The 72,089-nt window shown below is 36.3% G+C and overlaps 1 protein-coding gene across 1 annotated transcript; it reads left to right on the top strand.

The window, feature by feature from the left end:
* Positions 1–16,021: 16,021 nt before the first annotated feature.
* IL1RAPL2 (interleukin 1 receptor accessory protein like 2) lies at positions 16,022–67,434 on the top strand. The gene is given in 9 exon segments (XM_028523395.2): positions 16,022–16,277; positions 27,366–27,509; positions 49,681–49,808; positions 49,811–49,826; positions 49,829–49,852; positions 65,750–66,070; positions 66,073–66,177; positions 66,180–66,244; positions 66,246–67,434. Coding segments are annotated over 9 exon segments (1,260 nt in total). The 3' UTR covers positions 66,447–67,434.
* The last annotated feature ends 4,655 nt before the right edge of the window (positions 67,435–72,089 follow it).

Below are 72,089 nucleotides of genomic sequence, written 5' to 3'. Positions count from 1 at the left end.
TCCCAGTGCAAATCCCATGGACTTTGCTATCCCAGTACACTCTCCTCACTGGCTGTTTTTCAATGTCCTCTGCAATTTTTTGCCTCCAAACATCATATAAGCTGGGATTCCATTGGCTGTTCACTCTGTTCCTTGGAAGGTTGGCTAGGTGTTCCAGTTGGGCACACGGAGAACTGAGCTCCACTCCCACCTACCTCATTGCCATCTTATCCCCTGTGATCTTGTTTTTCACTTGCTCGCTTGTTTGTTTAGATTTTACTTATATCTGAGATCATATGGTATTTGTCTTTATCTGACTTTACAAAATTTTTAGTTTGTTGCAATCTTGCTGGGCTTAATTTCTTGCTTTTATTGCCTATGCTTTAGCATCATATGCAAAAAATACATTGTCCAGATCAATGAAAGTTTTTCCCCTGCTTTTTTTAGTAGCTTTATGGTTTCAGGCCTTGTTTACATTTTTCATATTTTTGTGGCTTATTTTTTACATGGTGTGACATATGGGCCCAATTTTTTTTTTCTGCATGTAGATATACAGTTTTCCCAATATCATTTATTGAAGAGACTATCCTTTCCTTATTTTGTATTCTTGGCACATCTTTGAGGACCAGTTCATTATAGATGTATGGATTTATTGCTGGGCTCTCTATTCTGTTCCATTGGTCTGTGTATGTCTTTTTATATTAGAACCATACTTTTTTGATTATTGTAGCTTTGTAATATAATTTGAAATCACGATGTGTGATACCCAAGCTTTATTTATTTATTTATTTTTGCTAAAGATTGCTTGGGCTATTTGAAGTCTTTTGGGATTCCCTATAAATTTTTAAATTATTTTTTCTATTTATGTGAAGAATGCCATGATAATTTTGATAGAAATTATATTGAATTGGTAGGTCACTTTGGATAGTATGCATATTTTAACAACATTAATCCTTCCAACCTAAGAATCCAGGATGTCTTTCTATTTAGCTGTTTCTTTTTAAAATGTTCTTTATTAGCCCTGGCTGGTGTGGCTTAGTGAATTGAGCAACAGCCTGCAAACCAAAGGGTTACTGGTTCAATTCCCAGTCAGGGTACATGCCTGTGTTGCAGGCCAGGTCCCCAATAAGGGGTACACAAGAGGCAACCATACATTGATGTTTCTCGACCTCTCTGTTTCTCCCTCCCTTCCCATCTGTCTAAAAATAAATAAAATATTAAAAAAACTCTCAATGTTCTCTATTAACATTATATAATTTTCACTGTACACATTTTCACCTGTTTGTATAAGTTTATATTTAAGGTTTTAAATACTTTTTGTTGTTATTATGAATATATTTATTTTCTTAAATTATTGTTTGTGCTTTGTCTGGTTTTGATCAAGCATATTATATGCTTTTATTTTTTTCTTCTCTCTCAGCATATCAATTATTTTTTAATTTTTGTATTGTTCAATTACAGTTGTCCCCATTTTCCCCCATTGCTCTCCCCTACCCTGTCCACCACCCTCTCCCACATTCAGTCCTCCCCCAGTTGTCTTTGTCCATGGGTCTCTTATATCTGTTCCTTGATTTGAACCTTCTCCTTCCTTCTTCTATTATCCCCCCACCCCTCCGGTCACTGTCAGTTTGTTCTTTATTTCAGTGTTTCTGGTTCTGTTTTGCTCATTTGTTTTGTGATTAGGTTACACTTATAGGTGACATCATATGATATTTGTCTTTCACTGCCTGGCTTATTTCACTTACTGTAATACTTTCCAGGTCCATCCATGTTCTTGTGAAGGGTGGGAGCTCCTTCTTTCTTTCTGCTGTGTAGTATTCCATTGTGTAAATGTACCATAGTTTTTTTATCCACTAATTTACTGATGTGCATTTAGGCTGTTTCCAGCACTTGGGTATTGTAAATAACCACGCTATGAACATTGGGGTACATAGGTTATTTTGAAATGGTGTTGCAGGATTCTTTTTTTATTGTTTTGAGTTACAGTTGCCCTGCCTCTTTCTCCATCCCTTATACCTACCCCAACTCGCCATTCCCACAGTCAATCTCCCCATTACTGTCCATGAGTCCTCAATTATTCTTTTAAAAATTAGTGGTATCTCCACTTCACACCTGTGACAATGGCCATCATAAACAAAACAACCAACAAGCGTTGGAAACGTTGTGGAGAAAAGGGAACCCTAGTGCACTGTTGGTGGGGATGCAGACTGGTGCAGCCACTATAGGAAACAGAATGAAATTTCCTCAGAAAACTAAAAATGGAACTGTCTTTTGACTCAGTAATTCCACTGTTGGGATTATTCCCTAAGAACCCTGAAACACCAATTCAAAAGAACCTACACACCCTAATGTTCATAGCAGCACAATTTACAATAGCCAAGTGCTGGAAGCAACCTAAGTGCTCATTAGCAAATGAATAGATCAAAAAACTATGGTATGTTTACCCAATAGAATACTATGCAGCAGAAAAAAGAAGGGACTCCTACCCTTTCTGACAGGATGGATGGACTGGAGAGCATTATGCTATGTAAAATAAACCAGGCAGTGAAATACAAATACTATATGATCTCACCTACAAGTGGAACATAATCAACAAAACAAACTGGCAAGCAAAATAGAACCAGAGACATTGAAGTCAGGAACTAACTGACATTAACCAGAGGGGAAGTGGGAGGTGATAATGGGGGGAAAAGAAAGAACAGTTTTCATAAACATCTATCTATAAAGGACACATGGACAACAAGGGAGGTAAGATCAAGTGTGGGAAGCAAGGATGGCTGGGGTGGGGGGGAGTTGTGGGGGAGAAATAGATACAACTGTACTCGAACAACAATAAAAAAGTTAAAAAAGAGAAAAATAGTGGTATCTCCAGAGTTTTCAATGTGTATTACAAATAATATAAGTCCACTTCCTAATAATACTGTGCTGCTTCACAGTTAGTGCAGGTAACTTAGAATATTATCAATTCCTCTATTCTGTCATTTATATTAATGCTGTCATTAATTTTACTTACCCATAAGCTATAAATCATAAATATATGGATACTATAGTGTTCTCATGTTTTAACTTTATTGAAGAACTATTGAAATATGTAATTGTATCATTAAAGTATACAACATGATGATTTGATGTACATATATATTATAGAATTGTTACTAAGAGCAAGATAATTAACACATCCATCACCTGACATAGTTAACATAATTAACTATTTTTCTTAATGTGTTGAGCATTCTGAAGATCTACTCTCACCACTGTTTAAGTATAAAATACTATATTATTAACTATAGCCACCATGCTATAGATTAGATCCTCAGAAATTCATATAGCTTCTATTATTGCTATTATTTTAAACAAACTGTTACCTGTTAAGTCAATTGTGGATAGAAAAAATAAAATGTTTTATCTTAATTAATTTCTTCTCTAACACCTTTTCTTCCATTTTGCAGATCAAAATTTCTGACCTATATCATTTTCATTTTCTCTGGAAAACTTCTCTTAATATTTCATGCAAGATAGATCAAATAGCACAATAAATCCTCTTACCTTTTTTTTTCTTGAGAAAGTCTGTGTTTCTCCTTCACTTTTGAAGGATAATTTAGATAAATACAGTATTGTAGTAGGCGAATGATTTTGTTTAATACTTTAAATACTTCATTTTCCTCTTGCTTAATCAGTTTCTAAAGGGAAATACGATGACTTCTTATTCTTTTTCCTCTATAGGTGAGAGGCTTTCCTCTGGATTCTTTCAAGATTTTCTCTTTTCAGGTTTTATTAATTTTATTTTATTTCTATTGTTTATTGTATTACAGTTGTCCCAATTTGTTCCCTTTTGCCCCCCTTCACCCAGCCTACTCCTCTCTTCCACAGTCAATACCCTCTCTGTTGTCTAAGTCCATGAGTTATTCATACATGTTCCTTGACTAATCCCTTCCCTTTCCTTCCTACATTCCCCTCTTCCTCCCCCCATTCCTACAGCTATCAGTCTTTTCCTTGTTTCCATGTCTCTGGTTCTATTTTTCTCATTAGTTAATTTTGTTCATTACATTCCAGTTTTAAGTGAGGTTATGTGGTATTTGTCTTTCACTGACAGGCCTATTTCACTTAGTCTCCAGTTCCATCCATGCTGTAGCAAAAGGTACGTATTCGTTCTTTCTTTCTGCTGTGTAGTATTCCATTGCATAAATGTACCATAGATTTTCTACTCTGCTCACCTAAGAATGAGTACTTGGGTTGTTTCCAACACTTGGCTATTGTAAATATCACTACTATGAACATAGGGGTGAATAAGTGCTTCTGAATCAGTGTTTCAGGATTCTCTGGTTTTATTGCCACCAATGTAATAATCATTGACTCATAAAGCAGTTCCATTTTTAGTTATTTGAGGAAATCCCATAGTGGTTTTCACAGTGGCTGTACCAATCTGCATTCCCATCAACAAGCACTAAGGTACCTTTTTCTCAACATTCCCACTAGCACTTGCTGTTTGTTGATTTATTAATGATAGCCATTCAGACAGGTATGAGGTGATATCTTGTTGTGTTTTTTGTTTGCATGTCTGTGATGGCTAGGGGTGTTGAGCATTTTTTCATGTGCCTCTGGACCATCTGTATGGCCTCCTTGGAGAAGTGTTTATTCAGGTCCTTTGCCCATTTTCTAATTGGATTGTTTTTCTTCCTGGTGTTGAGTCACATGAGTTCTTATATATTTTGGAGATTAAACCCTTGTCTGATGTACCATTAGCAAATATGTTCTCCCATGTATTCTGTTCCCCTTTCATTTTGATGATGGATTCTTTAGCCACACAGAAACATTTTAATTTGATGCAGTCCAATTTGTTTATTTTTTCTTTATTTCCCTTGCCCTAGGAGATATATCTGGAAAAATATTGCTACATGGGATATCTGAAATTGTACTGCCTATGTTTTCCTCTGGGCTTTTATGGTGTCACAACTTATGTTTAAGCCATTTATCCATTTTGAGTTTTGGAGTGTGTGTGTGTGTGTGTGAGTGTATGGAATAAGTTGGTGTTCAAGTTTCAATTTTTTTCATGTACCAGTCCAGTTCTCTCAACACCATTTATTGAAGAGGCAATTTCACTCCATTGTATGTTCATGCCCCCTTTATCAAAAATTAATTGACCATAGAGTCATAGATTTACATCTGGGCTCTTTTTCTGTTCCATTGGTCTATGTGTCTATTATTATGCCAGTACAATATTGTCTTGATTACAGTGGCATCTCTCTGACTTTATTCTTTTTTCTAAGAATTGCTGAGGGTATTTGGGGTTTTTTTTTGGTTCTACATACATTTTTTGAATATTTGTTTTAGATTTGTGAAATATGTCATTGGTATTGTAATAGAAATTGTGTTGAATTTACAGATCGCTTTGGGTAGTATGGACACTTTGATGATGTTAATTCTTCCAATCCATGGACATGGTACATGTTTCCATTTTTCTGTATCTGCTTCAATTTCTTCCTTCAGTGTTCTGTAGTTCTCTGAGTACAGGGTTTTTACCTCCTTGGTGAAATTTGTTCCTAAGTACTTTATTTTTCTTGTTGCTATAATGAATGGGATTGTTTTCTACACTTCTCTTTCTGGTTGTTGGTGTACAAGAATACCATCAATTGCTGAATACTGACTTTGTATCTGCTACTTTGCCAAATTCACTTTTTAGGTTGAGTAGTCTTTTTTTTTTTTTTTGATACTGTAGAGTTTTCTATGTACACTATTATGTTGTCTGAAAATAATGACAGTTTTGCTGCCTCCTTTTTGATTCGGATGTCTTTTATATCTTTTTCTTATCGAATTTCTGTGGATAGAACTTCCAGTACTATGTTGAGTAAGAGTGGCAAAAGCAGACACCTTTGTCTTCTTCCTGATCTTAAGGGAAACATTTTAGTTTTTGCCAGTTGAGTATGACATTGGCAATTGGGTTTCTCATATGTAGCCTTGATTATGTTGAGGTATTCTCCCTCTACAACACTTTGCTAAAAACACTTTGCTGAGTGTTTTTATCATGAATGGATTCTGGTTTTATCAAATGCTTTTTCACCATCTATTGATATGTTCATGTGATTTTTTTTTCTTTAATTTTGTTTATGTGAAGTGTCATGTTATTGATTTTCTAGTGTTATACCATACTTGCATCTCTGGGATAAGTCCACTTGATTGTGGTGTATAATCTGTTTAAAGTAGTGCCAGATCTTGACTGCCAATATTTTGTTAATGATTTCAGCATCAATGTGCATCAGAGATATTGGCTTATAATTTTCTTTCTTTCTTGTGTCTTTACATGGTTTTGGAATTAAGATAAATCAGGCCTCGTAGATAGATTTTGGGTGTCTTCCCTCTTCAATTTTTTTTGGAATAGTTTGAGAAGGATAGATGGTAGTTCATTTTTGAATGTTTGCTAAAATTCACCTGTGAAGCCATCTGGTCCAGCGCTTTCATTTACCAGGTGTCTTTCTTTTCTTCCTTCCTTCCTTCCTTCCTTCCTTCCTTCCTTCCTTCCTTCCTTCCTTCCTTCCTTTTCTTTCTTTCTTCTTTCTCCCCTCCCCTCCCCTCCCCTCCCCTCCCCTCCCCTCCCCTCCTCTCCTCTCCTCTCCCTTTCTTTTCTTTCTTCTTTCTTACTGCTTCAGTTAAGCTAGTTGTTTCCAGTCTGTTCTGGCTTTCCCCTTCTTCTTGATTCACTTTTGGGAGACTGTATATTTCTAGAAAGTTTTCCATCTTACCCAGGTTGTCCAGTTCCTTGGCATATAGCTATTCATAGTAATTTCTCTACAATCCTTTGTATTTCTGTGGTATTGGTTGTTACTTCTCTTTTGTTTCTGATTTCATTTATTTGTGTCCTCTCTTTTTTATTGATGAGTCTGGTTAAAGTTTTGTCAATTTTTAGTTAACCTTTTCAAAGAACCAGCTCCTGGATTCATTGAGTTTTTGGGTTATTTTTTTTAGTCCCTGTGTCATTTAATATGCTTGATCTTGGTTATTTCCTTCCTTCTACTCACTCTGGGGTTTGTTTGTTGTTGTTCCTCTAATTATCTTAGATGTAGGGTTAGGTTGTTTGAGATATGTTTTATCTTCTTTAGGTAGGCCTGTATTGTTCTGAACTTCCCCCACAGGACTGCCTCTCCTGCATCCCATAGGTTGCTGTTCATTTTCAAGATTATCTCCTTGTTTTTATTTTCTTCAGTTAAAATATGATATATTAAGTAGATTTTTAGTATTCATTCTTTTTATTATCTTCCTGCATCTGTGATTTGACATCTGTCATTAACTTTCAAAAATTCTCAGCAATTAATACTTCACATATGTCTATTATGTCTTTGTCTCTTTCTTCTCTTTTTGTCATTTTCACTATATGTATGATACTCCTTTTGTAATTATTCATTCATTCACTATTTTCTTCCACTTTTTATGCTTTTTTTCTATCTGCATTTCAGTTTAAGAAGTTTCTATTGACATACTTTCAATATCACTAGTTCTTCAGCCACATCCAGTCTGATAAGCCCATGAAATTCATTCTTTATTTGTTACTATTTTTTTGATTTCTTTCTGATTTTTCTTTAGAGTTTCCATCTCTCTAGTTACATTACCATATGTTGATATGTTATTTACTTTTTCCATTAAAACCCTTAACATGTTAATAATCATAGTATTGTATATTCCCAATATTATACTTCCAACATCTCCGCTATATCTGAATATGGTTCTGATTCTTGTTTTGTCTCTTCAGACTTTTATTTATTAATTTTTTTTGCTTTTTAATATGGCTTCTAATTTTTGGTTGTTACTGAAAGCAACTTATATCAGCTAAAAGGAACCAACAGGTAAATAGGCTTTTAGTGTCAGGTTTTATGTTTATGTGCCTAAGAGTTAGGATGTGCTTACTGTTTGTTGTAGTTGCTGGTATAAGAGACTAAAATTTTCTAGACTGTACTTGTTTATGTTTCCATTGTATTTTTTTTGTATTTCCTAGAGACTACTTAAATAGGGTCTGAGATTTTAAGTTCTTTAAACTTGAAAACCCTTGTTATCTTAACATAGCCTGATTGATATGGTGGTAAGCACACGATTACACTACTATAAACTCTCAGCTTTTTAATGAACCTGTGTCTCTGGGCTGTGACCTTCACAGGTGCTTCTAGCTTTCTTTCCCTTTTTAAGTGAGACAGGAAAGCTTGTAAAGGCTGGAATTGTGTACTTCCCTTTTTTCAGGTAGGCTAGATTTGGTTAAACTGAAATTTTTTAGGCTCTGATAAAAGAGTTTTCTTAAGGGCAGGCCTTTGTTAAGAAGAAACATAGTGTTCTGGGCTTATTTTAAGATAGTTGCCTTTCCCCTTCCTCTGCCAGAAGCATAAGGAAACCTTTCTCTGATCTTCACACTGAGACCCTGTAAACAAAACCCATGGAAGTGTAGGGCACCTTTAAAATTTTATTCCTTAGAGTTTTTAACTTTCAGGTTAGTCCACACTGGGTATACATTGACTCATTAATTACAGTTCAAATATTTCTACTGCTCCTGGGTTTCTTCTCCAGCATACTGTGATACTAAGTAGTTGTTTCTACCTTAAGTTTTGGAGTTAGGAGTTTGCCCTGTTACGTCAACTCTCTGATGGAACTAAGATTTGTTGATTTTAATTTCATTCAGCTTTTTAGTTGTTATAAGGATGAGATTGACTACTTCCAAACTTTTTCTAATGTTATTTTTAATAATATATCTTAACTAAATAAAACTTTTGGAGATAGTGATTTCTGGCACCTGAATTTATTTATTTTTATTTTTCCAGTATTTACTTTTGCATATACTTGTCTTCAGTGTTAATCCTTGGAATGAGATATTTATGAAGTTATATGAAGTATATCCCAGATTGCCTCATTTGTATTCTTCATTCCAAAACCAGCCCCTTCAGTGTGGTTCTTTCACACATTCTGCAATGACCTGCTTTTATTTTCCCTCCTAGAAAATGCTCCTTTCTTCCTCTTGTCTAGGCAAAGTCTTCTCATACCATTCACAGCTAGTTTAGTCAATAATAGTCTTTCCCTTCTTTGAAATCCCATTGCAAATATGACTGTACCACCATGCTTTACCTAATTTTAACTATAATTTTCAATTATGTAGATCCTGATCTACTGTTAAATTTTAATGTGTACTTGGAGTAGGACCTGGTCTTTTAGTCCTTATACTTCCCTTATAAGTATACTTAGATACTAATCAGAGCTAGACACTTACTAGGAAATCCATAAAGAGTCATTGGTAGATTATTATATATCACTGTTTGCTAGGAAATTGTGACTTCTCTGCAGAGTGATTTGTAGACATAAACACCAACTTGCTCTTCAATTACAAAAATGAAAGTCACCCCTAGATTTTCAAAAGCTGATAATTAGACAACTCATTTATACTAATAGATGGACAAAAGGTCATTTTTGAAATCATCTCTCCATTCTTTCTGCAGCCTGCGAAGAGCTGTTTTGGGAAACTGTAATAGAAATAACAGGCATGGGATCAGCTTTCTGCCTCATTTCTGGCAAAGACTGTGGCTGCTGTATGTGTGAGATTTTAAGTCAAACAATTCAGGGTGCTTAAGTAGCCCTTTCAGTAAAAGGGATTCTTCCATAACAGGTTACACAGAACTAAAATAATTGAGAGTAGTGAGATTTACCCATTTGGGGAAAAATGGAGATAATATAACTCAACATAACCTGTGAAAATTCAACATCTTTACATATATGTTCAAAGAGGATATTACAGAAAAAATCCCTGCCCACCCCCCACTCTGGAGTCTTTTGTTACTCTAGGCTCTTTTTTCCCTTTATTTTTTTATTATTGTTCAAGTACAGTTGTCTCCATTTTCACCTCATCTCAGTCCCCTGCCCTACCCATCCCCATCTCTCACCCTCAAACCTACCCCCTTTGGCTTTATCCATGTGTCCTTTATACATGTTCCTTGATGGTCCTTCCCCTATTTTCCCCCATTATCCCTCACCCCACTCTCCTGTGGTTAACTGTCAGTTCTTTATTTCAATGTTTCTGGTTATATTCTGCTTGCTTGTTCATTTTGTTGATTAGGTTCTGCATGGATAAAGAGAACAGCAGTAAAATTAAAAGGGAACCAACCATATGAGAAACATATTTACCAATGATACCTCAGACAAGGGTTTGAGCTCCAAAACATATAAAGAACTCACACAACTCCACTCCAGGAAGATAAACACTCAAAAAATGGGCAAAGGACTTAGACAGTCATCCAAGGAAGACATACAAAGGTCCCAGAAACATATGAAAGGACCCCCACCATCACTAGCCATCAGAGAGATGCAAATCAAAACTACCATAGGTTCTTTATGCCCACCACCACTGAATTCAGGACTGTGGCTCTCAATGCAAGAGTTTGGTACAAATGAAATGAATTATTTAATTAAAAGTTATATATATTTAGAATAATTGCAGAATTCTTCAGTTAAATCTTACTCCCTTCAGAAACAAAGATAAACCCATAAACACACAGTCCTGTCTTTCCCCTTTGTCCAGTCAGGCTAGTTTCAGAGCATTCCAGTCAGAAGCACTGCCTTCCAGAAGAAAAAAAAAAAAAAAAAAACAGAATTCCACAATTCACTTCTCCTGGTTTCTCCCAATAATCAGTGCTCAGTTGGGCAGGCCTCCTGCACTTCCCAACACCATCAGCTGTGTCAAAATGATCTCCAGTTCTTAATCCAAAACCATGTGGCATGTCCTCATGGCCTGCCAGCAAGAGTATTTTCACCCTCTTCTTTCCCAAATGGTCCCAGATTGTTGCCTGTTGTCCCTGTCTCACACGGAGGACCACCTTTTTGTTTAAATCCCAGCCTGGAACCTCCGCCATATACCCATTTCTGACTTCTCCCACAATTGGCTACACAGGATAACACTCTGTATTTTCTGCCTTTCTTGGCTGCCATGATTATATGTTAATACTCCAGGGCAGAATCCATCAAGAAGACATTAACATTGTAAACATACATACCCAACATAGGAGCACCCAAATATATAAGGAAAAAAATGGAACATGTCAACAAAGAAATAGACAGCAACAAATTGTACTAGGGGATTTTAACACCCCACTGTAAAAAATGCATAGATCTTCCAAACAAAATATCAACAAGGATATTGTGGCATTGAACAATAGAACCTTTCATCTGAAAGTAACAAAATATACATTCTTTTCAAATACACATGGAACACTTTCAAAGACAGACCACATAATTGGACACAAAAGCAACCTCAACAAATTCAAGACAATTGAAACCATATTAAGCACTTTCTTGGACCACAAGGGACTGAAACTAGAACCAATCGCAAGGAAAAAAACTCAAACACTCAAATTCATGGATATTGAATAGCATTTTATTGAACAATGAAGGGCTTATAATGCAATCAAGGAAGAAATAAAAAGTTTCTGGAAACAAATGAAAGTGAACCACCAACAATCCAAAACTTATGAGACACAGTGAAGGCAGTCCTGAGAGGAAAGTTCATAGCAATGTAGGCCTAATGAAAAAAGATAGAAACATTTCAATAAATAACCTTACTCTACATTTATACAAACTGGAGGAACTACAACAAGCAAAGCCCATAACAAGTAGAAGGAAGAAAATAAGAGCAGAGCAGAATTAAATGACATAGAGACTAAAACAACAATCCAAAGGATCAATAAATCCAGGAGCTGGTCCTCTGAAAAGATAAACAAAATCAACAAGCCTTTAAGCAGACTCAACAATTAGAAAAGAGAGAGGGCCCAAATAAACAAAATCAGAAATGAAAGAGGAAAGATTACAACTGATGCTGCAGAGATACCAAGGATTTTAAGAAATCACTGTGGACAAATATACACCAAGAAATTTGAAAACCTAGTTGAAATGGGCAAACTTCTAGTAAAATATAATCTTACAAAACTGAATGAAGAAGAAACAGAAAGCCTGTAGAGACCAATAACAGCCTATGAATTTGAAGCAGTAATCAAAAAACTCTCAACACACAAAAGCCCTGGATTGAATGGTTTCACAGGAGAATTTTTCAAAACTTTTAAATATGAACTAGCCCCCATCCTACTCAGGCTCCTCCAACAAATCCAAGAAGAGGGAAGACTCCTTAATTCTTCTTATGAAGCCAGCATCATCCTAATCCCCAAAACCAGATAAAGACATAAAGCAAAGAAAAAATCTACAGGCCAATATCACTGATGAAATAGATGCTAAAATCCCCAACAAAATATTGTCAATCTGTATCAAGCAATACGTTAAAAAGATCATACGACATTATCAAGTGGGATTCATCTCAGGGATGCAAGGATAGTTCAATATATGCAAATCAATAAATGTAATACATCTCATAAACAGAGTGAAAGACAAAATCTCATGATCATATCAATAGATGCTGAAAAATCATTTGATAAAGTACAGCACCCATTTATGATAAAAACACTCAGCAAAGATGGAATAGAGAGAATATACCTTGACATAATAAAGGACATATACAAGAAAACTACAGCCAACTTCACACTGATTGTGCAAAATCTAAATGTTTTCCCCCTAAAATTGGGAACAAGACAAGGGTGTCCACTATCATCACTTGCATTCAACATAGTATTAGAAGTTTGAGCCACAGTGATCAGACAAGAAAAAGAAACACAAATAATCCAAATTTGAAAGGAAGTATTAAAACTGCCATTGTTTGCATATGGCATGTACTGTACATAAAAAACCCTATAGACTCCACCAAAAAACTACTTGACATAATAAGTGAATTTGGCAAAACAACAGGATGTAAAGTCAGTATTCAGAAATTGAAGGCACTTTTATATATTAACAATGAAATATCAAAGACAGAAACTGGGGGGAAATCCCATATACTATAGCAACAACAAAAATAAATAACTAGGAATAAACCACACCAAGGAGGTAAAATACCTGTACTCAGAACACTACAGTACACTGAAAAGTAAAATTAAAGAAGACACAAATAAATGAAAGAAAATATTGCTTTGGATTAAAATAGTTAATATCATTAAAATGTTGATAGTACTGGAGGAGTTCCAGTCAGGATGGAAGCATAGGTAGAAATACTTCTTCACACAAGGAAAAGAAGGATAACAACCAACCTAAAAACAATAAATGACTAGAAGTGCCAGAAAATCAAGCTGCACAGAACTCCAACAAACAAGGAGTTAAAGATACATTCATCCAGACTGGTAGGAGGGAAGAGGCAGGAGACCATCTAGGTGGCAGACTGTACAGGTGAGTCAGACTGCACAGGTGAGGCTGGCTGAATGGGAAACTAAAGACTCAAAGCTAGCTGTAAACTACTGCAGGCATTGCCATGGTGGGAGAAACTCTCAGCCTCACATGTGAGTTCATTGGAAAGTTGGGCTAGAACTGAACAAGCAAGCAGCATTGTTCTCTCTCTGACCCCTCACCCACAGACAGTGCCACAAAGCAGCAAAGAGGGTTGCCCTGACCTGGCAAATATCTAAGAGCCTGCCCACATACAACTTAACACATGCACTGAAACAAAGAAATATGGCCCAAATAAAGAACAGGTCAAAGCTCCAGAAAAAGAGGTAAATGATGAGGAGATAGCCAATCTATCTGATACAGAGGTCAAAACACTGGTAATCAGGATGCTCACAGAATTGATTAAGCTCAGTTGCAAAATGAAGGAAGAAATGAAGGCTCCTCAAAGTGAAATAAAGAAAAATATACAGGGAATGAACAGTGATAGGAAGTTAACTGGGACTCAAATCAATGATTTGGAGCAAAAGGAAGAAATAAATATCCAACTGACAAAAAAAAAAAAAAAAGAAATAGGAATAGGAATTAAAAAAAATGAGGAGAGGCTTAGGAACCTCTGGGACAACTTTAAACATTTCAACATCAGAATCATAGGGGTGCCAGAAGGAGAAGAACAAGAGCAAGAAGTTGAAAATTTATTTGAACAAATAATGAAGGGAAACTTCCCTAATCTGGTGAAGGAAATAGACTTCCAGTAAGTACAGGAAGCCCAGAGAGCACCACAGAAACTGGACCCAAGGAGGAGCACAACAAGGCACATCATCATTAAGTTGCCCAAGATTAAAGATAAGGAGAGAATCTTAAAAACAACAAGAGGAATGGAGAGAGTTACCTACAGAGGAGTGCCCATAAGACTAGCAGCTGATTTCTCCAAAGAAATCTTACAGGCAAGAAGGGGCTGGAAAGAAGTATCTGAAGTCACGAAAGGGAAAGAACTACATCCAAGATTACCCTACCCAGCAAAGCTATCATTTAGAGTGGAAGGGCAGATAAAATGCTTCCCAGATAAAGTCAAGTTAAAGGAATTCATCATTACCAAGTCTTTACTATATGAAATGTTAAAAGGATTTATCTACAAAATAGAAGATCAAAAACTATGAGCAGTAAAATGACAACAAACTCACAACTATCAACAACTGAACATAAAAAACAAAAACTAAGCAAACAACTAGAACAGGAACAGAATCAGAGAAATGGAGATCACATGGAGGGTTTGCAGTAGGGAGGGGAAGAGAAAGAATGCAGGGTGGAGGTACAGGGAAGAAGCATAAATGTCACGCATAAAATAGATGGGGAGAGGTTAAGAATGGTATAGGAAACAGAGAAGTCAAAGAACTTATATGTGCAATCCACGGATATGAACTAACAGAGGGAAACGTGGGGGTGTTGGAGGGTGTAGTGTGGTAGGGGTTTAAAAGGGAGAGAAAAATGGGAATACTAATTCCATAATCAATGAAAAATATACTTTAAAATGCCCATAGTACCCAAATCAATCTATAGATTCAATGTAATCCCTATCAAAAGTGCCATTTACTTTTACATCACTTTAACTCAGTTTACCTTCAAAACAAAGTTAAGTTATGTATGGTAGGTATTAGTTCCAACTTAAAGAGGAGTAAAATTAAGGCACCACTGAATTAATGACTTTGTAAGGAGGTTTGAGCTTGTAAGTGGGAGGTCTGTACTTAGAACCTAGTTTTCTCTGAGCACTGTCTTTTCCAACTTTGTGCTAAATGTCAATAAAGCAGAGGGTTCTTGTTTGCATATATTACCAAGTGTCCAAAAAAGAGATGAGAATTACTTCCATTCCCCAATTTTACATTTTGCAAATACATATATTTGAGAATCTTGCCTCAGAAGTTAATGACAGGATTGCCACCATTGGCTGAACTTATGTTTTGTTTTCTTAATAAAAAGAAGCAAGACACAGAAAAGAAAAGGCAGCAGGGTACCCACTTTCACCTCACTCATTAGGTAGCTGGTTATTGTTTGGAGAATAATTCTGTAAAGAAACAAGAGGAACACTCTTCATGAAAGGTTCCTGGCAACATAGCTCTTCTGTGAAGAACACCTGTTCCTGGTTGTGCAAAGCCTTTGAAACTTTGCTTGAGAAAGCAAAAAGCGGAATGATGGGAAAATATAAAGAAAGACAAGGTTTGTCTTGAGAGGGATGGAAAGATAAAGGCAAAGGGAGAGCAGTATTTGGAGAAAGCAGGGGCCTGGTCGGGAACTAGCACCACTGTGCAGATAGGGCATAGTGCATCTGACTACATTGGACAAAAAGGAAGGAGAAAATAGAGAACTGGCTTCTCACTTATATTTGGAGATAGACAACTGCTAACACCTTCAGTTTATTTATTATAATATTACTATATTCAAGTTCCTTTTCTTTTCCCTCTCAACCCCTGTTGTCAAAACACTAACATATAACACAAACCCTACATTCCTACATTTTTTTTCATGTCATAGTGCAAAAATCTAGTTTGTTTATACAAGCTCAGTTTACAATATGGAACCCAATGTTTCCTATTTATTGCTACACAGGTCGTGTTGGCTTCATTTATCAAAGTCTAGACGCATGTTAATGTTTCTTTTTGCTGGGTGAATTCCTCATGTATTTCCTTTCACATCTGATCTTCACATCAAGAGATGCTTTTTTGTGTTTTCTTGTTGAAGGTTCTGCACGTACACCCAGTCAGGACTCTTCATGCCCATTGGGGGACTGTGTAAGCATTTTAAGCATCTGTGGTCTTCTTATGGCTGCTCTCTCCCCAAATCAATCCAGTTTATTCAAGGATCTTGTCTTTATTTTAGGCTACTCAAAGAGCATCTTGGAGAAAAAGAAGTTGAGTTGGCACTCATCTTTGATTCAATGGTGGAGGCTGACTTGGCAAATTATACCTGCCATGTGGAAAACCAAAATGGACAAACACATGCCAGTGTTCTGCTGCGTAAAAAGGATAGTTTACTATTGTTGTTGTTGTTGTTGTTATTAGTTTACCTATCAAGTAACTATCAAAGTTAGATTTATTTCCTGTTCTTACATTATCACTTAGTATAAATTTTTACAAATATTCTGTCTTTTAGTGGAAAATATATTTCTCTTTTGCTGTGGATATTAGTACAAAATGATTATGATATATATGATTAGGAGGTAGATAATTGAAATGAAATAATATATGTTAAATCAAGTAAGATAAAATGTACCTTGGTTATGTGTGTTGTGACCGTTCAAGACCTGGCAGGTCCATGGTATTTGTGCAGATGGAAAAGTATTCACAGAGCTGTTAGGATGTCTAGCATGTCTTTATTCATGGGTGGGCGAGCCACACACACTGCAAGCTGCATGTCTAGCATGTCTCCTGTCATAGCCCTTGCTTCCCCACGTGGCACCCATTGTGGCAGCTGTCCCCTTGCATATCTTTCATCATCATCACCCCCAGCAGGGAGTCCGTACCTGTTAAAGTACTACAGGGGAACAAAGCCAGCAAGATGCCAGAAATTATGTAAAATAACGTAATTCTGCACATGCGAGATCACTTCATGTTATGGGAACAGATTGTCAGACCCAGTCTCAAGGGTATGAGAACACTAGTTATTAGGCCCCTCCAAGGCTATGGGAACACTGCTCCACTTAGTTACCCAGGCACCTGGGTGAGGAAGCCAAACTGCCTCCACTTACCCTACATTATGTGTTACTTAAAATTTGATAACTATTGTCATTCAATATTGACTCTATGCTTCACCTTCATCTTATGAAATACTAGAAATTCAATTATTGGATGGGAAATTTTTTTTTTATTCTCTAACTAAAATAATGAATGGTATCGTAATATTTTATGATTGTTATAATAAAGATTATAAACATTTGATGATACGACCTGTGTTAAGCAGCCTTTAGCAGGTGCACATATTTTTAAGTAATTTGGCACTTATGGAGATCCCTCTCTATAGCTGATTGCAGATGAGGTGAAAATTGTATTAATGGGCAAAGAAAATAAACTAATTAACAGGTAAAGAAGACAAAAGCAGACATAGGAACAACAATCCTAACAGCTGGAGCAACTTCTGAGATTGGCTTTTACTCTGCCACAACACTTAATTATTACAAAAAACTTAATAGGTTCTGTATGTGTGCATCTGGCAAAGGTTTTGTCAATGTAACAGAACAAATATTCTCTAACAGTGTTCTTGTTGTCTAGGATATAGAGCAATATAACAGATTCAGTCAGCAAGTTGACTAGTTGTACCTCCTTGCCAAGATGGAATTTCTACTTTCCAATCAGCTTCAATGCTTAACCTCAACCTGCAGCTCTAAAAGTAGGGAATTGCCATTTTTCTGAAACAGTGCTTTTTATTTCTGTAGTTCCATTTATTACTCTGTTGGAATTGGTTGCATCTTAATGGAGTATTTAAGTATACAGTGAAGTATTTAAGTATAAAGGGGTCTAATATAGAAAGTGAAGTAAAGAGTCCCTGGTTGACAAGATCCTAGTTCAGCCACTGATTCAGCTATGTGGTTCAGTAGGACTACTTGACTGATTAGACATCCTGAACCTGTTTCCTTATTTGTAAAATAAGGATAATAATATTTAACTTTTAGAGTTACCTTGAAAATAAAATGATCGTGATATGTTATGAAATATTCCATGTTTGAACAGGGTTTACTATTACACAGAAACTGGATATGTCCTCTTAGGCACTAGGCAAACTCTTAGTCCACCTACATGAAGTGTAGACATTATGTCCAGATACCTTATAGCAAGAATCACTTTGTTCCTGTCCATCTGAGTTTTATTTTAGGCTCAGAGTACCTCTAAGCCAGGGTCAATTGCACCTACATATCTTTAAAAACTTGGGCAGTGTCTGGCAACTAATAGACCCTCACAAGCCAGTATAGTTAATGAATGAAGAAAGTTATTTTTTATTATTGAGGTTCATGTAAAGTAAGTATTATGCCACATGCTGGAGAATAGAGTGCTGAATAAGATACAGATCTGCAAGCCAGTGTGAGACGTATAGTCTCTTGGGCAGCAAGTGTGCAGAGAAAGACAAACATTAAACAAAAAATTGCTCTATCTATCTATCTAATTATTTATCATCTATCATCATCTGCTGTTAAAATTAAAAACCTGCTAAGAGGAAAGATAATGGGGTTCCTATGATTTATTCAGTAGATATAGAAAAAGGTGTATTTAAATTTTCAAATAAATTCATTTTTCTTTGCTAAAAAGTCACCACTAGAAGCCCTTAACATGTCTAATAACCTGACATTACAAACAAAAGCATACTGTAAAACTGCCACCTCCCATAGCTTCTGCAAGGAAACATGTCTAAATAATGAATATCTGTGAATACTAATTAATTTTCATCTTCCTGATCTCTAAATATTAGAGTTTCCCAGGGTTTAGATACCCTATTTTCATTCACTTAATTTTTAATTTAATTTACTGGGGTGACATTGGTTAATAAAATTATACAGGTTCCAGATGTATATTGTATGTTCACCACCAAAAGTCAAGTTTCCTTCCATTATGATTTATCCCCTTTATCCTCTTGTACCTCCCACCCCCCCTTTCCTTCCATTAATCACCATACTGTTGTCTGTATCTATGAGTCGGTTTGTTTTTCTTTTTGCTTAATCCCTTCACTTTTTTTTTACCTAGCCTCATGACCCCGTACCCCTCTGACAGCTGTCAGTTTTCTCTTTGAATAATTTCTATTTTATTAGTCTATTTTGTTCACTAGATTCCATATATGGTTGAAATTATATGGTATTTGTCTTTCTCTGACTGGCTTACTTCACTTAGTGTAATGCTCTCCAGGTCCATCCAGGCTTTCACAATAGGTAAGAATTCCTTCTGTTTTGTGGCTGAGTAGTATTCCATTGTGTGAATATACCACAGCTTTTTATCAACTCATTTACTGATGGGCATTTGGGCTGCTTCCAAATCTTGGCTATTGTAAACAACACTGCTCTAAAAATAGGGGTGCATATGTTAGTTTGAAATGGTGTTTCAGGATTCTTAGGGTATATTCCCAGTAGTGGACTCACTGGATCATAAAGGAGTTCCATTTTTAATTTTTTAAAGTATCTCTATACTGTTTTCCACAGTAGCTATACCAGTCTGCATTCCCATCAAAAGTGCACAAGGGTTCCGTTTTCTCCACATCGTCATCAGCACTTGTTTATTCATTTATTGATGATCATAATACTGACAGGCATGAGGTGATATCTCATTGGGGTTTCAATTTGCATCTGTCTGATGATTAGTAATGTTGACCATCTTTTCATATGTCTATTGGCCATCTGTATGTCCTCTTTAGTGAAGTGTCTATTTAGAAGTGTCTTTTCCCATCTTTTAACTGGGTTATTTTTGGTGTAAGTTTTATAAGTCCTTTATAAATTTTAAATATTAACTACTTATTAGATATTTCATTAGCAAATATATTCTCCCATTAAGTGGGTGTCTTTATTTTGTTGATAGTTTATATAATTTCATTGTATCTCCATCCAAAGATTTTGTTTATCATTTATTGGTTGACAACTTCCAAATTTATACCTCTAGCCTAGGCTCACTGCCTAAATTCCAGAGTTGTATACCTGTCTATTCAATAACTATTAACAATTCTACCTTCACTTGTTGTTAATCTAATCCCTTATTTCCCCTCCCTATACGCTGATACTCTAATTTCCTTCTCCATCACCATCACCATCCTTCCAGTTCAGTCTAAAATCATTTCAGTCATCCTTAACTTCTTTTTTCTACTCATATGTTATATCTAGTCCACCAGCAAGTATCATGGCCCAACTTTAAAAATATACCCAGAGAAACACCAATCCAAAAGAACCTATGCACCCCAATGTTCATAGCAGCACAGTTTACAATAGACAAGTGTTGGAAGCAACCTAGGTGCCCACCAGTAAATGAATGGATCAAAAAACTATGGTACATTTACACAATGGAATTATATGAAGCAGAAAGAAAGAAGGAGTTCCTACCCTTTGCAACAGCATGGATGGAACTGGACAGCATTATGCTAAGCAAAATAAGCCAGGCAGTGAAAGACAAATACCATATAATCTCACCTTTAACAGGAACCTAATCAAAAAAACCAACAAACAAGCAGAATATAATCCAGACACTGAAATTGAGAACAGGCTGACAGTGACCAGAGGGGAGAGGGGAGGGAATTTCAGGGGAAAAGGGGAAAGGTTTGCAGGAACAATTATAAAGGACACGTTAACAATAACAAGGGGGGATGGAAATGGGAGGGAGGTGGGGAAGGCTGGGGGGTGGGCTGGAATGGGGGAAAAGACAGAAAACTGTACTTTAACAACAATTAAAATGCATGCGCGCGCGCACACACACACACACACACACACACACTCTCCAACACCTTTCCTCACCTTCACTGTTACCACCCTAGCCTGAGCCAACAGCATCAATTGCCTGGCTCACTGCAATAGCCTCCTAATTGGTCTCTCTGCTTACCCCGTCTTTCCTTACAGTCTATTATTATAGAAGACAGAATAATCTTTTTATATGTAAGTCAGATCATACTATTTTTCTAATCAGAGCCATCCAATTACACAACCCCACTGTTACACTTGCTAGTCCACCAACAAGTCTCATGGCCCAACTTCAAAAATATACCCAGAGAAACACCAATCCAAAAGAACCTATGCACCCCAATGTTCATAGCAGCACAGATTTAGAATAAATTCTGAAATCATTGTCATGACCTAAAGGCATGACACAATCTGTTGTAACTTCTAATCTTATTGTTTATGTCAATCTGCCTCAAACATCACATGCACTAGCCTCTTTTCTTTTTATTTCCCACCTATTTAGAGGGTACGATTTGATAGCTTTTAGTATAGACAGAGATATGTACATCAGCCACCTGAAAAAGAAACATTATGCCCTTTAGGTACCATTTCCCTCCCCATACCTTTCAGACCCAGGCAACCCCATTTCTCATCCTCACAAAGCACAATCCTGGCTCATGGTTTCTACTGTTGATGTTTCCTCTGCCTGGGACATTTTCTCCCAAGCTATTCCCATGACTCATTCCCTCTTTTCATACAGGTCTCTGCTTAAATATTACCTACTTGATAGGGGTTCCATGGCCACCCTATATCAAATAATATTACTCACCAATCTCTTTTTTAAAAAATAATTTAGCTTTATGGGGGTAAAATTGACAAAATTGTAAGGTATAAAAATGTACAATGTGATGACTTGATATGTATATACATTGTAAAAGGATTTCTCCATTGAGGTAATTAACACATCCATCACCTCACATATTTACATTTTGTAAGCACATTTATGTTATAGGCTCTTAACACATTTCAACTATACAATATAGTGGTATAAACTATAGTCATCATGTTATAGTCATGCAGATTCTCAGTCCCTATTTATCTAATAACTAAAAATTTATATATTTTAACCAATCTTCCCCTATTCCTTCCCCCACCACCCAGCCACTGGAACCACTTTTCTACTCTCTGTTTATATGACTTCAGCACTGTTTTTTTAGATTTCACATAAAAGTGATACCATACAGTAAAGTATTTATAATTCTATGTCTGGCTTATTTCACTTAGCATAATTCTTCCAGGTACCTCCATATTGTAACAAATGACAGGATTTTCTTTTTTTAAGTCTGATTAATACTCCATCATATATATATATATATATATATATATATATATATATACATAAAAATTTTTCTTGATCCACTCATTTGTTGATGAACTACACATCATGCTTTTTACCCTCTAACTTGGCTCTGTATTTGTTTATTGTATTCACTTTTATTTGATATTACATTACATGTCTGTTTGCTTCTTGTCTCCCCCTACCACCAGAATGTAAACTATGACAACAAGGGTTGCCCTGGTTGGTGTGGCTCAGTGGGTTAAGTACCACCTGCAGGCCTGCAAATCAAAAGGTCACTGGTTTGATTCCCAGTCAGGGCACATGCCTGGGTTTCAGACCAAGTCCTCAGTTGGGGGCATGAAAGAGGCAACCAATTTAGGTTTCTCTCACACATAAATATTTCTTTCCCTCTCTTTCTGCCTCCCTCCCATTCTGTCTAAAAAAAATAAAAACCTTTAAAATATATATCAGAAGATTCTAATGACAGATTGACATAGACAATAAGATTAGAAATTACAACAGGTTGTGTCATGCCTTTAGGTCACGACAATGATTTCAGATTTTATTCTAAGTGTAACTTGTCAGGAAAGAGGAATCCTATTGAAACAACAAGCATGGGAAGAATTGGATAGATCATGTATCATTCCTCCATTATAGCCTATAATCTCCAACCTTCAAAATAAAAAAAAATACTTGTTTTCTCTTATTTACTGCTATATTCTTAGTTCATAGAACATAGTAAGTGCTCAGAAATACTTACTGGGTGAAAATGCTCTTCCTACAGGATCAACACAATAAGATGGTAGATGGATAACAGGGATTGGATTGGTAAAGAGAGTATTTATCTGTGATCTTGTCTTGATTAGTGTCTGCCCTGGGTTATGTATGTGCATTCTGTTTTTTTAACTAAGCATATTTTATTTGTTATGCAATTACAGTTGTCCCATTTTTCCCTCTGCCTTCCTCCATCTGATACCCCCATTTCCTCCAAAGACAGTCACTTTCCAGATTGGGGGTTTAAAATTAAAAGACCTCAGGGACCAGGCAGATACTATTTTTTTTAAAACAAAGGCTGGATACTAGAAATAACAAAACACAGAATATATGTCTTATTTTAAAGAGGCAGTTACTACTCCTTTCTAGAATATTACTGCCATGTTTTCTGGAATGTGATTCCAGGGATATGAGGACTTCAGAGCTTTCAAGTGAAGCTAAAAAGCTGGATATAAAAAAGTCATTTGATTTTTAAATATTAGTATCCATCTTGTTGAAACATTATATGGGCAAAACCCTTTTTTTTTGCTCAAAATGTATCAGTTTTCACTCTGTGTTTTATGTAGAAATTAAAAGTCTTCATTGTGCTTTGTAAAAATTGTAAATGGCGAAGTTCATCTTCCTTTAATCTATTTTCCTTAGCGGATCTCTACAATGGTGGGGTTCCAGGAAAATAAAAAGCATTATGGCCATGTTCCAACTTTTTTAGTCAGACAGAGGTCTGACTGGTCTTGTGAAACTTCAGATACTTCCTTTGGAGATGAACATTTCAGGGTTTATTACATCATACTTTAGACTTAGTGGCCACAATGTTTCCACCTGGAATAGGAGAATGGTTTGTTTTAGGGAATAATAACTTCCTAATGCACTAAAACTAAAATATTAAAAATTACTTAAGTGATCATTATGAAGAAGAAACATTTAATGAAACATTTGATGAATCCTTTCATAATCTGAAATGCCTTTTTAAAACATGAAAACTCATGTGTAATACATCTAACGCATAGGGTCAGGCTTTCTCCAAGCAAGATGTCTTACCTATGCAACTTCTACCTGCACTACCACTTCCTCACTCTCTGATAAACTATTTGACAATAAGTACAACTAACTTTTTAGTAAGATGTTCACTCTACTTTGTGTGTGTGTGTGTGAAACAAGTCTCTGAATTTAAGCTAAAGAAATTCTGATTGTTGCTTCTCTATGAATACTCTCTTCCCCACAATGTTAGGCATATCACTGAACACTGAATCTCTGTCTCTCTTTATCTCTCTGCCCCTCTCTCTTTAGTACCTTTTTCTTTTTATTCCCAGTGCTACCATTCCAGCTTGAAAACACAACCTCTCTAGAAAACCCTCAGGTACAATCTCCTAACCCGATTCCCAACTTTTGAGCAAACTCAAAACATTTCTTACCTTCCCCCTCTCCAGTCCCTTGGCTTCAGATGTTATTTGTCATAGACTATGTTACCTGATCTTTGTGTTCAATGTGAAAAAATGGTTGGGTTCAAACCAAAAAGGTTGAAAAGTACTAAACTTGAACTTTAGGTGCCTATAAAAAGTTACAATCCCATAAACATTTGCTGTTCTGGCTATAGCTATTCTTGTGAAGTGTATATAAGATATAGTACAAATATGACTTTCACCTTCTTAGTCAGGAAATGATCCTAGAAATATAGGCCCTACTGAGATGAACAATGGAAGTTGGAAAAAGAAGACAAAAAAAAAAAGCCAGATGTCATCTGTGTGATGACAATTCTGCCCTCTGATTATAGAATACCTGTTTCCCTTTTTAATGTGACTGCCTGAGCTGAATCAAAGAATACTGGTGGAGTCTCAGGAACTAGGTTTACAGTTTTCAACATAAACAGCCATCATTAGGTAATATATTTCACAGGCATTTTTATAAAATGAGCCCCAAAACCACAAAGGTACTTTTCACACCATGGTTTTCTCCCATAAATTTACAACTGAAAAAGGTGTCTGCTAACTGAGAGCACAAATTATTCCTGATGCTGAAGTTTTCCATCTACCTAATAGTAGCTTTACTCTGTAAATAACATAGAAATTGCTGAAAATTTCCATTCAATTACTTTGAAAACAGAAGAAAGGTGTTTTGACCAAAGAAAGACAGAGAAAGTGTGAGAGAGAAAGCAAAAGCAAGAGAGAGATCAATTTGTTGTTCCACTTATTTATGCATTTATTGGTTGATTATTGTATGTGCATGTGTGTCCTGACCAGGATTGAACTCACAACCTTGGTAACCTCTAACTAACTGAACTACCCAGACAGGGCTTCGTGGTTTAATTTTCAAATTGACTACATTTTGCAGTAGGTAGAAGAGAGACAGATTCCAATTTCCTGTCCCTACTTGGTATGTGTCCCTCGTTATGTTCCTTATTAACACATTTTGTCCCTTACAGTAGCTTGACTTCCTTCCTTTTTATACCCTTCCCCCTCTCTCCTTACTCAAAAAGAGTGACATTTATTTATGTTTCTTACATTTCCACTCAGTGACTCTTTTTCTAGATAGGAGAATCTGCAGTTTAATTAGTCTTTTATTATATTTATTTATTGGTTCCATTTTTCTTTTTTATTGTTATTCAAGTACAGTTGTGTCCATTTCACCCCACCTCAGCCCCCTGCCCCACCCATCTCTGCCTCCCACCCTCAGTGACTCTCTTTACTGCCCGTGCTATCTCTGGCCACCACCATCTCCCATCTCACTCCAGTTCTTTTCCAAGATCAAATTCCCTCTCTCCTCATGAAACCTAAAACTTTCCTTCATATTTTTTAACTCCAGGAATCCCCTCTTTCCTCCCTAATACAGCTACAGCATTCTTCAGTACCTTCTAATGAAGTGCCTGAAATCTCAGTCCTTTAATTCTACCTGGGGGATTGTAATTTAGCTTCTTTTCTTGAAATTGAAAGGGCAAAAGAGCCAAGATTCACTGTAAGTTGTGTGTTGAGAAACACTAGCAACATGAAAGAATGGGGAGAAGACTTTCCTTTGTCATTTTCCATGATGGAGCTTATAAATCTGTGATGTAATAAGAAGTCTTGAATTTGAAGTTAGGATATCTAGGCCCAAGTCCCATCTTGGCCACTTCTTAAGTGTATGATTTTGGGTAAGTGTATTATTAAACTACTGAATCTTGGATTCTTCATCTATACATTTGGGCCAACAATTCTTGCCCTAAAGGATTACTTAGATAATAGATAAAGTAGTTGAAATTTTTATCTATAAAATATATCACGTGTAGTATATATTATATATGTTTTTCTTAATATTAACCTTAATTGTTATATTGAGCATGACTAATTTCTCTTAAGCAATAAGCCTATATTGAAACAAGGGACATTCTCAAGGGGTTGTTGATGATATGATTGTCAAGAGACCTTAAACACTTGCAATCTCTCAGGGTCATAAATTTTATTTTAATGATGTCCCATAATTGATCCATCCAGGGAGGCTGATTGATACAAACCAAACTCATAAGTTACTGATGTATAAACTAGAATGCTACTCCCTTTTCCAGTTTCTAGTTACATGGTAAACTGAATTAATAAAAGAGTCACTTGGTAATTATACAATTATATTAAGGGGAAGTTAGCTAAATATGTATATCCCTGTCCCCCAATAGAAAATATGCCACTAGTCTGATGTATTTTAGATTCAGCATTTCTGCTCTAGACATTGCAGAATTCACATTCTAAATTCTCTTCTGACTTCCTATTTCTTTAAATTTCATGATACTCATTTGATGATACACCCTAGATTTCTTAATATTACTAATTAAGCTACAGTTAAGTCCATATTCCCTGAGCCTGGGATACATCATGAATCCTACCATTATGTGTTGATTTAATTGTTCCAACTCTAAAAGACTTAAGGATGCACCACTGGAGCAGCCTAAGGCTACTCTCAGGTTTCCTGGTGCTGAAAAGCCAAAGTGATTAGCTTGGATATTTCATTTTCATTCTCTTTCATCCTCTTGAGGTACATTATATTACATATATATTATAGTCATTTATTCAGATAAATAAGGAAAATGAATAAGCTAATTCCCCCCCCCCCACCCTGTTTACCTTCTATTGGATTATGTTCTCCTAGGGTAAAATGAAACAGTTAAATCCTATAAGCTCATTAGATTTTATTTGACTCTGATACTAATTTTATGATGCTTCCCTGTAGAAGAATAGGGTCAGTGGCCTGAAAAGTACTACATTGTAATCTTTTTGAGCCAGTAAGATAATTTAACAGAAACAATAAAATCTTGGCCTTGGACTCAGAAAAAGGTAGCTCTAACAGTTTCCTGAAGCACATCTAAATAAAAAGTATGTATAGGAGATCTAGATGTGTTCAAACAAAATTGAGAATGACATTTCTTTGTATATAGACTTACCAACTAGAACATTTAGAATAGACACAATTTTACATGTATTTGAGTTACACAAACATATCAAGAACAAAGCTACTTACTGCATTAAGCAAGAATCTTGTGGAAGGAAAACAGATTGTGTTGTACATCTTATAGACAAGAATTATAATCTGATCACAAGAATGGCTAATTTGATTACCTTTTCCTGTTTGTTTTGTTTGTTCCAGATTTTATCTACAAAATTGAGCTTGCAGGAGGTGTGGAAACAATCTTCCTCCTCCTTGTACTGCTCGTGGTCATCTACAAATGCTACAACATTGAACTGATGCTTTTCTACAGCCAACATTTTGGAGGTGATGTAAATACTGATGGTAAGCTGTCTCTGATTGTTAAAATTTAGTTAAAGGTATGAAACTGTAATTGTGTAGAAAGGTGTTCCTATTCTTAGGAGATACTTGAACATGAAATGTTATTTAGACTTTAAGGATTATGGCTAATGGAATTTACCCTCAAATAATTCAGAAAACTTTCATGCTTTGAGAAAGAGAGCAAAGAGGAAAATATTAACAACAGTAGATGATCTGGGTAAAGGATATATGAATTTTGAAATAGCTTTATTTTTGTAATGTTCTTGTATGTTTGAAATTATTTCCAAATAATAAACAGTTCAACAAGGAGACAGACATTGGTTGGTCAGAAGATAGAAAAATGCTGTCAAAGCTCTTCATCTTACTAAAGAATAAATAAAAAATCAATTTTACTTTAGAAAATTTTAATTTAGATATAGACAAACTTAGCCATTCTTTTAAAATTAAATTTACTGGAGTGACACCGGTTAGTAAGATTACATAGGTTTCAAGCCTATCTTTCTATGATACATGAACTGTATATTGCATTGCATGCCCAACATACAAAGTCAAATCATCTTTTATCACCATATATTTGACCCCTGTTACCCTTTACGAACCCCAACCCCTTCTCTCTGGTAACTATAACACAATTACTTGTGTCTATGAGTTTTTACTTGTTTGTTTTCTTGTTTGTTCATTTGTTGCTTTCAGTTTTATATCTCACATGAATGAAATCACATGGTTAACTTTTTCTGACTTATGTTGTTTAGCATGATATTCTCAAGTTTCATCCAAGTTGTCAGAAATGGTATATTTCATCTTTTCATATGGCTGAGTAGTGTTCCATTGTGTATATATATCACATCTTTTAAATTTTAATTTTCTATTTTTAATTATTTTATAGTTCAATTACAGTTGTGTGCATTTACTTGCCACCACACCGCCCCTAACACAAACATCCCCACTTCCCTCCCGTGCTTCCACCCACCCTTGGTTAGTCCATGTGCCCTATATAGATGTTTGTGAAAATCTTTTCCCCTTATCTCCATTATCCCCTCTCACCTTCCCTCTGGTTACCATCATTTTGTTCTTAATTTCAATGTATCTGGTTATATTTTGCTTGATTGTTTGTTTTGTTGATTAGGTCCCATTTAAAGGTGAGATCATATGGTATTTGTCTTTCATTGCCTGGCTTATTTCACTTAGCATAATGCTCTCCAGTTCCATCCATGCTGTAGTAAAGTTAGGAGCTCCTTCTTTCTTTCTACTGCATAACATTCAATTGTGTAAATGTACCAGAGTTTTTTGATCCACTCCTTTACTAATGGGCATTTAGGTTGCTTCCAGCACTTGGCTATTGAAAATTGTGCTGCTATGAACATTGGGGTGCATAGGTTTTTTGGATTGATGTTTCAGGGTTCTTAGGATATAGTCCCAGCAGTGCAATTGCTGGGTAAAAAAGGCAGTTCCATTTTTAGTTTTGTGAGGAAATTCCACACTGTTTTCCACGGTGGCATTCCCAGTCTGCATTCCCATCAACAGTGCACTAGGGTTCCCTTTTCTCTACATCCTCTCCAACGGTTGTATGTTGATTTGTTTGTGATGGTCATTTTCACTGGTGTGAAGTGGTATCTCGTGGTTTTGATTTGCATCTCTTTGATGGCTAGTGATGCTGAGCATCTGTTCATATGTCTCTGGGCACTCTGTATGTCCTCCTTGGAGGAATGTCTGTTCAGGTCATATGCCCATTTTTTAATTCTGTTGTTTTTCTTCCTGGAATGGAGTGGTGTGAGTTCTTCATATATTTTGGAGATCAAACCCTTTTCTGAGGTATCATTGGCAAATATATTTTCCCATATATTTGGTTCTCTTTTAATTTTAATGCTCTTTTCTTTAGACATGCAGAAGCACATCTAAATTTTAATTTTGATGCAATTCCATTTGCTTATTTTTTCCTTTATGTCTCTTGCTCTGGGAGACATATCAGTGAAAATATTACTGCATGGAATGTCTGAGATTTTCCTGCTTATGTTCTCCTCTAGGACTTTAATGTTTCACAAATTGTATTTATGTCTTTTATCCACCTTGAATTTATTTTTATGTATGGTGTAAATTGGTGATCAAGTTTCATTTTTTGCATGTAGCTGTCCAGCTCTCCCAACACCATTTGCTGAAAACGCAATTTTTCCTCCATTTTATATTTCTGCACAATTTGTCAAATATTAATTGACGATAGAGACTTGGGTTTATTTCTGGGCTCTCTGTTGTGTTCCATCAGTCTATGTGTCTGTTCTTATGCCAGGGCCAGGCTGTTTGGACTACAGTGGCTTTGTAATACAGTTTGATATCAGTTATTGTGATCCCACCTAATTTCTTCTTCCTGCACATAATTGAGCAGGTATTCAGGGTCATTTACAGTTTCATACAAATTTTTCAAATGTTCTGTATGTGTAAAATTTGTCATTGGTACTTTAATAGGCATTGCATTCAATCTATATATTACTTTGGGTAATATGGACATTTTGATGATGTTAATTCATCCAATCCATGAACATGGCACAATCTTCCATTTGTGTGTGTATTCTTTAATTTCTCTCTTCAGAGTTGTGTAGTTTTCTGAGCACAGGGCTTTTACTCCTTAGATAGGTTTATTCCTAGGTATTTTATTCTTCTTGTTGTTATATCAAAGGGGATTTCTTCTCCTGATTTCTGTTTCTGATATTTCATTATTGGTGTACAAAAATGTCTTTGGTTTCTGAGTATTGATTTTGTATCCCACTGTTTTGCCAAATTCATTTATCAGGTCATGCAGTTTTTGGTGGAGTCTATAGGATTTTCTATGTATACTATCACACCATCTGCTAACAATGACACTTTTGCTTCCTCCTTTCCCATTTGGATGCCTTTTATATTTTTTCCTTGTCTGATTTCTGTGACTAGCACTTCTAATACTATGTTCAATAGAAGTGGTGAAAGCAGACATCCTTGACTTGTTCATGATCTTACTGAAAAAGTTTTTGGTTTATGCTCATTGTATATGATGTTGGCTTTAGGTCTCTCATTTATGATCTCTATTATGTTAAGGAATGACCCCATTGTCCCACTTTGCTTAATGTTTTTTATCATAAATGAGTGCTGTACATTATCAAATGCTTTTTTCACATCTATTGATATGATCATATCATTTTTGTCTTTCACACTATTTGATATATTACATTGATTGATTTGTGAATATTTTACTATCCTTTCATCCCTGGGATGAATCCCACTTCATCATGGTGTATGATCTGTTTAATGAATTGCTGGATGCAGTTTGCCAATATTTTATTCAGTATTTTAGCATCTATGTTCATCAGTGATATTGGCTATGGTTTTCTTTCTTTGTTGTCTTTATCTGGTTTTCGGATTAGGATGATGCTGGTTTCATAAGAAGAGTTTGGGAGTCTTCCATCTTCTTGGATTTTTTGGAATTGTCTGTGAAGAATAGGGGTTAGCTCTTCCTTAAATGCTTTGTAAAATTCTCCTATGAAACCCTGTGGTCCAGGGCTTTTGTGTGCTGGAGGTTTTTTTTATTACTCCTTCAGTTTCACCTGCTGTTATTCAGTCTTCTCAGGCTTTCTGCTTTTTTAAAATTCAGTTTTGGGAGATCATATTTTTCTAGAAATTTGTCCATTCCACCTAGGTTTCAAAATTTGTTGTCATATAGTTCTTCGTATTAATTTGTTATAATCTTTTGTATTTCTATAGTATCAATTTTAATCTCTCCTCTTTCATTTCTGATTGTGTTTATTTTGGTCCTCTCTCTTTTTCTTGATTAGTCTGCTTAAAACTTTGTCAATTTCTTTTCTCTTTTCAAAGAACCAGCACATGGATTCATTGATACTTAGAATCATTCTTTTGGTTTTTATCTCATTTAATTTTTCTCTGATTTTGGTTATTTCCTTCCTTCTGCTTGCTTTTGACTGTCTTTGCTGTTGTTCCTCCAGTTCTTGTAGGTGTAGAGTGTGGTTGTTTATTTGAAATGTTTCTATCTTTTTTAAGTAGGTTTGTATCACTATGAACTTCTCTCCCAGGAATGCCTTCGTTGTGTCCCATAAGTTTTGGGGTGTTGTGAGTTCATTTTCATTTGTTTCCAGAAACTTTTTGATTTCTTCCCTTATTTCATTCTTGACCCATTCATGGTTTAATAGCATGCTGTTCAATCTCCATGAGTTTGAGTGTTTTTGACTTTTTTCCTTGAGGTTGGTTTCTAGTTTCAGTCCTTTGTGGTCAGATAAAATGTTTGATATAATTTCAATTTTGTTGAATTAGTTAAGGCTTGTTTTGTGTCTTATCATGTGGTCTATCTTTGAAAATGCTCCATGTGCATTTAAAAAGGATGTATTTTGCTGCTTTTGGATGAAAGCTTATATATATATATATATCAGGTAAGTTCATTTGATCTAGTAAATTGTTCAATGCTGCAATATCTTTTTTGATATTTTGTTTAGAAGATCTATCCATTTTGACAGGGCAGTGTTAAAATTTCTTACTGTAATTGTATTGCTGTGAATATCTTTCTTGAAGTCCTCCAAGATTTTCCTTATATTATTGGGTGCTCCTAAGATGGATGCATGCATATTTATGATTTTTCAGTCTTGATAGATTCTTCCTTTGAGTATTATGAAGTGACCTTCTTAGTCTCTTTTTATGGCCCTTGTTTTAAAGTCTCTTTTGTTTGATATGAGTATTGCTCCCCTGGCTTATTTTTTCTGTTCATTTACTTGGAATATTTGTTTCCAATCCTTCAGTTTTAGTCTGTGTAGGTGTTTTGTTCTGAGGTGGGTCTCTTGTAGTAAGCATATGTGTGAGTCATAATTTCCTATCCATTCAGCTACTCTATGTCTTTTGATTGGAGCATTTAATACATTTATATTTAAGGTTATTATTGGTTAATAGGTATGCATTGTTATTTTCCTTTCTTTGTACCTGTGTTCCCCTACTTCTCATTCTTTTCCTTCCTTTTCTTAAAGCAGTCCCTTTAGCATTTCTTTCATTTCTGGTTTCATGGAGCTGTATTCTTTGAGGCTTCTTTTGTCTGGGAAACTCATTATTTGGCCTTCTATTTTAATTGAGAACCTTGCTGGATAGAGTAATCTTGGTTGCAGGACTTTGGTTTTCATTACATGTAATATTTCTTGCCATTCCCTTCTGGCTTGTAGCATTTCCATAAAGAAATCAGCTGCTAGACTTATCCAGGCTCCCTTGTATGTTACTTCCTGTTTCTCCCTTGCTGCCTTAAGATTCTTTCTTTGCCTTGTAATTGTGCCATTTTAATTATTATGTGTCTGAGTGGGCCTCTTTGGGTTCCTCTTTATTGGGGCTCTGTGTTCCTGGATTTGTGTGACTTTTTCTCTCATCAAATTAGGGGAGTTTCCCATTATTATTTTTCAAACAGGTTTTCTCTCCATTAATCTTCTTCTCCTTTTGTATCCCTATTAAACAAATATTATTACATTTCATGTTGTCCTGCAGTTCCCTTAACACCTCTTTGTTCTTTCTGAGTCTTTTTTCCTTTTCTTGCTCTTTCTGTTTTTTTTTTTCTACCTTATCCTCTACCTTGCTGACTTGATCCTCTGCTTCATCTAGCCTGCTTTTGATTCCTTCTACTGTGTTCTTCAGTTCAGAAATTGTATTCTTCACTTCCTCTTGGCTCTTGTTGATAGTTTGTATTTCCTTTTTCACGTTGATATACTTTGCAGTGAGTTCACCATCATTTCCCTGTAGTTTTTGGTAATTCTCAGTGAGCTCATTGAGCTTCCTTATAAGGATTTCTTTGAACTCAGTATCTGATAGTTGACTTGCCTCTATTTCATTTAGCATTCTTTCTGAGGCTTCCTCCTTTCCTTTCACTTTGGGTTTGTTTCTTTGTTTTTCCATTGTTTGTGAGACGGTTCTTGGTAGCTTCTGCTTCTTTAATTGATCTTTTCTGAGTCTCTGAGTTTTTGGTGTGAATTTCTATGCTAGGAGACCTTTGAGGTTCAGTGGTGCAGTCTCCTTGATCTCCCAAACTTGCTGATCTTGGGCTGTTGTTTATATTGGCTCTCTGGCTGTATTTAGGTTTTAATTGTTGTTCTGTCTTTCTTTGGTGGGTCCTTCCTTCCAGCTGGTTGACTGAGAGTCATGCTGCCCACCTCATCTTGTAAACTGTTGTTCAGGTATGCACAGTTTGTGTCAAAGCTGGTTCTTCTGTCTATCTGATGTTTTGAGGCTTCTCTCTCACTATTGTCAGTTCTTTGTTCTGAGTAATTTATCCCCTGTTTAGTTGTTATTCTAGTTGTTATTTAGTTGTTTAGTTGTTATTTCAGATTGGTCCTGGTTGGAGGTTAGTTTAGCTTCCACTCACTTTTCCACCATCTTATTTTGTTATGTGTTGATTGTTCCTTTGTTGGTGGGTTCTTTCTTCCTGAAGGTATATTGGTGTTCACAGCTCTCACCTACTATTGTATGTGATCAGGTGGAGGGGAAGGCAAAATGGATTAGGAAAGCAGGAATGTATTTATGGGATTTAAAGTACCAACACATAGAGAACAGATAGAAGATCCTTGGATAAGTATAGTGTTAACTGATATTTCATCCAACTAGATACTTTTTATAAAAGTTGAAAGAGAGATAAGTCTCTTGTTAGAGGGGAGGATGATTGTGAGCTGAATGCAGAAAACAGAGTGCTTTTGGGAGCTCAAATTATGAAATATAGTGAGAGTACAGGATACAAAATAGGCATAGTGTGTGAGAAAATAGAGTTAACCACAACACTAATAAAGCTCCCAAGATAGTGAAATGGGCTAAGATCTGAGAGGGGTGCTGTGTAGTATTTACAATTATATGGAACAACATATAATTATTGTATTTTTTACAGTAATACTAGACCAACAATAATATAACAGGAACTACATGACCTAGAGTAGTGGGCTATTGGAACACAAGTGAAGGGAAAGAAGGAAAATTAAAATACACTATGAAAGAGAGAACAAGGAAAACCAGTAAAACAATGCAATTAAACAAATAAAATGAAGAAAACTAAGCAGAAAGAATAAAAATTAAAAAGCACTAATAAAATAAAAGAAGTTAAAATAATGAAAAATAATAACAATACAAATAAACAATAATATGCAAGTTCTCTGGAATAGCAAAATGAAATTTGTCTCAGTTTCTTAGTTGTTGGGATTAGCCTTATGTTCCCTCTTTGGGTCTGTCTCTGGATCTCTCACAACTCCAGGTCTTATTGTCTCACTTGGGAAAAAAATGGAAAAAAAAATGGCTCCTCCTGTATTTAAACCCATCGAGTGAGTTCTGCTGGTCTTTTTGTATGCTACATACTGAGGTGGGTTGGGCTTTCTCCTTTCCTATGGTTTTGTGAGGATTAAGGCCAGGTCTGGGCCACATCTTCAGAGTTGCCCAGCCTCCAGCCCAGGTCCTCTGTGCACTGCCAGATCCCCACTGTCTGTCTGCACTAGGCCAGTGCCTTCAATCCACCAGTTGTGCTGTCCTTGATGTACACCAGTTAGGGGAAACTCACACACCACCTTCTCCCTCTTTGGGGTCCTAGGTGCTATGTATTCTCAATGTCTCTTCAGGGTAGTTCAGCTCCCCTACTGAGTTAAGTCTTTCTGGGGACTGCTAACTCCCTGAGTCCTGCTGGTTTCCTCTGCAAGGGGTGCCTCTGCCTTCCTTTTAGTCAGCAAGTCTGGAAGCAAGACAGCTGGGCCTGGGGCAAGGCTGCCACTTTGTGAAGTTCTAGTGGGGACTCAGCTGCTAGAACATCAGGGAAAGGGTCATGGCCAAGGTTGGGGAAGCTCCAGCAGGGGTGGGCATGCAGCCTCAGTCACTGCAGGGGCATGGGTGCAGCCCGGTTGTGGCAGTGATGGGGTTATGGCTGGGACTGTGGGGGCTGCTGCTGTGGGAGAGTTGCCTAAACAGCAACTGTAAGCCTTTTTTAAAATAAAATCCTCCTGTTCAAGCCTGCCACTCTTAACAAATACTCAGCCTGTCATACAGCCCAACTTTCCAACCAGATTGGAGGCTCTCTGGGTCAGGGTCTGTCACAACCCAACTCTTCTCCCTTCTCCAGATGTCACCTAGCTCCCTAATTTCTCTGGAAAGACCCAGCCGGCATCCACAGTCCCAGTAGCTGAACACCACCCCTGCGCATCTCCCACTTCATCTTGATTCTCTCCAGTGACTTCAAGCATCCAGGTCCATCCTAGTGCCATTCTGTCCTCTCTTTTAGGCAGGGGAGGGGCATGCTGATTTGGTTCTGGTCCAAGGATCCTTTGGCAGGTGCCAGCAGGCACCAGGCCATGGGCTGCAGCAGCCCTGGTCCCCTTGCTGGTCCCAGAGACCTTACCATCCCAAAGCAATCTCCTTACCAGCTGTTTTTCATGTCCTCTACAATTTTGGCCTCCAACCTTCATATATGCTGGAATTCTATTTGCTATTCATTCTGTTCCTCAGAAGATATGCTAGGTGTTTCACCTGTGTGCAGGATGAGTGTGCTCTGCTACTACCTACCTCTCTGCCATCTTTCAACCCAAATCTTAAGTGATTATCCATAGGTATGCATTTATTACCACTGTATTTCTTTATAATTATTTGGTTTTATTTTTCTTTCTTCTTATGAAAGAATTCCCTTTAACATTTTTTTGTAATACTCATTTGTTGGTAATGAACTCCATTGATTTTTTTTTAAGTCTGGGAAGCTCTTTATTTCTCCTTCAATTTTATTTTATTTCTTTGTATTTTACTGATTATGCTACTACTACAGTTGTCCCAATTTTCCCCCTTCAACCTCCCCCACCCAGCACCCCCCACTCCCTCAGGGCCCCCTACACCTTTGTTCATGCCCATGAGTCATGCATATAAGTTCTTTGGCTATTCCATTTCCTATACTGTAATTTACATCCATGTGGGTATTGTGTAACTACCAGTTTGTACTTCTTAATTCCCTCACCTCTTCACCCATTTCCTTAAACTCCTCTCCCATCTGACAACCATCAAAATGTTCTCCATATCCATGATTCTGTCTCTCTTCTTGTTTTCTTAGTTTGTTTTTTAGATTCAATTGTTGATAGTTATGTATTTATTACCATTTTATTGTTCATAGTTTTGATCTTCTTTTTCTTAAATAAGTCCCTTTAACATTTCATATAATAATGGTTTGGTGATGATGAACTCCTTTAGTTTGTTCTTGTCTGGGAAGCTCTTTATCTGCCCTTCCATTCTGAATCATAGCTTTGCTGGGTAGAGCAATCTTGGCTATAGATCCCCCTTTTCATCACTTTGAATATTTTTTGTCAATCCCTCTTGCCCACAAAGTTTCTTTTGAGAAATCAGCTGGAAGTCTCATGAGAACTCTCCTGTAGGTAAGTAACTGCTTTTCTCTTGCTTGTTTAAGTTTCTCTCTTCATCTTAAACCATTCGCATTTTAATTATAATGTATCTTGGTGTGGCCCTTTTGCATCCGTCTTCTTTGCGACTCTGCATTTTCTGGACTTGCATGTCTATTTCCTTCACCAAATTAGGAATGTTTTCTTTCATTATTTTTTCAAATAGATTTCCAATTTCTTGTTCTTTCTCTTTTCCTTCTGGCATCCCTATGATGTGTATGTTGGTACACTTGCAGTTGTCCCAGAGGATCCTTACACTATCCTTATTTTTTGGAGTATTTTTTCTTCTTGCTTCTCTGATTCGTTGTTTTTTTGCTTCCGCATATTCCAAATCATTGATTTGATTCTTGGCTTCATCCACTCTCCTGTTGATTTCCTGTAAATTGTTCTTCATTTCAATTAGTATATCCTTCATTTCTAGCTGGATGTTTTTTATGCTCTTGATGTACTCACTAAATTTCTTGAGCATCCTTATAACCAGAGTTTTGAACTCTGCCTCTGATAGATTATTTATCTCCATTTTTTTTTTTTAGTTATTTTTCTGGAATCTTGATCTGTTCTTTCATTAGGGCAATGTGTCTTTGTCTCCTTATTTTGGCAGTGTCTCTGAGTTTGTTTCTATGTATTAGGTAGAGCTTCTTTGGCTCTGTGTCTTGGTAGTATGGCCTAATGTAATAGGCGTCTTGTGTGGTCCAGTAGTATAGCCTTCCCTGTTATGCAAGCTGGGTGCTTAAGGTATTCTCTTCTTGTGTGCTGAGTACACCCTTTTCTTGTGGTTGAGCCTTGGTTGTTGTTGGAAGGTCAATGGGTGGAATTCAGCCAGTCCACTCAGCTACAAGGACTCACAATGACCACTGACTACCAAACTCCACCTTCTGTGGAGGATCAGATGTGCAGGGGCCCACTCCACAGGGCAAGACTTACTTCAGCAGGGCTCTGGAACCCACTGAGTCCATAACTTGAGAGTGTTGCTTTTGTAGGTGGTTGGGTGGTGATGCTCCAGTATTGTCTATAGCTGTCCATTGGATGTGCAGCCTCTAGGATTTCCCATGTGGTGCAGGCAATGTCAGCAACCAGGTGTAATCTGTCTGGGGCCACTTGGAATAAGCTATAAAGTGATTTTCAGATATGCTGGGCTTAGACATGCCCAAGGATGGGCTGACTGTGAACTGAGGCCAGCTGCTACTACTGCTGGGTCTGGGGCCAGTTAGCAAGAGGTATTGGGGACTCACTGAGGTCAGTTGCTGTTTGTTTGAGAAGACTTGAGAAAATCTGAAGCATGTGCCAAAACAAGCCATTCGTATGGAAAAGCCACTGGTAACAGCTTGGGTAGACCCTTAAGTTGGGTGAGTCAGAGCCTCTGGGAATCAACAGTGCAGGCCAAATGGTGTGAGCCAGGTTGATGGAGTCTGAGATATGGCACCGACCTTCCAGCTCTGTGGATCTGTATAAGGTGAGCTCATAAAAGGAAGAATGGCCTCTGTTAGCAGTTCTGTCTGGGAGAAAGCTGTCCCCCAGAACTTGCCCTCATGCTAGACACTTCAGTTCCTCCACATATGCCACTGGTGCCTTTCAAGCAGCTATCCCAATGATAGAGCTTAAAGGGCATGAGTCTGAGTAAGCCCGTGTTGGGCCCTTTGAAAACAACTGCTTGGGAATACAGCAGTTTCTTCCATTAACTAAATCCCCACTGGTTTGTACAGCCAAAAGTTATGGGGACTTATCCTCCTAGCACTGGAACCATGGGCTAGGGAGCCTAAGTATGAGGCTGAGACTCTTTGTTCCTGAGATATTTCTCCATAATTTATCCACCATACATGGGTGTGGGACCAGCCTATTCCACATCTCTGCATCTCTGTCTTCCTACCAATGTGGATGGATATGGTTTCTTTAATTCCATAGTTGTCAGACTTCCATTCAACTTTATTTCTCTCCTTCAATTAAATGATATCCTTGCTGGGTAAAGTAGTCTTGGTTACAGATCCTTGCTTTTTTAAAAATTGATAGTCTATTATAGTTGTCCCAATTTTTCCTTCTATGCTCTCCTCCATCCAGCTCCTCTCCTGCTCCCACAGTCAATCCCCACACTGTTGTCCATGTCCATGGGTCATTCATACATGTTCTTTCACTAGTCCCTTCCCCTTCTTTCCACCATTAACCCCTTCTTTCCTCCCCTCTGGCCTCTGTCATTCTGCTCCATGTTTCCACATCTATGGTTCTATTTTGCTCATTAGTGTATTTTGTTCATTAGATTTAGATGAGTGGATTAAAAAAACTATGGTCTATTTACACAATGGAATACTACAGAGCAGAAATAAAGAAGAAATTTCTACCTTTTGCAACAGCATAGTTGGAACTGGAGAATATTATGCTAAGTGAAATAAGCCAGTCAGTAAAAGACAAATACCATACATGGATCCTTGTTTTTTATCACTTTGAATAATTTGTGCCAATCACTTCTGGCCTGAAATATTTCTGATGATAAGTCAGCTGACAGTCTTATGGGAGCTCCCTTGTAGGTAAATCACTGTCTTTCTCTTACTGATTTTAAGATTCTTTTTGTGTCTTTAACATTTGCCATTTTAATTATGATGTATCTTGGTGTAGGCATCTTTGGGTTTATCTTGTTTGGGACTTTGTTATTCCTGCACTTGTGTGTCTTTTTTCTTCACTTGTTAAGGAAGTAGTCATTCATTCTTTCTTCAAATAGGTTCTCAATTCTTTGTTCTACCTTTTCCTTTTCTTGGTACCCTTAAGATGCAGATGTTGTTGGGCTTCATGTTGTCCCAAAGGTCCATTAAACTCCTCTCAATTTTTATTATTTTTATTTTTTCTGTTCTGATTGTATGTTTTCTATTACCTTGACTTTAAATCTCTGATTTAACCCTCTGCTTCATCTAACCTGCTGTTTATCCCTTCTAGTGTATTCTTCATTTCAGATATTGTATTATTCATTTATTTTCTTTAAATATTTACTGATTGATTTTTAGACAGGAAAGGAGAGAGGGAGAGAGAGAGAGAGAGAGAGATCTTTCTTGTTTTGTTGTTTGATTTATTTTTGCATTCATTGGTAGTTTCTTGTATGTGCCCTGAATGGGGATTGAATCCACAACCTTGGTATATCAGGACAATGATCCCACCAACTGAGCTAGTCAATCCCCACCCTATTCTTTGTTTTGACTGGTCATTTTCAATGATTTTATGCCATTTTTCATATCATTGAAATTCCCACAAAATCCCTTTAGCGTCCTTATAACCATTATTTTTAACTTTATATATATATATATATATATATCTGTTAGATCACTTGCCTTCATTCATTTTAGCTCTTTTTCTAGGGATTTCTTCTGTTTAGTATTTTGGGGCATGTTTCTTTGTCTCCCCATTTGGTTACTTCTTTGTGTTTGTTTCTGTGTATTAGTTGAATATACTAGGTCATTAGTCTTAGTATGGTGGTTTTATGCAGTTCGTGTCCTGTGGGACCTAGTAGCAGTCTCCTTGATCACTTGACAGGGTTCTCCAGAAATGTCCTTTGTGTGGGTAACGTGAGTCCTCCTGTTATAATTGAGTCTTGATTGCTGTTAGTGCATCTATGTTTGATTTTGGCCCTCATGCTGGCTGATTGTGAGGATTTTCCCTGATAATACTGTACAACTTTCTGTGTAGCTACTTAACACACAAAGTAGAATTTGCCTCTATGGGGTCTGGTGCCTGCTGAGTCCTCCCTTTGGATGTGCCAATTGTGGAGCTAATCGGATCCTGCTCTGATGTTTTCTGAAGCTGGCTAATCTGTGTGTTAGTAGTGTGGCCACTTAGGAGGAACTGTGGTTCAGGACAATGCCATACATTGCCTGGTACTGGCTCTGGAAAACCTGGTTTAAATTACAAAGTGATAAACAGTTTGTGGGTGGTTCTGCTGGGCCTTATTTTACATAGAAAGGTCTAAGCTGCATACTAAAGTGGGATTACACCAGCAATGAGCCCAGGGGAAAGTCGGTGAAAAGCCCAATCACTCTGAGATATGCCTCAACCTACCAACTGCCTAGGTTCAGTAACTGAAAGAGCTGTTGGCGGTACTTGAATTCCAAGGGATAGGTTCTACACCAAGGCTAGTTGCCACCTACAGGGTATCTTTACACCTTTGTGTTGGGGCAGGTTTGCAGGGAGACATGAAGGTAAGTCCAGCAGAGTTTATTAGGCCCAAAGAATTCATAATTTGGCTGTGTTGAAGGAAGGGCTCTGCACTGGTAGTTTGTGCTAGGGAAAAATGGCCCTCCTTCCTAGAGCCACACAACTTGGTCTATTCCTGGGTTTTTCCCAGACCTCCTGGCATACCCAACTCTGCAGGGTAGGGCTGCCAATAGTCTGGATTGTGGGTGAACTGAGACTATAGAGGGTGTGTTTAATGGAACTCAGTGAGGTGGAAACACTGGTCAGGATTACTGAAGGTAGGAAAATGGCCTCCATCCCAGAGCCACAAAACTCAGCTACTGACACCCTATGAGTGACTGGTACTTCTAAATCCTGGGCCCAGGCAGCTGTCTCCTCCACAGGGCATGATCTCTACATGGTTGGGTGACAGGCAGTCCAGGTGGTGGGGCCATTGCTTTCCCCCAGGCTCACACCATAAAGAAGGGAGTGCTCCAACCAAGAAAGATGGCATATGTGTTGTGGGAGAGGAACTTAGCACAGGGATCCTGGTGGCTGGACCTTCAGCTATCTGCTAGAGCCACAAAACCCAGTCTCTCCTCACCATACTCTAGTCTACTCTATCTTCACTCTGCAAAGCCCAAGGTAAGACACTGCGAATGAGATTGTATGCTCTGGCCCTTTGAGTGGATGCCTGTGTATTTGGTAGACTCCTGTCTCTCCCTGGCAGACAGAATCCCCACTGATTTTCATAACCAGATGTTATATGGGCTCCTCTTCCTTGCTCTGGTGCTCTTGCCTGCAGATCCACATATGGAGTTGATACTCCATGCTTCTCAGTGGGGACTGTTGTAGCTGAGATATCACTCCAGAATCTCAGCCTCTTCCTGTAGGAGCAGGGACAACCCTTTTCTTGTTTCTACCCTTCCTACCTATTTCAATGTGGCTTCTTCTGTAAATCCTTGGTCAAAAGACTTCTATTCAGCTAGGCTTCAGCTTGTTATTCAAGTTGATTATTCTATATTTTACTTGTAATTCCACTTTGTTTCTGGGAGGATGTGAATGTAACTTTCATCTATTCTGCCATCATCTTGGATCTCAAAATGCCTTCTTTTTTAATCTTTCCAATTTTGAATTGTATTCCTATGGAAATATATAAATGAACTAATGAAATAAACATTTAGGCCCCAATAACTAAATTCACAAAAGGACATGAACAGATATGTCATGTCATAAAAATGATTAAAAAATGAATTAATATTCCATTTCACTTGAAATTAAAGTGCCTTATTTTTAATAAAATGAAAACTCTCCAACAGACTGATGTCTTAGCCAGTTTTGGTATAATTCATTTCATTTCAATCCACCAAACCATGATTGCCTTATTTACTTTTATCTCTAAAATATTTAACCATTAAATATTTATTAAATACGTACTATGTGTTAGGCATTATGCAGGATGTATTCACATATATGTTTATCTGGGCCAGCACTACACATACACACACATTGACACATGCAAATACTATAAGAGGCACTAGGGATATAACAATCAACAAAGATATGCAGTCTTTGTACATTTGAAGCTAAGAATTTCACAATATATTCTGCATATCAGCAGAAGAATGAAGTTTATACAGGATGACTTTCTGACAGTGAACAGGATTAAGATGCAGTTTTAAAACAAGAAAGGCACTTTCTGAGGGTCATTCCTTCCATCACATCTTCGAATTTCCTCAGAAAACTAAAAATGGAACTGCTTTTTGACCTGGCAATTTCACTGCTAGGACTATATCCCAAGAACACTAAAACACCAATTCAAAAGAACCTATGTACCCCAATGTTCATAACAGCATAGTTTATAATAGCCAAGTGCGAGAAGCAACCTAAGTGCCCATCAGTAAATGAATGGATCAAAAAACTGTAATACATTTACACAATACAATGCTATGAAGCAGAAAGAAAGAAGGAGCCCCTACTCTTTGCAACAGCATGGATGGAACTGGAAAGCATTATGCTAAGGAAAATAAGCCAGGCAGTGAAAGACAACTACCATATGATCTCACCTTTAACTAGAACCTAATCAACAAAATGAACAAGTAAGCAAAATATAACGAAAGACACTGAAATTGACGACAGGCTGACAGAGACCAAAGTGGAGAGGGGAGGGGATCATATGGGAAAAAGGTGAAAGTTTTACAGAAAGAATCATAAAGGACAATTGGACAATAATAAGGGGGGGTGGAAACACGGGAGGGAGGTGGGGAGGGCTGGAGGGGTGGGGAAGGGTGAGGGGAAAAGGCAGAAAACTGTACTTGGAGAACAATAAAAAATGTTTTAAAATACAAGCCTCAACAAATTCAAGAAAATTGAAATCATACCAAGCATTTTCTCCGACCACAAGGGGCTGAAACTAGAAACCAACTCCAAGGAAAAAAAAAACCAAAAACACTCAAAATCATGGAGATTAAACAACATGTTATTAAACAATGAATGGCTCAAGGATGAATTAGGGATGAACTCAAAAAGTTTCTGGAAACAAATAAAAATGAACTCACAATTTATGGGAAACAGCAAAGGCAGTCCTGAGAGGGAAGTTCATAGCAATACAGGCCTACCTAAGACAGAAACATTTCAAACAAACAGCCTAACCCTGTGCCTACAAGAACTCAAGAAACAACAACAAAGACAGCCCAGAGCAAGTAAAAACAAGGAAATGACCAAGATCAGAACAGAATTAAATGACATAGAGACTAGAAGCAAAATTCTAAGGATCAATGAATCCAGGAGCTGGTTCTTTGAAAAGATAAACAAATCAAAAAGCTTTTAAGCAGGATAATGAAGAAAAAAAGGGAGGACCGAAATATACACAATCAGAATGAAAGAGGAGAGATTACAACTGATACCACAGGAATATGAAGGATTGTAAGAAATTACTATAAAGAATTGTATGCCAAGAAATTTGAAAACCTAGGTGAAATGGACAAATTTCTAGAAAAATATAATCTTCCAAAACTCAATGAAGAAGCAGAAAGCCTGAACAGACCAATACCAGCTGATGAAATTGAAGCAGTAGTCAAAACACTCATGACACACAAAAGCCCTGGACCAGATGGTTTCACAGTTGAATTCTATAAAGCATTTAAGGGAGAGCTAACCCCTGTCCTTCACAGACTATTCCAAAAAATCCAAGAAGATGGAAGACTCCCAAACTCTTTATATGAGGCCAACATTATCTTAATCCTAAAACCAGATGAAGACACAACAAAGAAAGAAAACTTCAGGCCAATATCCCTGATGAACATACACGCTAAAATCCTCAACAAAATATTGGCAAATTGCATCCAACAATACGTTAAAAAAATCACAAACCATGACCAAGTGGTATTCATCCCAGGTATACAAGGATTGTACAATATTCACGAATCAATAAATGTAATACATCATATAAACAAAAGCAAAGACAAAAATCACATGGTGATATCAATAGATGCAGAAAAATCATTTGATAAGGTACAGCACCCATTTATGATAAAAACACTCAGCAAAGTGGGACTAGAGGGAGCATTCCTCAACATAGTAAAGGCCATATAGGACAGACCTACAGTCAACATCATACTCAATAGGCAAAATCTAAAATCTTTTCCACTAAGTTCAGGAACAAGACAAGACTGTCTACTTTCACCACTTCTATTCAACATAGTATTGGAAGTTTTACCCACACCTATCAGACAAGAAAAGGAAATAGAAGGCATCCAAATTGGAAAGGAGGAAACAAAACTCTCCTTGTTTGCAGATGACATGAGAGTGCACATAGAAAATCCTGTAGACTTCGCCAAAAAACTGCTCAACCTAATAAATGAATTTGGCAAAACAGCAGGATACAAAGTCTATATCCAGAAATCAAAGGCATTTTTGTATACCAACAATGAAACATCAGAAGCAGAAATCAAGAAAAACATCCCATTTGATATAGCAACAGGAAAAATAAAATACCAAGGAATAAACCTAACCAAGGAGGTAAAATACCTGCACTCAAAAAACTACACAACACTGAAGAAAGAAATCAGGGAAGACACAAACAAATGAAAACATATACCGTGTTCATGGATCAGAAGAATCAACATCATCAAAATGTCCATATTACCCAAAGCAATTTACACATTCAATGCAATACCATTTAAAGTACCAATGGCATATTTCCCAGACATAGAACAAACACTTCAGAAATGTATATAGAACCATAAATGACCCTGAATAGCAGCTGCATTGAGAAAGAAGAATAAAGTAGGAGGAATCACAATACTTGATACCAAACTGTATTACAAGGCCATTGTAATCAAAACAGCCTGGTACTGGCATAAAAACAGGCACATGGACCAATGGAACAGAACAGAGAGTCCAGAAATAAACCCAAGTCTCTACAATCAATTAATATTTGACAAAGGGGGCAGCAACATAAAATGAAGTTAAAATAGCCTCTTCAACAAATGGTGTTGGGAGAACTGGACGGCCACATGCAAAAAAATGAAACTTGAACACCAACTTACACCATATACAAAAATAAATTCAAGGTAGATAAAAGACTTAAATATAAAACATGACACCATTAAAGCCCTAGAGGAGAACATAGGTAGGAAAATCTCAGATATCTCACGCAGAAAATTTTTACTGACTTGTCCCCTAGAGCAAGGGACATAAAGGAAAGAATAAACAAATGTGACCTCATCAGAATAAAAAGCTTTTGCACAGCTAAAGAAAACAGTATCAAAATTAAAAGAGAACCAACGGTATGGGAAAACATATTTGCCAATGATACGTCAGACAAGGGTTTAATCTCCAAAATATAAAAAGAACTCACATGGTTCCACTCTAAGAAGACAAGCAACCTAGTTAAAAAAATGGGCAAAGGACTTGAACAGACACTTCTCCAAGGAGGACATACAGAGAGTCCAGAGACACATGAAATGATGTTCAATATTGCTAGCTATCAGAGAGATGCAAATTAAAACCACAATGAGATAGCGCTTCATACCAGTCAGAATGTCCATCATAAACAAAGAAACAAACATTAAGTGTTGGAGAGGTTGTGGGGGAAAAAGGGACCCTAGTGCACTCTTGGTGGGACTGCAGACTCGTACAACCACTATGGAAAACAGTATGGAATTTTCTCAGAAAATTAAAAATGGATCTGTCTTTTGACCCAGCAATTCCACTGCTAGGATTATATTGTAAGAACTCAGAAACACCAATCCAAATGAACCTATGCACCCCAATGTTTATAGGAGGACAATTTACAATAGCCAAGTGTTGGAAGCAACCTAGATGCCCATCAGTAAATGAATGGATCAAAAAACTATGGTTCATTTACACAATGGAATTCTATGCAGCAGAAAGAAGGAGCTCCTACCCTTTGCAACAGCATAGATGGAACTGTAAAGCATTATGCTAAGCAAAATAAGCCAGGCAGTGAAAGACAAATACCATATGATCTCACCTTTAACAGGAATCTAATCAACAAAACAAACAAACAAGCAAAATATAACTGAAGACACTGAAATGGAGAACAGGCTGACAGTGACCAGAGGGGAGAGGTGATGGAATTTCGGGGGAAGGGTTTGATGGAACAAGTATAAAGGACACATGGACCATTATAAGGTTTAGGTGGATATGGGAGGGAGGAGAGGAGGGCTAGAGGGTGGGCTGGGAATGGGGTAAATGGCCGAAAACTGTACTTGAGCAACAATTAAAATAAAATAAAATAAAATAAAATAAAATAAAAAGTGTTAATAAATAAATAATTATTAAGTATAAACATTACAGAATAAACTGCAGAACATCCAAAATAAATAAGTAAAAAATAAAACAATAAAGTACAGGTGTGACAACAGGAAAATTCTTCCACAGACAGTTTGGTTCCCTTCCTCATAACTTCTCTTTTCATTGGGGACTGCATATCTATGTTGAGTCCTCTTGTTTATAATGCTCTGACTGCATTGTACTCTATTTCTTAGTGTCTCAGATGAGCTTAGCACAATTTAACATGGAGGAAGGCTGATTAGCCTTGCCTAGCAAAGGGCTATCATTGAATTGCTAGTTTTAAAACAATTTGTAGGTTTTTCTGTTAACCTTATTTGCATCATGTTGTTTATTGTGCTCCATCCATCTTGTTCTTCTCTGTAAGCAATAGTTGTGGCTATCCATGTGGTTTATTTGGCTATATATACATAAAGCTGAAGTGCATTTTTAAGGCTGTGGTATCTGCATCACTACTTGCTAGCTACTTGGCATCCTGGAGCTTCTTGGACATATGACATGGTAGGTTTGAGAGCTCTCTTCCTGCTTTCTCCAGCCACCATAAGTTCTTCACCTTTAGTTTATCTTAAAGGGAAATGACCAAAACTAGAGGCAAACATTTTTTTCAAACAATATATTCTAGAATATTAGGTAGAATTTATTATCCAGACATGTTGGATGTTAACACATATCAAAGTCATTTGTGTTCATTGTCATAACTTGATTTGGGATATGTAAATAGAGAAATATTTTTCTAGTGGAAAGCCTTTGTGGCACTATGTAGACTAAGATATATGTGCAACAAGTAATGATAGGATCAGGAATATGTGAGTTTAGCCATGGTTGGACACCATAAGTCGTAGTCAGGACAAACAATGGGGCAAGAATCTAGAAAGCCTGGTAAGGTAAAAGAGTCAGGTTGACTCATACTGCATGTTCAACAAATTATTGTCAAAAGAATTAATTAAGTAGTTGAATTTGGGGAGGTTTGTGAGATAAGGAAGTTGTCAAAGTCAGAGGAAAAAAGGTCTAGTTTGATAACATGGACATTATGGAGTTTGAGGCAGCAAGATCATCCTCCAGGAACAATGAAACATATTCTGTTCATAGGAGTGGAGTTGTGTGTCCTTTGGACTATTTTATTCTTCCAGCTGTTTATCATCACAAATTGTAAGTCCCAGGTGAAGAATTATAGCGCAAGAAAGTCAAGTGCCAGCAGGTGCATCCTAAGCTTGATTGGAACAGGAGCAGAGGTGCTAGGATTACTGGGAGGTTCTTGCATTAGCTATGCATATGAACATTCTCTCTTCCAAGTGTTTTTTTTTAATGTATAACAGTGGAATGTGCCCCATTTTTAAGCCAAATTATCTCACCTATCCAGAGGAGCCCTTCATGTGCATGTGCTTCTAGGCAATCAAGTAACTCAACCAAGGTTTGTGGAAGCCTTTTCCAGCCAGAGGACATGCAAAACTCCTGGCTTCAGGTACCATCTTAACATAAATAACCAGAGTTCCTTTCATGTGAGGGTGGTGAAGGTTGGAATCTTCCTAGAATTAGAGCAACATAGTCCTGCCTCTTATATCTCTAGTAGTTAAAGGGTCCTGCCTATTCATATCATAGGGTTTTTATATATCTTTATATGCTTACCCTTTTTTCCTCCTTCAGTAGGTAGAACCAAATCATTGATAGTATAGGTAAGTGAGTGGCTGCTTCATTATGTAAAATACCTTTTGGTCAGGTTTTAATTATATTCTAGATCTGTTTTAATGGAAAAATATTGATGTGTTTTAGAAATAAATCTTGAAATGTTTGCCTGTCTTTTAAAATTAGTATTTGCAGGTATATGGGTTTAATAAATACTAATAATTCCATATGAATCTATGCTCACTATGGTAAATTTTAAAATAATTTTTTCTTAAGTAAGGGGCTTTTGAAAAGCACTATAACTATCCTAAAACCAGTGGGGGCTAATACCTTGAGTAATATTGTATTCATTAATATTTTTTCAAGAAAAATATATGTGGAGAGGTTGGCTCTAGGCCAATATAGCAATGGAGGAAGAATACACATTCTCAAGGCACAGTTATCTCTCTGACTAAATATGTGAAGAGAAAAACCTAATTTGTCAATACTGGAAAGATGCATATTTTGAAACAAAGCCTTCTTTTTGAAGTTCGTGTCAAATTAGTTGGCCATGGATTGAAGAAGAATAATAGGGAATGCACTTGTATAAAACCCAGCTGGTGTCTCTAATATTTGGTAATTAAGTGCTTTTTGTATATGAAGATGATAACACTAACCAACTAGAAATATGGCATGTGCTGTGATTAGTGTCTCTAGGGCTGAGGCTGGATTATTACCATCTTCCACACTCCAGGGCCCAGCCACTCTTGCATCTCTTGCACATATTTGTGCAAACAAGGTGTAGTCTGTGACCAAGTAACAAATCCAAGCCACTGGCACAGAAAAAACTTCAAATCCATGCCTTTGGTCTGTTTAATCCTGCATTCAAATACACTGACCTAATTATTCAGACATCACTGAATATCACAAGTATATATAGTCCCAAAGAGTCACAAGTAATAATTCTATTATTCTACTTGACTGTGGCCCATTACATAAAAGTTTCATGTCATATAATATGATTAAATTATGTTAAAATGTACTAGATTTCTTATAGCATGACAGATGACTTATTTTTTCCAATTATTAACAACAGTCACTGATTATAGTGCTTATTCCAGTCTGTTAATGGTTATAGATTTTTAGTACTTTAAGAGAACCTGCTAATATGTGCAACCTTTTTGTTCTTTATATTTAAGACAACAAGGAATATGATGTTTATCTCTCTTACATAAAAGTGGACCAAGATACTTTAGACTGTGGCAATCCTGAAGAAGAGCAGTTTGCTATTAAAATACTGCCAGGTGTCCTAGAAAAACATTATGGATATATAAACTCTTCATTCCAGAAGAGACCTGATTCCAAGTGGAAGTAAGTACTTTCATGTTTTGTATTTTAAATGTTTGATTTCTTTTAGGAACTAATGGAAGTTTCAAATATTAGAGACAAGTATTTAGATAGTTGTTTCTCACAGATTTTACTAAATTAAAAATTCTCCCCAATGCCTGTGTTCTCACATTTTATCATCCACATTTTTTGAAAGGCACTCACTTATATTTCAGGTATGGTTTTGAAATTGTGCCTTAATGGTGTTTTTATTCTATTGCCTTTGTGTTCTGAGAAAATATATTCCTTAAAAAATAATTTGTATAAGTCAGTTAAAGTCTTTTCAATGCATTTCAATTGCAAAGCTGGTCTTTTCTCATTGGGCTTCTACCTATACCTACAATCATTTTCCCTAGTAACTGAATTTATGCCTTGTCACTCATTTTCAGATTTATAGAAAAAAACACTTAAAAAGATATGTGAGGCCACTGGGAACTGCACTTTCAGTGTGTATTTAAATTACTTTTAAGAAATTCTGGATCATGTGGGCTTGAATGCTACTTTTAAATTATTTTACATATTGAAGGCTGTATTTTTGCTTTTAGAAAAAAAATCAGGTTCAAGTAAAAATATATACTTAGTTCCTATTAATGTTCAGAGTGCTGTATAGGGTAAAGTGTAAAGGCAGTTCAGAAAAGCCTAAGATATGGACCCTGCTGTCAAAAAGCTTAAAATGCCATTAAGGGAAAATAAAAGTGTTAGAATTAATTTGCATGTGGGTTTATATTAATATCCTTGAGAGGAGGAAGCTGAAATGCGACCACAAATCAGAATATGGTCATTTATACACATACAATAACAAATTAAAAAGGTTATATTTTCAGTACTTCACAGTATATAAATATTTTTTCACATGCATCACTTTATTTCATCTTTACAATAACCCTATGTAGAGAGAGAGAGAGCAGGTACTATCCTCCTATGAATGAGGAAATAAGGACTCAAAGAATACCTAGATCACACAGCTGGCAAGTGGTAAAGCTGGAATTAGAATGTAGATCTCTTTGATTCTGGTTCTCACTTCATTAAATCATGCTATTCTTCAATTACATTTATTCAGATTATTAGCAGTCCACAGTGGTCACTAAACTGGTAGATAAATTGAAACAACTGAGTTTGGATTGTCCATCTCTTTTCTCACACTGTATATGTGTCATGTATATTTGTGTGCATGTGAATATGCACATTTACACATGCAAAGAATAAGGAAAACAGTATTTACTGCTCCATTACTTTCCTGCACCACAAATGAAAGAATTCCCAAACTTCTTCCCATAGTCCTTTGCTTCTTTCTTTTTGTAATTTTCTTCATTTTCATGACTTCACATACCATGTCTACATTGATCAAGCCCCAATGAACACAATGATACCTCAGAGTCATTTTTTATTCTTCTGTATCTCTCTCCCAATTCCAGTGTCCATTGCATCTTTTTCATTCTCACTTCTACTGTTCTAGTATAGGCATTAATTACCTGATTTCTGAAATGTTGATTAGTCTCTACCTTCCCTGTTTTTTCTCTCATCCATCTGGTCCTACTAATATGTATACCTCCTTGATCACATCACTTCTCTATTCAACATCATTAAATTATTCACCATTCCCTATAGGATAAAATTTATAACTCTTAAGTAAACATTTCTACAGCCTGGTGCCAACCTATATTTATCTTCTAAAATTATTTCCTACCATTTATTCTACTTACTCCTTCTACTCTAAATTGTACCTTTTATATGCATTGTGTGTCCCTGTAATGCTTTTGTTCATGTTAGTTTTTTATACCTTTATAAATCCTACTTAACCTTCTCCGTACAACTGCCTCTATGAAACGTCTGTAATAATTTCTCTAGCCCTGTAGATTATAATTACTTGTTTGACCATAAATTTTGTACTCTTTTGATATTTTGTATTATTTTATGTATATTCCCACCTAGTTATGGCAGCAAGATTGTAAGCTTCATGAGGGCAGGAATTATATCTCATTTATTTTCATACCCCTGTCTTCATCTAAGCAGAATAATTGGATGCTTCATAGATGCTTGTTGATTTTGTTTGAACAGTGTTGTCTTAAAACAAGAGGAGATAATGAGAATAAAATAAGTAAAAGTTTATTTGTTTTTTATTTAGTTTTCAATTAGTTTATATTCAATATTTTTTTGTATTTCAGATGTACGTCATAGATTTTTACATGACAGTATGTGAAAGGTACTTTCTTTTTTTTGTATATTTGGAAACCTGATTATGTTATATTTTAACCAGGAAGAACAGATTCATGACATTGTAAAAATTGAGGGAACTATACATAATATAAAAATTAACATGATAAATTATACAATTCATTGGCTTTGGAATCTGGATAATGTTGTACCACCATCAGCTATCAAGTTCTTGAACATTTTCATTATCGTAAAAGGAAGTCCCATACAGTTCAGAGTACTTTCCATTTTTCCAAGCCTCATTCTCTCATGATCTCTAAGCTCTTTCCTGTTTCTATGGCTATGCTCCATTTTTTATGTACAGATGCCTACATATATCACTTCCAATTGACAGAGCTTCATTAGTCAATTGTTTGTGAAAGACATTTTCTTAAACAAAGTGAAAATGAAAGTTTCAAAGAAAATTTCTACTGAAAGGGAAAAATGTGATTAAATAATAGAGACAGTGTTAATCCTTAAAACAAGCTAATGAGTATATTACTTTTATTTTTTCAAATATTTGCAAAAATAGCTACAAGATGTTAATTAATCATTAATAAAAATTAAAAGACTTCTTTACTATTTTTGGCCTTACTCATTATATTAATATGTATGTTTTGTATTGTTCCCCAAAACATCTTGTTAAATGTAGAAATTCTGTAAAACCTACATTTACAGTGATAATAGCTTAAATGGTATTAAACTAACATCATTACCAAAGTAGAATTTATATTCAATGTCAGACTAGTCATCTTCAGCAAAACTCAGTGTGGTGCTGGTCTTTTCACTTTCTTGCATTACAAAATTGTTAGCCCCACAAATAACCGGTCTTTATCAACCTTACCAAGTGAATAAAAATAGCAGTTTTTAAGTCTGAATATTTCAACATCATCTTTATTCTGAACTAGAAAACAATGATTCACCATTGTACACATTAGAAATGGAAACAGGAACAATATGGAAAACAGGAGATCCACTTTACCTGAGACTCAGTAGATGACACTTGCTTATTGTATAAATAAGCAGCTATTTGTACATGGGTGAGAATGAGACCTAGAGAGAATTAGGGGGAGAAGGATGCATCTCAAAATTGTGTCCTGCTAGTGCTCACAGATAGTCTAGTTCGATGACTTGACAAGTGAATTGAATCAACCTGCTATGTTAATTTAGCCAAACATGTGGTAAAATGTTTTATACCTCATTGAGTCAGCTACTTATTTGGATGACTTCATTGAAATTAATTAGTTATTTTGCTGCATTATAGACAGGTCTGAACATCTTTCTTGATCATAGAGTATAAGGCTAGTACAAGTTGTATTTTCTAGCTCAAAACTTCATTAGCTGCGGACTATAACACACCGCATAGATGATAGGGGTTGTCACCTACTATACCTTGGAATTTAAAGAACTTAGCATAAAAACACCCATGGAGATGCTATCATAATGGGCAGATATTTTACAATTCATAACAATGACCTTAATTTTTTTGAGATTATACAACTGTCATACAGAGCAGAGAGTTGGATCCTGGATACCCAATGGTGCACAGGAAGAAAGACTCAATTGACACAACTATGCGATTTTTAGTTGCAACCACTGGAGGCTGTTTGACTTTGATCCTTCCTTCCTAAACAAGGTAATTCATGTTCTCTTAATTCTGATTTATGAGTATAACCTGCAAAAAATCATAAAAAGGTCCTTTGACAATTTTTCTTTTCCATCAACATTTCAGAGCTGGCAGAGCAGTTACCATGTCATAATTAATGAGTTTTTCCTCAGCATTTTTAGCACACACTTAGGAAGTCGATGAGCCATATGAATAATGTACTTGATTTATACATGAATGAAAGAGTAGAACATTTTGGACTTGGGATATGTATGTTATTAATGAAGCTTCTGTAGTCAGTATTTGTAGCCATCACTACAGATTTAACAAATTTTGCTATATAAATATAGAAACATTCCTGCAGAAAAGGGAGACCTAGTTACAATATTATAAGTTATGTTTGTCCCTCACATCTCATTTAAAACATGTTGTCCCAACACTACTTGTTCCTCCAAAAACTAGCAATGAGGACTTTGAGGACTATAGAAGCAGACTTCATAATGTTCTTGATTTACAACAATAATTTTCTATTTATCAAATCAATGAAGTCTGTGACATAAACCCATTCATATTTAACACCTTCGGTTTGATGTATCTTCAGTTTTTTATTGCACCACTCTCATGGTATTCCAACTCAATATTATTAACACATAAAACTTTCCAATGCATACAGTTTAAAAGTACATGAGTGGGAATGAATCTCTCTCCACATCCTTCCCTCTCTCCCACCTCATCTTTCTCTCTCTCTCCCTCCTTCTCCTAAGAGTTCTTAAAAAGCTTCAATATGGTCATGACACTTTCCATTGTGAGGTCAACGTGTCTGAACCCTTCTCATATAGCCTACTAGGGAAGTGTCCTTTGGTCATCATGAACCAGCAGAGATGGGGAGATTTGACATAAATATTTTCTCTTAATGCTAAAATTAAAAGTCTTCAAATATGGATATTATTTCCATAGCAGTGACCTACATTTCCATTTTTGGACCTGTGGCCAGGATCTTTCTTATGTTTTCTCAGGTATGGTGCCTGAATGTGGCAAGAATTCCCACCTTCCAGTATAAGTTTGGTCTGTTTTTTCCCAGGCTAGAAACATGTGCCCTGAGAATAGCAAAAGGAACTTTGTTGTGAACAGGCATCTTAATGTCAGAAATGACAAACAACCAAAAGAAAACCAGATTTAAAAGAAAAAAAAAAACCTACTCAAAACTATCTAGAGACAAAAACTTGAGAAGCAGAGATTTTCTCACCCCTACAGCTGCTGAGTTTTGTGGTGTAAAGTACTATACACAGAACACATTGTGCTCATGGGGCTTAGTAGATCCTTGAGGAATGAACAGATTTGCTCAGAATCTGACATGTGACCAATGGAACCCAGCTGTGTGACTGAAATCCTGAGATTGGGGAAATTTTTGGATGAGTACCATTTGGCCCTTGAGCCTATTTTATCTCAGTGTTTCTGCAGAGATTTAAAAAATACGAAAATTTATTAAGTTGGGTTGAAGGCTATTGATCAGATGGAGAGCATAGCATTCTAAGACTTAGAGCAGAAATATCCCAAACCTATATGTTTTGTTTGCCTTTAGAAAAAAGAAATGAAATAAATAAATAAATAAATAAATGCAGCATTTAATAACAATTTCATTTATATATACTGCATATATATGCAATATTTATTAACAATTTAATTTTAAATATATTTTATTGATTACACTATTACAATTGTCCGATTTTTTCCTCCCCATTATGCACCTCTGCCCTGCACCCCCATCCATCCAGCATTACCCACCTTAGTTTATGTTCATGTGTTGTACATATAAGTTCTTTGTGATCTACATTTCCTATGCTATTCTTAACAAATCCCTGTCCATTTTGTACCTACCAATTATGATTCTTATTCCTTGTACCATTTCCCCCATTCTCCCCCTCCTACTCCCCCTCCCCACAGATAACTCTCCATGTAATTGCCATTTCTGTGATTCTGTTCCTCTGCTAGTTCTTTGCTTAGTTTGCTTTTGTTTTTAGGTTCAGTTGTTGATAGTTGTGAGTTTGTTGTCATTTTACTGTTCATAGTTTTGATCTTTTTCTTAAATAAGTCCCTTTGACATTTCATTTAATAAGGGCTTGGTTACAATGAACTTCCTGAACTTGATTTTATCTAGGAAGCACTTTATCTGCCCTTCCTTTCTAAATTATAGCTTTGCTGGATAGAGTAATTTTGGATGTAGGTCCTTGCTTTTTCATGACTTTGAATACTTCTTTTGAGACCCTTCTTGTCTGCAAGGTTTCTTTTGAGAAATCAGCTGAAAGTCTAATGGGAACTCCTTTGTAGGTAACTGTCTCCTTTTCTTTTGCTTCTTTTAAGATTCTCTCCTTCTCTTTCATCTTGGGTAATTTAATTATGATGTGTCTTGGTGTATTTTTCCTTGGGTCCAACTTCTCTGGGGCTCTCTGAGCTTATCTATTACTCACACATCTATTTCCTTTGCCAGATTGGGGAAGTTTCCTTTATTATTTTTGCAAATAAGTTTTCAATTTCCTGCTCTTCCTCTTCTCCTTCTGGGACTTCTATGATTTGGATGTTGGAACATTTCAAGTTGTCCCAGAGGTTCCTCAGCCTCTCCTCATTTTTTTGAATTATTGTTTCTTCATTCTGTTCCAGTTGAGTTTTTTTCCTTCTTTCTGTCCCTAATTGTTGATTTGTGTCCCAGTTTCCTTCCCTTCATTGCTGATTCCCTGTATATTTTTCTTCATTTCACTTTATATAGCCTTTGCTTATTCCTTTATCTTGTGGCCGTACTCAGTCATTTCTGTGAACATCTTGATTACCAGTGTTTTGAACTCTACATCTGAAAGGTTACTTATATCCTCATTGCTTAATTCTCTTCTTAGAGTCTTGATGTTTTCTTTCATTAGAGACATATTTCTTTGTCTCAACACACCTGTTATGTTGTAAGGGCCAAAGCCTTGGGTATTAGCCAGGGTATGGCAACCCACTTAACTGTGTTGTGGAGCTGAATGTGGGGGAGGATTCAGAGAGAGTACAATGCTGCTTGCTGGGCTTTTGTCCTGCTTTCAGTCACTTCCCCTGGTACCCACAAGTGAATTGGGCTCTTCTGGTGTTGATTCCTGGGCTGGTGGGTTTGTGTACATTCTAGGGCCCCCTGGGTGCCTCCAAAAGACTCTCCTGTGAGACTGGGAGTTTCTCAGTTTCTCAGTTTCTGCTGCCACAACCCACAGAAGTTTTTACAGCCAGAGGTTTTGAGGCTTTATTTCCCTCTACTGGAATCCTGGGTTGCACTGTCTGTCTTATTCCCCAGTTGTTCCTCCCAATTTATTTGCACATAAATGTGGGACCAATGGGTCCACCAGCCACAGCCTTACTATGCGTCCTTTCTGCCCCATGTGCCTGTCTCTGCTACTCTTACTGCTCTGGAAGAATGTTTCTTCTTTAACTCCTTGGTTGTTGGACTTCCATACAGTTCAATTTTCTAACAGTTCTGGTTGTTTTTTGTTTTTTAAATTGGTTGTTGTCCTTTTGGTTTTGTGAGGTAGCAAAAGGTACCTACTTATAGCTCCATCTTGGCCTGAAGTCTATTAACAATTTTTGTTGCGTGGGTCACCAGCCAGCAGTGACCACGGAACGCTGTGGATGGCTCGCCAAAAAACACGCGAGAAAAAACACACATGCACAGAGACAAGACTAGTTTCTGTGGGGAAGTAGGGACAGAATGGCCACCCCCCTAGTGGGGGGCACCCTGATTTACCATCCATACCTGCTTTTATTGGACTCATTTTGCATAATAATTCAGGTAAAGTACAGTACTTATCAGGGGGAAGTAAGGAACTATAGAAAACAAGGAACTCTGCTAGTCTATTGAGTTGGGGTCAAAGAGCTGTAAGACTTTGAGGAACAAACTTCCTCCTTGAACCCCTCTCATTCAACTGAGAGCATTCTAAACAAAGAAGGTTTAACAGTAATTTACATGTTCTTTCTTAGGCCTGATCACCCAGGGAATCTGCCCCTTTTCAGCACAGAGCTGCACCACCCTGTCATTGTTTCAGGCTTAGCACGGGAACTGAGGCAACCAAGAGATAAGAAGTTTTTCTCCCAGACGATGAGAACTCAGGCTATGTCAAAGCTGAGAAGCGAGGGTCCATCACCCCCTTTTGCTGCAGCCCCCCAAGTCCTTCTTTTGGGGGGCCTCCCAAAGTGATCGTGCCTGCCTTAGGTCATTCCCCCCGTGGGGAATCTTACCCGTCTTTGGCTAACCGACCAAGCTTTTTGGGGTTCAGTTATGAATAAAGCAGCAGAAGCAGCATTCCTGCCAGGGAGACAAGCCTTTGTCTCCTTGCTGGCTTACGGTTCCAAGGGCGTTCCCTTAGCCTCAGCCTAGGGGGGTGTTTCAGCTTCTGATACCAGTCAGGGCGGTTCCCAACAAATTTTAAATTGATCCAGTTCTGACTGATGATTTAGAAATATCTAACAATGTCTAGCTGGGCTTTGAGTAGTTAAAACAACCCTTTAAAAGTTTTAACCTCAATTCCCCCTTTTATTTGTAGGAATACTATGGGGAGCTCTAGGTGAATTATTCACTAATCATTGCATCTGAGAAAGATACTAGTGAAATATAAATATTTTCATGCACATGGTTGATCAGCAATGTCTGTTGAAATTATATTTATAAATTCAGCCTCTGGTATCAAATTGGCTTTCCATTTGTTTTCATGCTCAATTTTTCTATGAGTTTCTTTCACTCAGGTATCTTAGGGCCTCTATAGTAATTTAAGGAAAATACATATAATCTCTAATTAAATTCTTGAATTTGCTAGACTTCCCTGATTCATCTAATCTTCACTTCTTTAATACTTTGTACTAGCCATGTCCTTGTGATGATAATGAAATAAGAAATGACTGGAGATTACATCTGGGGTCAGATGATGCCTAGTCACTTCTGAAGTGAGGCATGCAGAAAACTTTTTTGGACATGGATCTGTAGTGCTCATTGACAATAGTTCCTCTAATAGCTTGACATATTGTACATCATTCAAGTAAATTGTCCTTGTGGAGTGCTAAAATAATTTTCCAAGCAATTTGATGTCTGAGATCTAAAAAGTGTGAGGCAAAGGTGACATGAAAAATCATGGCAATTTAACACATTTTGTGCAATTACTCACATAGAATAAATTTAGATATGCCCACCATTCCCTTTCTGTTAGAGTCAAGAAAGAAGAAACTACTTCATTGTACACTGAAGTCAGGAATACACTGAAGTCAATGGACTAAGGGTGTGTCATCAACATCTGAAGTAAAGAAAGAATCCATTGTGTAGAATTTAAATCAGTAAACATACTGTTTGGGAAGCACAAAGAACAGGGACCTTTGAAAAATAAAGAGTAGGACACCAGGATAAAATTGTCTTAAGTACTGAAGGAACCACAGAAAAGACTATATAAGGGGCAAATTGCTCATGTTTACTAAGATTGTACTGATTGGATTTACTATATCTAAGTTTCTAGGGTATGAGGTTAATTGGGAAAACAAGAGGGGAATGGCCATTTGCAGATTGTCTTCACTATTCTCAACATTATCTTTCTTTCAATATTCTCCAGATATGTTCCATTACCTACCTCTACTCTTGGCTAGGAGGTAAAGAAAGAAGGGAAAGAAGTTAGAGAAGTGAACAACATTTCAGAGTAGATTCTGTCCACTACCATGCTCTCCTGCCCACCCACAGCTTAAATGCAATAGTAAAAGTAAAGGATCCACTTTCAGAAATGTAGCCTCTAAAGTCAGCACTAAATAAATATAGTTCCCTACAGTCACAAGGTCTCGGCAAATCCATGTTAACTGTTTATTAACCTATTATTAAAAAATATAACTCCCACCAAAAAAATTTATCCTAGCAAACTATGTATGAATTATCAAGCCAAGGACATGGAGAGGGTGGGGACATAGAAGGTTTTGGTAGGGTAATATCACACACTGTTTAGAAATACACCTCCTCCCCGAACCACACACCTAGCTAAATAAAAATTTTGTTGCCTCAGTCTCTGTGGCAGACAGAGATGGAATCTTACATCTGCTAGAGGCAGAATCAACATCCCAAAGCTTTAGCAACCACACCCAAAATAAAGAGTCAGGTTGTCAATATGTATAACTCTTTCAGTAGTTTAATATTAGGCATCATTATTTAAAATGCAGACATTATTTTAAGTAAGACCACATTATAAAGTACCCCACTGTAAGCCTCTAGTTATATGAGAGGGCTAATATTTTTTCCAAATATATAGTGCTGAGTTGTACATTTTTCTTTGATACTTGGAAGACCTATATTATTTTTTGCTGGTTTCTTCACACCAGTTATAGGAAAGGAACCATTTCAATCACTGACAGAGACTCTTGTTTTTAAGTCTTGGTATATTAAACCATAGATTTTTATAAGTATCATCATTGATGGATATCAATTAGCTAATGTTAAAAGTTAATGGATTATTATCTGTTTTGAAATATCCTGTTTTGCCCTAGCGATTGCCAGGGTCTGTTTAACTGATAGTAGATATACAGAACTGTAGGTATAATCATATAGAACTACTATTAGATGAACCTGGCAAAGTAATAAATTATACCTTTGACTATAAGCTGTTTGTTTTTTTAAACTTTTTAAAATATGCTAATTTCCCCTAATAATCACCTTGACATAAGTGGAAGTGTCTACACAAAACATAATTACAAGTTGCTAATTGATTAGTTTGCTATATTATGGTTAATTTATGGTTTGACAACATATGGTTAGTATGCAGTAGCAAGTCCACATGAAATTCATGAATATGGAATGTTTTTCTCCTTGTCTTTCTACCTGAATCTGCAGCAAATTGAGAGCCTGAAATTTAGTGAAGTATTGAGTTCTTTTGGAAAAGTGTATATACATCCCTTTAGAAAAATTTATTGAGGCTGCCATTATTATTGCTTCAATTTTGTTGCTTGATTTCTTTCTCCAGTGTATTTTTTTGCTTTGTTAATGTGTGTCCTATTTTCAAGTAAGTTTTATATCTCTAATTCTGCATTTCTTAATGCACTGGAATTTTTTACAAGTACCCATGAAAGTGATTGAATTTGATTTGCCTTTAATATGGTTTGTGGTAATTACTTTTTTTTTGTTTCCTACAAATAATCGTGCTACTGCCATGACATATCCCAAGGTGGGCCTAGGGACAATGCATTTTCTTCTAGAATATTTTTCTAACTTTCTGTCAAAAGGAAAAGATTCTTTGCAGGTGCACTTATAATGTGAAAAATGAATGTATACCAACATAAGCACCACTATCAAATCTTTTTTTGCCAAATTGTGAAGATCACAAATAGATTAAGTGTAATTGAGTTTGTTTCGTGTCTGATAATCTGGTATAGGTTCAAAGCCTTGTCTAGAAAAGCAGAGGGTTCTTTAGTTTATTCTGTCATGATAAGCTACTTTAAAACTTGCACAAATATAATGACCTTTAATTTAGGGGATATTTTATATTTTTATGTAGAAAATAGAGTTTTTTAAGGGTCATTAAGGCTCAAAAAGAGATTCCTGCTACTCAGTTGCTAAATTTGCCTGAGAAAGTCAAAGCAAGATACTGCAAATATTCATATGTACTATGGATTTAGTGATTTTTGTGGAAAAAAGTTTCTTTATTATCTCTTCATGATAACAAGCTTTATAAAAATGGTTTCTGGAGGTTTCTAAAGTGTCTCCAAAACCCACAGCTCTATCAGGTAACACCGTTGCCTGTCAGAGACTACACTAGCCATGGATAAGCAATATCTTAACTTGATACCTGTTTTTTCATAGTTTATTTGGAACTTTTCCAGGTCTACACACACTGATTGATCTCTAATTCAGGGACAGAAAACTTTCTCTGTGAAGATCCAGATAGTAAATATTTTAGGCTTTGTGGGTTATATATAGTCTCTGTTGTACCATATTCTTTTTATTCTTCCTTTTACAAAACTTTAAACAGTTTACTAATCATTCTTAGTTCACAGGCCATAAAAACAAGATATAATTCTAATATATCAGGCTCCAATTCAGTCATTGGGTGCAAACATGCAACCCCAGGGTAAGGGGAAAATTATTTTGGGCATTTGCTTTGTAGAAGTCAACAATAATTCTCTGGCTAAAGATTAGCAAGTGAAAAATATTAACTGTATCTCTTTAGTCTCTTGTTAATTTACTTATATTTTCCATGATGGCTAGGTCTTTTTTGTTTGTTTGTTTTCATAAATGTAAAGAGAAAGAAAAAAGTGTAAGGAAGGGAGGGAGGAAGGGGGCAAAGGGAGATATACAAAAGAGAAAGGGAGAGTAAAAGAGGGAAAGGCAGAAAGAAAGAGTGAGGGAAAAAAGCAAAGACAGAGGTAAACTAACAAGAGTGAGATGGGGAAGAAAAAGAAAATTAAAAAAACAGGAGAAAGAGAGGTAGAGAGTAGCAAAGGGAGAGGGGAGAAAAAGAAAAACAGAGTGAACAAACATAGGGAGAGCCAGAGTAAGGAAGCTAGGGCACAGTCTTCTCCTTTTCCAGAGGCACCTCCCCAGATGCTTTTAAAGACTGAGGTTACTGCCTAGCCACTGATCATAATCCCTAGAAGTGAAATGCAGGCTTCACATCTGAAAATTTCCACTTTGTTTTTCTCCAAGTGAAACAGAACACAAAATTTGAGGCCCAAGCAAATGGCTCATGTTTTCTTTGGGACATTTAGGTTGTGTCTACCCAGCGAAAATTTTGAGGTACTGAATGCCTGATTCCAGTACATATGATTAATGTATATATAGGGTAAACCAGGGTAGTTCAGAACTTTTTTCTTCCACAGGAGTTTTTCAGCAGAAAAAAATCTAGATGGTTGCCTCAACTATCCACTAGGCTTTGCCAGAATAAGCACAATGAGTGTAGTATGCAGGAGACAGGGACCATTCCCTCTCTCCAAGGTTCCCTTCAGTACCCACAACTTGCACAGCTGAACATAGTGGGCTCTTTCCTGACAGGCTTTCATTCTATGGGAAATAGCAACTTTTGTCTAATGAATCTCTAAGAAGCTCCCCAAAACCCTAAATGTCGCAGCATTTTTAGCTGTGAAATGACAAAACAGGTAAAGGAGCAGAAACATATTAATAGGAAAAATAAAACCCATTCCTTTCCCTATTTGAGAAGAGGTATAGCAAAGCCAAAGCCCATGAGTTCCCAACAAAATTAATGACTATGTATATGGATATTTTCTCTAATTACTGTGAACACTTGGGTTGCATTTTTAAGTAGCTAGATATGAAGAGTGACCCCCCAAACCCCAGAATTATATTCTGGAGTGTGGGCCCCTTTTAGTAAACCTTCTCCCACTAGGTGAGTGTTCTAGGAGCCCATCTGTATCAGTGTACCAGCTGGCATTGTTGTGAGAGGCTGACTTCACCTTCAGTGAATTTTTTTGAAGACACTTTCCATGCATTTACCCATTTCATGATGGGTAATTTACAAGCACACCTGCTCACACAATGCTGAGTATTTAGCAATTTTAACCAAAAAATGGCTAACCCCCATGCCCCACCCTCCCTATTCACCTGATCCCACCCTGACTTATTTTGTTTCCCTGGATGAAACAAGTCCTCAAAGGGAAGTATTTTGCCAATGTGGAAGAGGTGAAACAAAAAATGGCAGAAGCACTAAAAAGCATCAAAATTGATGAGTTCAAAAACTGTTTAGAATGGTGGAAAAAGTATCTTGGTAGGAGTATTGCTTCAAATGGAGTGTACTGTAAAGATGACTGAAGTTTAAAGATGTGAGAAGGACACATGGACAAAACTGAGGGGAATGGGATCAGGGGTGGGAGGTGGGAATGGCTGGGGTAGGAAGAGTAGTAAGGAGAAAATGGAGACAACTGTACTTGAACAACAATAAAAAATGTTTACAAAAATGAAGATGTGAGAATAAATACACAATTTTTTAGAAATAAATTTCAGGTGTTTGGTATCTCCCCTCATATATGTATAGATAAACCTTTGGCTTTTAAAGGTATAGTTAACAAGTAAATTAAACTACATCTCAACATGTAAAAATAGTTTTTCATAGAAGTGTGAAGATATACTTTATAGAGGTATAGTTTATGTTACAAAGGTGTGTACAGATTTTTTTAACAATTAAATAAAAAGTTGCAATTAATGAGGGAAGAACACAAATCAGAATAACAACTTGGTAAATTATTTTCTAAAGAATTTTTCTAAAAAATTAATTAACTCATAATTTACCTGGTAAAATTGCATTTCCATGGACTCCTGCACTTATCCCATGATTTTGGGTTAGGGTTTTGTTTTGTTTTATCTGGAGGAAAGGTGATAAGAATAATGGAAAAGACACATGAAGGTTCTTTTACGTATCTTACAGATCCAAGTTCCAATGATGAGGCTTCCCACATAACTTCTTTCTTTTTTGGAGCAGAAACAAAGGAAGAAAATGAAGAGTCAGAGCTGTTGATACATTGGGATAATATTTTTTCATTCTTTGAAACTTTCCACCTTTCATTTTATTCTTTTCACCAATTCTCTAAATGATAATTACTGAGTGATAACATCCCCATAACTTCTTGTGTGGTGTTTTTGTTTTTGTTTTTATTTTCTTGCAGATTTTAATGCTCATTTTCCCCCAAATACATAGTCTTTACAATAAAATGCTAAAAATTCTTAAGAGGTTCTTTCCCCACGTAGAAATTGCTGTGTTCCCTCAGATAAAATCATTGTAACTATCGCATGCGAAAGTCCTAAAATGTAGTAAGTAAAAACCAAAACAGCAGTAACGATGAATTGTAAAACAGGCAATTCTATGTGTATCTCTTAAAAAGTTCTTTGTTTATCTGTACAGTGTGTAGAAAGTTTACTCATTTTCCCTTGTGAAAGTGTTATGGCTGTCAAGTGGTGGAAATAAACCCTGGAAGAGAGAGATTATCTGTAAAATATGCAACTGTAAAATAAGTTTCTCTTTTCAAATGGCTTGTACTGGGCTGTTTGGTGGCCAGATACTAGATACTGAATGTGACTCCTTGAAAGCAGTCTGTAATCTTGGGCAGATTTGCAGTGACAAATGTTGCTATGGTTTCTGTAAGCACTGCTTCTGCACTGTACATTAGACAAGGCCTTGTGCTCTGCTTAGTAAAGACAGCTCTCTGTTGCAGCACCTGTACCCAACGCTCCATTTGTTAGCACATGAGTGTGTTTCCCTTTTTGGAAAATACGACTTTGGGGAGGATGATTGCCAAAGGATTATTCCATGGTATAAGTAAATATTCACCTCAATCTCAGAACTGGTCTACAAAGTAGGACAAAAACTTCCTTCTCTGCTGATAGACTCCTCCTCCATTCCTGTTAATTTCATACCTCCTCCTCACCTCCAATTCCACCCCTCTTTCTTCCTCTGTACAAAGAACAGCTGGTTCAAATTAAACTCATGGGCACACACACACCACTTCCCTATATCCAGTTTTGAAGGCCAAGATGGAAAACCTAAGGTTACAAATAACAGAAAGTATTCTTAGAAACAAGCTATGATTCTAGAAGAGATTTTCCACCATCTCTATCACAGTATCTTTGAAGTAGTTCATATACATAGATCACCTTACTTGTTTAGCAGTTGAAAACTATGGGTAACAGCAAACTAAAAACATAAATACTGTGACTCTTCAGTCATCAAAAAGTTCCATTTCTCTTTTCATCAACTGAATGATTGCTTGTTTACTTAGAGTAGTAGCCTGGAAGCCTGCTTTAAATTAAATGATCAAATAAATAAAAAATAACTGAAATACACCTAAGCTCCAAAGAAGTCAGATTTAATATTAGCAAACAAAAACAGTACAAGTGATCAGGGGAAAGAAAATTAATGTTTTAAAGTTTTTTTTCATTTTTTTCTTTTTAAAGAAATTTGCTTTCTGGATGTGCAATACATCAAAATAAAATATTATATACATTAGTGAAAGACTGGATCTTTACTATCCCAAAGTGCAAACCTAATGCTTTAAATACTGGAAATGTCTTTGTTTTACTCTTTTTCTCTTTCTGTGATTTGTAGCATACACTGAAGATCTCACAAGATGTGTTGAGCAAAGCAGAAGACTTATTATTGTGCTAACTTCAGACTATATTCTCAGATGAGGATGGAATATGTTTGAATTGGAAAGTAGACTCCATAACATGCTAATCAGTGGAGAAATCAAAGTGATATTGACTGAGGGTACAGAATTTAAAAAGAAGGTGGATTGCCAGGAAGTAGAATCACTAAAGCACAGCATCAGACTTCTGTCACTGATCAAGTGGAAAGGACCCAAAAGCAGCAAATTAAATTCTGAGTTTTGGAAGCACTTAGTATATGAAGTGCCTATCAAGAAAAAGAAGGGCTTTCTCAGTGCCATGTTCTGGACTCTGCAGAACAAGAACTTTTTGGAGAACTCCAGCCTATACCCTCTATTGCAATGACCAGTACCTTAGCCTCTCTGGAGTCATTCAAGCTGATTTCACTAATTTCCACCGTTCAGGTTCAATGCAAACGGTACACTGCTGCAGTCATTAATAAATACACGATGCCAACCACCATTTTTCCAATACCTTCCTTAGGTGACAACCACGCTTATTGTAACCTGCCTCTGACATTACTCAGGGGATAGCTACCCCTTAATAATCCCCTGAAAGATACCCAGGAATTTCATAGAAAGAGTTCCCTGTTATTGTTATCATACAAAGAGCTTAGCTTCACCAGTGATATTTGGTAGTGAAAAGTCTAACATCCTCAGAACAGCTATGTGAGTATAAAGAATTTCTGCTATACCTAGCATAAAGCATACCTAATAACATTAAGGTGTTGAAAAAGTGTTTGAAGAAAAAGGCACAGAAATTGATTTGCTACTTCAATGTATTTTTTACATTTTCAGAATAGTGGGAGCAAGAAGGACCTGCTTTTGTTGTATTGTACTTTGTTCCAATGTACAATTTTCATCTCTCCCTGAAAAGAAAAAAAAATCCTATTGTTTTAGGGTAGGTTTTATGATACCAAATGAATTGCAAGCTAAATAGGTGAGTTATTTTCCACATATTTATGAATATGTCAGCATTTATATGGTATTTGAAACGCAAAATTTACAGACTTTTATTGAATTTGAAAATTCTGAACTATGTTTATGAGAAAAGGATAACTCTATAGAGTAACTGACAAGATCAGAAATTATCAAGATAGAAGTGTTGAGGTACTCAAATTAGAAGAGTGTTTGTAGAAGAAAATTTATTAATAAAAAGTATAATTGAAATGATTAGAACATCTTCAACATAATGGACAATTTCTGTAGACTAAATCAATAGCTCTTAATAACAGCTTTTACTTTTATTAGGCAAACACATACTCTGTAGACAAACTGGTAGGTAGGTAAACAACATGCATTTCTTAAGCAAATGAATAGACAGGCTAACTCTTTCAGAATGATTTTGAACAACCCCTATGGCTTTTTAGTCTATTTTTAAAGTTTTACAAATTTGAAAATGCATTTTAAAATATGCAGCTTTCCATTTGTTAACAAATTCACATTTGCATTTTTCTCAAATAATCTTTCAATCTTCTATAAGCTTTATAGCAAGATGTGAGCATCTTCCTACTTTTTTCAATATCTTTGGAGTTTGAATTTAAATAAATATTTACTGCACATGTCAGCAGTTCAAAAGCAGTAAAACAACAATAATCACAGATGAAGTGCTAAATAATTGAAGTATACTAGTAGTAAAGCAGCAGTTGTAGTGGTTCTTATCTGAAATGTAGTTGTGAAACAGACTTCTGTACATACACAATATCTGCTTGGCCATGGGTACAAGATTTCTGCAGAAGTATCCTTATTCCTGGTCTTTCAAAGAGTACATTTTATAGACTAAACTTCTCCACCTTCACATTGTGATGACTATGCCCTACCAAAATATCCCTGTGAATAATCTGAAATATTACAAATGTGCTGTAAGGAATGTTCTCCTCTTCTGGTATTTCTTGTGGAATACTACTTTGTGTTCTCTTCAATCATTTAATTTTGGTGTGTTCTCCCCTAAGATGCCCTTGAGTGTCAATTGTTAATCAAGGTTGATTTTGGCATTTTGAAAATATTTCTTAAATCATGTTTTTGGACAAGTATAAGCAAGGACAAATGTATGTAGTGTATAAAAATTAATTTGCCCAGCCATTGTAATTGTGAAACTCTGGTAAATCCTGAACCCAAGGTAGCCCATCCACTGTAAGTGTGAAATATTATATAATGTTTTTATTTTTCTTTCAACCTGTTTACATTATTGACTTCTTGTGGTCCATGGGTTTTATTCAAAGTACTCATTTTTCTATTGCTTTACTTTATCATACTACTCAAGAACTACATTATACACCAAGAGTATGTGAAAGCTTAGCAGTGGTACATGTTCATTTTATAGTGGGACAATTAATTGCTCCTTGAAAAATCCTACTCAACACATACAGATGCTTCATAGATGTACTTTTTTTTTTCTGAGAGAGATGATTTTGCTTCTATAAAAACTATAGGTATTTCAAAAATATTAATTTATCAATGCTGAACTATTTCCCAAGTGTTATAAAATTGTATATGCTTTCATTGTTCTTTAATGATAAGTGTAATTACTAAATTAATAACTTGGATGACATGAGTAGTATAGATTTAAGTGACCAATTGTATTTTATATTATTTTGTTTTTCACAGAAGTCCAGATTAATCCAAATAGAATATTGAGTGGTATTTTTGAACTAATAGTTCTGTATTGAGTGTGGCAGTTCTGAAAATACAGCATATATCCCTCTGCTTTCTTTATTTACAATGATTAAACGTGGATAGCAATTTGAGTTGGTTGACCACAATGTGCCCTTACACTACTAGTAAGTACTCAAAAATAGAGCATTCACACTTGTGCTGGGGAACTTGACAAGAAACCTTTTTTACCATTTTCAGGAACCAATTTGTACATTATCTATAAAAATTTTTCTACATGGCAATTCAAGATGTGATTTTCATCTGAGCTTTTTAAAAGATATAGCCCATAAGGGTATAACGAGTGTTTAGTCTAGAATAAGATGCAGTCTTTCAGTTTATTTCACAGTGGTAAATTTTTTTCTTCTTAATTTTTCAGTGAAGTGGGTTTTGGAAATTTAGAAAAATACTGATGCAACTAGTTCCCATGCATTCATAATAAATTTATTTATTGTTCATCAGCAGTATATATAATTTAAAATTTTAAAGCTATTGTAAGGTAAGAACATCTAAAAATATATGAAATTGTGAGACAAATGAGAAATTTACAAAATCAATAGATACATAGGAAATGAAAACTACATTAAAAATGAGCAACCCTAAGGGAAATGGACAACATGTATATAGTTTTAATTTGGAAAAATATGAAATCTGGCAATTTTGCCAATCTATTGGCTTCAACCTGACTATTAAGGCTCAAAGGTAGCTGAGTAGTTCTTGAATAGAAGAAGGCATCTCTCTCATCCTCTCTGAATAGAAGTATGAAGACATCTCTCTTCACCCCCTCTAAGCCTTCATTTAATCAGACTCAAATATGTTCAGTTTGCAGTCACTTTCACTTAACAAATAGGTACAAAGACTCTTGAGGGATTCTGGTAAGGCTTGAACCCAAGGTAGCATCATGTGAAAAGATAATATTTTATTTGAGGGTTGTTGGTTAGCAATGTAAGCCGTACAAGTAGGATGCAGGCTGCAATGGGAGGAGAAACATTTAAGTTATTAAAGAGAACTTTATAGAGGACTTTCAAAAGAACATAGATATAAGTACTATCCTATAGATTACTTCTGAACAATTTAGAAAAATTCAGGTGTGAGAAAGAAGGAAATTGTGCCAAGAGGAAAAACAAGACTCTCTGACACACTTGGTGACTGAAGCACTTACAAGTGTGTGGAACCACTGGTTTCAAGCTTTACTGACCTTTGGACTTTTACTTTTAAATAAATAGGGTGGTTTTCACAAGTTTTTTCTAAAAAATTAAGTGATGACCAAGAGAAATATCCTAAAACTTACTCATATAAATCTTTACACTCATATTCATTTCCCAAGGTGCAGCAGTGAACTGATAAAACCAGAGTGAAATTAACACAGAAAATATTTCCACAGCGACCATTTAAGTTTGAACACCTGCAACTTTTGTTGGTGTTTTCTGGGAGAGATTTAATGCTGAAAAGAGTCTGGCTCAAATTCCTGTATTATTCATATATTTTTATTCTAAGATTTTTAATAAGAGGTGACAGCATTGAAAATTAATGATATCTTATTAATGTACTGGCTGTTTGATATACAAAAATAATTTGCTTCAAATACTTTCACAACAAATTTAACTTTTTATCAGCCATAGGCAATTCTTTTTTTTTTTTTAATTTTAGTTGTTCAAGTTCAGTTTTCTCATAGGCAATTCTTAAACAGCAGATTCTCTTGCAATGAGGTCATTCAGCACTGTGTAATTAATGTTAAATCAGAACTTGGAAAATACCTACATCCATCTAAAATTGTCTACTCAAATGCTCACTGCTGTTTGACAAACCACATTTTTTCAGATGGTTCAAAAGGCAATCATGAATATTTATTGAGTAATAGGCACTGTGTAATGTCCACTACGTAAAGTACAATAGAATGTTTCAAAAAATTGAAGTCCCTATTTTTAAGTAGTCTACACATCATATGCATGAAGAAAATTGCATTTGCAAAACATATTCCATGTAGAAAAATTAATATTATACATGCAGAGTAAATAAGTAAGGTAGGGTGATTTATTCCCAAACTAGGCAAAAGATAAATTTTGAATTGAGGGAACAGTGGTAAAAATGGTGATTTCCCAAGTGTATAGAATAGCACATGTGAAGACTGAGGTGAAAATAAGCAATTCCTAGTATCTGAAGATCAATAAGTTTGGCTACCAAGAGAGGAAATCTGTGTGAGGGCAGAAAAAGAAATGAGGCTGGGAAAGATGCAGAATGTTCATCTGGTAGCAGATGAGGGAAGAATTAGGTAGGGGAAGAACATGGTGGCAGAGAAACCATTTTGGAGACTGCTTTCATGGCACATGTGAGTTGATAAGAGATGGAGGGTGGTACCTGGATACTCTAAAAAAAAGCAAATTTGAGAACAAAGAGAAGGAGGCAGGATGTGGTGATGTGAAAAATAGAAAATGAAGAAGAAAAAAGTCAATAAAGACTCCAAGGATCAAGAAAATTAGTTGCATCAGTCCTAGATGGTGTGGCTCAGTGGATTGAGTGCTGGATTGTGAATTAAAGGGTCACTGTTTCCATTCTCAGTCAAGGCACATGCCTGGGTTGTGGGCCAGGTCTCCAGTAGGGAGCAGTTGACTGGCAACCTGACATTGATGTTTCTCTACCTCTCTTTCTCCCTCCCTTCTTCCCTCTCTAAAAATATATAAATAAGATCTTTTTTTAAAAGATTTTATTTATTTTTTAGAGAGGGAAGGAATGGGGGGGAGAGAGAAAGAGAGAGAAACATCAATGTGCGGTTGCTGGGGGTTATGGCCTGCAACCCAGGAATGTACCCTGGCTGGGAATCGAACCTGGGACACTTTGGTTCCCAGCCCGCACTCAATCCACTGAGCTACACCAACCAGGGCTAAATAAGATCTTTATAAAATAAAAAGAAAGGTCTGTAAGCAAGAGCACTCTAACCAGCATTACTCTCATTTAAAATGGAAGCCACAATAAGGAGCTTCCTAGCAAACCCCCCCCCCCAAAAAAATCAAAAAAACACACAAAATGATAAAAGAACACATCTTCACCAAACTAGCATTACAAGAGAAACAAAAGGTGCTGCTTTAAGAACCAGAAGAAAAAGAGAGAAACATAATAACAAAGGAGAAAAATGGCAATGAATAAGTAGCTATCAATAATAACCTTAAATGTAAATGGATATGGATTAAGTGTTCTAATCAAAAGACACAGGGTAGCTAAATGGATAAGAAAACATGACCCACATATATACTGTCTACAGGAGACCCACTCCAGAACAAAAGATCTATATGCTGAAAGTGAAGGGATGGAAAACAATATTCCAAGTGCCAAACCTGAAAAATAAGCTGGGGTAACAATATTTATATCAGACAAAATTATTTCAAAACAAAGGCCATAAAAGAGACAAAGGAGAACACAACATAATATTTAATGGAAAAATCCATCAAGAAGATATAACCCTTGTAAATATATATTCACCCAAAGTATGACACCAAAATATATAAGGAAAATCTTGGAGGATTTCAAGAAAGATATAGACAGTGACACACTGATCATAGGGGCTTCTAACACCCCATTATCAACAATGGATGGATCTTCCAAGCAAATAATTATCACAGATATTCTGGCATT

Source organism: Phyllostomus discolor, chromosome X (genome assembly GCF_004126475.2).
Source record: "Phyllostomus discolor isolate MPI-MPIP mPhyDis1 chromosome X, mPhyDis1.pri.v3, whole genome shotgun sequence".
In the NCBI taxonomy this organism is placed as follows: domain Eukaryota; kingdom Metazoa; phylum Chordata; class Mammalia; order Chiroptera; family Phyllostomidae; genus Phyllostomus; species Phyllostomus discolor.
The sequence above is the reverse complement of the archived record's forward strand: the minus strand, read 5'-3'. Positions and strand labels throughout refer to the sequence as shown.